The sequence below is a fragment of the Lygodium microphyllum genome, chromosome 22 (genome assembly GCF_053477565.2).
Source record: "Lygodium microphyllum isolate KBCC chromosome 22, Lygodium_microphyllum_v1.1.10, whole genome shotgun sequence".
Classification (NCBI taxonomy): Eukaryota; Viridiplantae; Streptophyta; class Polypodiopsida; order Schizaeales; family Lygodiaceae; genus Lygodium; species Lygodium microphyllum.
The window spans coordinates 80467921-80540009 of NC_141156.1; the positions used below are offsets into that span (position 1 = coordinate 80467921).

Consider the following 72089-nt stretch of genomic DNA (forward strand, 5'->3'; position numbering starts at 1 on the left):
ATTGCCATTTATGATCACAGAATTTCCATCATCTCATCTTCGATAAATGGGATAGCCAGAACTATCAACCGTTGTCATGCCCACTAATTTTCGCAGGTAATCTTTAGTACATCTACCCTTGTCCATGCAGGGACTCTTGGGTTTGATCCTTCGCAAGGGCCATGAAAGTTGCACTTTGAAATTGTCTCAAATAAGGTTGGAAACTTAACTCTATTGGGCAACTCAGCACAAACCAGTTTATCGTAGTGACATGCTTTAGAAGGTTTCAAAGACGGCTCTAAAATTAGCAAAGTATGAGAATGTGGTAGCCCCTCTTTTGGAATTTAATCACATTAACATAGCCTGCAACCTTTTCAAAGAGATCCTTCCGCAACAACGTATACATTAAATCGACATGCTTTTTATGAAACACACGAGCAGTCAAATCCGAACGGTCATAAGCACTTTGCCCATGCAATAAAGCATTAGTTATCTCCAACCACTTTGGATTGCATGTCATTGTTATAAAAACGTCAGGTTTTCCCTTGCATCGCACTGTAGCCATGGCATCCTGATATAATTGATACATGTGCCTTGGTCCACCTGTGAATGACAACGGTAAAACTATCCTCTTGCCAACAGAGGCACCAATAATCTGCATTGGCCCATTATCGTTTGCCCCCACCATGTCTGCCAAGCCTTTGTAGACCTCCGATCGCAACACTGATTGATTCTGGCGACACCAAGTTAACCTGCACTACTCTATACTACAATAAGCATCAACAATAAATTGTTGTAATAGTCAACCAGCACGCAATATGCACACCTCAGTATCTTCGCGCACTTGAAGATGGAATGCATAAAATTGAATTTGGGTAACACAATTTTTATTGGACAATTCATATATGTTAACAGGAACACTAACATTGCTGTAGGGAACCTTTACATGCCAATCATCATCTCCCATAGGAAAAAGGAGAACATATAGCATTGACATATGTGCTCTATGCAAGTTTGAAATAGCAACACATCGACCACCTTGAGTATAAACATGAATATCCCGATGATCAAGAGTATCCTCGTCACCCTGCCCTAGCATGATAGCTGCAACCTCAGTTGTATTTTTTCCTGGTTCTTTGAATGCCAAAAATACTCATTCTTAGTTCTTACATGGGATTATTTTGCAATTGCAAACCCACTGACCTAAAAGCATGTGCATATATGTTGTGTCGATGCATCATACAATGAAGCTCCCCTAGCAAATTTGGTAATAAATCATGAATAACCCCCAGCCTATTAAGTAACTCATGCTCGGTATCATAAACATAGAGTTGTGCAAATCTTGGCCTTTCTTGACACTGCACATCAGGAAGCAAAGTACCTATACGGTGATAAACAGAGCCATACACTCTAAAGGTGTAACCATTCCCGATAATAGGTAGCTCATCAACATTAGCTTCGAGTGATACAAATGCAAGAGCACTGTTGTATGATCATATGTTGTTTTTAAATATCCTACTCTGAGGATGCATACCATGCAACAAATCATGCAATGGCTGTGGTGGACGTTGCAATGGTGGCAACATTACTTTTCCATTTCGACAACAGTGCCTTCCAAACAAAATCGACCCTTGCACTTGAGTCTTGCATCTCCACAACTTAGTTGAATACCTTTCACACATTACACAAAGACTCCCCATGGAATGCACATCCAGCACTTGAAATAGTAGTATTGATGTTGCTGAATGAACATCTTTTGCAGGCAAAGCATTTAAAATGGAGCACAATCCACCACTTTGGGGATCAAAAGCAGCAATATTATGAACACGTAACTCATTAGCCACTGAATTTTCCACATTGTGGTGATTTCCAAAATCTAAACCAACATGTTATTCAACTAGCTCACTTTTCCCATTTACAAATTCAACACGGCGAGACACATTCTCACAAACCACTCCACTAAAATTTCTCCCATGTTGGCACTAGACATTGAAACATTATTAACGTGTGACTCGAAAATCACATGATTAAGACCATTGCAACCACCCACTGATGGCAAAGCATTCGTCAATTCCACACCAAACTATCGCGGGGCTTGAAATCCCCTAATGGTTCTATCCAATGATGGCAAAACATTAGCCACATCTATACCAAATTGTGGTTGGCCTAGTTCATGATGACCACTTAGAATCTCCTGATGGAATGTTAGGTTTTCAATATCTCTACGAATGGATCTACCACGATCTAAAATCCCTTTTTCGAGCCCTAAGTCTAGTAACCTGCCGTCACTCATACCTTGTGGATGTAAGCATGTCCCTATGGACACACAACACATAGTCACTGCCAGTTGCTCGATGCAAACACCCCATATTGATCAGTTGGCTACAAAACCTGTTATCAACGTATATACACATTTAATATTTAAATATTAAAATATTAAGATTAAATATCAAGACACAAAACCACTACCACCGTATTTGAGTTAGTGCCTACAACCCAATCAATGTATCTGTCTACAAAGACACTGCACTCGCCCATTAGAGAGAGAGAGAGAGAGAGAGACACACAGAGAGAGAGAGAGAGAGAGAGAGAGAGAGAGAGAGAGAGAGAGAGAGAGAGAGAGAGAGAGAGCCTGGTTGCTAAGATAGAAGTAACCTTGGTAATAAACACATGCGCAATTAAAATGAAGGAACAAGAGATTGGAGTTAATTCCAAATTCATACCCCACAAGGTGACATTTAAAGATGACCCTATGATTGGTGTGGTTGCTAGAGCGCAAAAGCAGCAACAAGAGGAGCAAGGTCTAGAGGAAGAGAGTCTACAATTAAAAGGAGCAATGAAGGATAAATCTAAGGATATAGATCCTAATGTAGAGCTACCTGAGTCAGATTCTCCACAACATTCCTCTGACTATCCATTATTACATGTGCCCTTAGCAAATCCTAAGATTCAAGTAGGGGTAGATCCTTTTCCTAGTGGCAAGCGCACTACCAACACGCGCACATAAACTCGTCTGCATTTCCATCAACTCATTCATCTTGGCCTCAAGTTTTTAAAAGTCCAAAGCACCTGAAGTAGCCCTCATGTTTCTTCGAATCTTTGTAGCTCTTGTACATTTAGCAACATGCATCTCTTGTCCCTTGCCACCTCTTTCATTTTTCGCACTTTCATTCTATTAGAGCCCATACGTTGGCTGCAATGAAACATATAAACAATCATCTCCAAAAATATATATAGTAGCACTTTGATACAATCACAATTAAAGAAACTGTCTTCCATACCCATGCAGATAGCTCCAAGCTGGCAAGTGTCGAAGAGATGATGTCATTGCCATTTCGTTCAATCCCATAGGACACACAATAACTTACCAACTCACATTCGCAACCACAAACCCTAAATGCATGAAAGAATATATATACGCTACACATGAGTGCTATCATGCACACATGGCACTCACCAAGTACCAACCATGCATTGCCTAAAGGCCCTGCCAATGGATCTTCATTCACGTATATCTGCACAATCTTGAGAGAAAAGAACATGTCCTATACAAGAAGGTGTCCCAGCCTCGAAATACTTATTAGTGTCAATCCCATAGGACACACAATAACTTACCAACTCACATTCACAACCACAAACCCTAAATGCATAAAAGAACACATAAGCCACCTAAGTATGAGTGAGAGAGAGAGAGAGGGGGGGGGAGGCATATGTACCCTAATTGCAAAACCAAACTATATAAAACGTCCCAACATATCAAAGCTACAATCATTCTATGTATCTAATCCAATCTAAGTTACAAAAGTACATTAGCAAAATTGCTTAGTAATCGAGAGAGAAACATAGAGAAACAGAGAGAAAGAGAGACTATTTAAATGGTTTAAAAGCAGTTTTATAATTTGCGAGACACATACGATGTGTTTCAAAATGAAGATTTTCATCAAACAATTCATTTAAAAAGTCTTGTAGGAATTACATATATCAAGCAAACCACGGCAAAGAAGCACTAGTTAACATTGCCAAAAACCTATTGTGAACCACTCTTCAAAGATGCAACGTTCTGTAGTGCATATCAAGGGCAATGATCTCCAGTGCCAGAAGATGAGCCTGCACGGCGATTCATCTACATTAACATTGTTGAAAATCTATTAAAATAAACTTTCAAAGAAGTAAGTTGCACATCAAGAGCAATGTTCTCCGGTGCAACCAAGCTCTCATTTTTTTGTGCAATCAACTCACATACTCCATCCTCTATACGACCTGCACTATTAAGAATATATTTCAACTTCTCTTCTTGATCGTTTGAAGATCTAGCACACGGCCACCAAATTTTCTGGATATGTTCATAAATGTCACCTATATAACCCTTGATCTCTTCTAACTCACCCTGTATTGTTACTCCATCAGCAAGGTGCCCTTCATATTTCTCTTCCAACATTCTCTCAATCCTTTGTAGATAGTCACCAATGTTCTCAAAAATTGAAATTGAAGCTTTTTTACACCGAAATAGTGTCTTCACTTGCTTTTCAATCCCATCCAAGAAACGAATAAACCTCAAGGAACCAACGGAACTATCATGCCCTGCAACATGCTTAAGTGCACGACGAACAACCTTCTTCCTTATGACCTCCTTTATTTATCGTACATTCATTTGCACGTTAGGAGTGCATTGTATAATATCTTCTATAGACATATTCTTGTTTGCTGTAGAAGTCTCCATACTGGACAAAAAGCATGCGTTAGCCTTGAGGGATATATAAAATATTCTTGAAATTTAGAAATAGCAAAAACTCCTATGTCTAATACTGCCAAAGTTCAACTAACCCTCTCTCTCTCTGCTTCTCCCTCTCCCTCTCTCTACACCTAACCAACCAACCAATGCACTAACTAACCAACCTCTAAACTAAAGTAACCTACCAACTAAACTAACTAAACCAAGTAAGGTAAGCAATTAATCTAAGGTAAAACCTACTAACTTACTAATCAATCATCGAATTATCTACTAACGTACACAAACCTACTACACCAAATAAACCAAAATACCAATAAATCAAACCTCTCTCTCTCTCTCTCTCTCTCTCTCTCTCTCTCTCTTCCATAACTAACCCTAAACTATATCCATAAATTAAAAATTAACATAGCACACAATCTAAAGTAACTAACTAACCAACTAACTAACTAACCTACTAACTTGCTATATCTCACTAAAGTAATCTAAGGTAAGTAACTACTACAAGGTAAAACCTACTAACTTACTAACCAACAAACTAAAGTAAGGTAAGCAACTAATCTAAGGTAAACCTACTAACTTATTAATCAATCATCAATTTATCTACTAACTTACAAAACTAAACCAACTAAACCAACTAAACTAACTTACTATTTAACTAACCAACTTACTAATCAAATCAAACAAAAAATTGGAATAACTAAATAAACTACTAAACTAACTTATCATTCTCTAATCCTAAACTTTAAAGTAAACTAAACTAAAACAAAGGATTAAACTAACCCTAAGTTTTATTTACTAACCAACTAAACTAACTTATAATTTAAAGTAAACTAAAACAAAAAAATAAACTAACCCTAAACAACTATATGTACTAACTTACTAAACCAAAACAACAAAATTAAACCAACCGTAAATCAAACTAAACTAAACTAACTAATCTAATGTAACAAGCTAAACTAACTAACATAAAAAACTTACCAATCTAAATAAATAAACATGACCGTAAACAAAACTAACCAACTAAACTAAAGTTAACTAACTAACCAAACTAAACTAACCAATCAATCTAACTAAACTATTTGATAGATAATAAACAAAAATAATTTAAACTAACTAATCTAATAAGCTAATGTATCTAACCAAACTAACTAATAATAAAAAACTCACTAACCAACAAACTAAAGTAAGGTAAGCAACTAATCTAAGGTAAAACCTACTAACTTACTAATCAATCATCAATTTATCTACTAACTTACTAAACTAAACCAACTAAACAAACTTACTATTTAACTAACTAACTTACTAATCAAATCAAACAAAAAATTGGAATAACTAAATAAACTAACTAAACTAAACTAACTTATCATTCTCTAAACCTAAACTTTAAAGTAAACTAAACGAAAACAAAGGATTAAACTAACCCTAAACTTTATATACTAACCAACTAAACTAACTTATAATTTAAAGTAAACTAAAACAAAAAAAACTAACCCTAAACAGCTATATGTACTAACTTACGAATCTAATCAACTAACCACAAACAATTAAAACCTACTAACTTACTAAACCAAAACAACAAAATTAAACCAATCGTAAATTAAACTAAACTAAACTAACTAATCTAATGTAACCAACTAAACTAACTAACATAAATAACTTACCAATCTAAATAAATAAACACGACTGTAAACAAAACCAACTAACTAAACTAAAGTTAACTAACTAACCAAACTAAACTAACCAATCAATCTAACTAAACTATCCAATAGATAATAAACAAAAATAATTTAAACTAATTTAAACTAACTAATCTAATAAGCTAACGTATCTAACCAAACTAACTAACAGTAAAAAACTTACTAAAGTAAACCAACAAAACCAACAACCTATTTAACTAACTAACTTACTATTTAAACCAATAAATACATCAAAACAAATTTACAACGAGAGAGAGAGAGAGAGAGAGAGAGAGAGAGAGAGAGAGAGAGAGAGAGAGAGATCACCGACCTGAATATTGGCTAGACAACCAATTCTCACAAATAAATTGCACCAAATAAACCAAAATACCAATAAATTAAACCATACCAAGCAAACCTCTCTCTCTCTCTCTCTCTCTCTCTCTCTCTCTCTCTTCCATAACACATATAAACTAAAACAAAAAAACAAACTAACCCTAAACTATATCCATATATAACACACAATGTAAAGTAACTAAGTAACTAATCTAAGGTAAAACCTACTAACTAACTAACCCATAACACATATATAAACTAAAACAAAAAAATAAACTAACCCTAAACTATATCCATAACACACAATCTAAAGTAACTAAGCAACTAATCTAAGGTAAAACCTACTAACTTACTATTTAACTTAATATCTAATCAACTAACTAAACTAAATAACCAAAAACAACCAAAACTAACTAAATAACTAAATAAAATAACTAACTAAACTAAATAAACAACCAAAACTAACTAACCACAAACTAACTAAACTAAACTCTCTCTCTCTCTCTCTCTCTCTCTCTCTCTCTAACGGCCCAGTCTCTCTCATTCTCACGTCTGCACTGTGGTGACTGCGCCTCTCTCTCTAGAGAGAGAGAGAGAGAGAGAGAGAGAGAGAGAGAGAGAGAGAGAGAACCCTGTTTTTTGTGCTTTCTCCACCCGCCCAAGATCCACCGTCATCTCTCTCTCTCACGTTTGCCATCAGAGAGAGAGAGAGATCCGCTTGCTTCTCTCTCTCTTTGACGTCTGCGCGCGCACATACACACACAGAGAGAGAGAGAGAGAGAGAGAGAGAGAGAGAGAGAGGACAACAGACCTGCCTACTGCCTACCTCCTCCTGTCTGCTACCCGTGAGAGTGAGAGCGAGAGTGAGAGTGAGAGGAGAAGGTGGTGGAAGGAGACGACGTTTCCTTCTTTCTGCCCCCAATCATGTGAGCATTTAATGCCACTTTGGTTTGGTTTGAGAGCCAAGTTTGGGAGCACTGTGGTGCTTCGACACTTTCCCGAACCTGTAGCTCAAATAATAATGTAATATAGATATAGAAGATATAGATATATAGTAAAAAGAATAGTAAGCACATGCAACCCTTAAGGCTAGGCCATATGCAAATGCAACCCTTCAAATAAGTCTTGGCACCAGTTATGTAAGGAAAGTGGAAGGCCTTTATTTTTGTTGCCTTGTAAAATAAGATTTATTACGAGCTCGAAGAGCATCACGCGACAGCAAACAAGCTTCTCTTCTCGTCGGCATTCCTCTCATTCGCAGACACAGAACGAGAAGGAAAGCAGACAGCCATGGCCCCCGACCCGCACCAAAATGGCAGCATGAAGAGCGTACCCCAGCCTCCCGCCAAGGTCTCCCCCCCTAAAGATGCGAAGAAGAACAAAAAGGAAGAGAAGAAGGAAGAGGAACTGGTACTCTCTTCTCCTCCTCCTCCTCCTCCTCCTCCTCCTGCTTTGCCTTTGTCATTTTGTTCTGGTTTCTGAGGTCTGTGGGTTTTTTGATATTGCCAGTCCGAGGAGGATCTCGCCCTAAAGCAACAGCTGGAGCTTTATGTGGAGCGTGTTCAGGACTCCGATCCGGGTGTCCAGAAACTTGCTCTTGAGAGCATGAGGTAATTTTTAATTTTTCATGCATCAACTGCACGACAACTAGAGCCAAAACCCTAGTTCACAGCAACAGTGGAGCTGACACAATTTGTATAGTATTTAAAATCCTCAGTTGTCTTCTCATTAAACACATGGAAAAATCAATGTGTTACTTTTGTGACCCAGGCGTGAAGATTGCATTTCTAGTCTGGCAAAATTACAATTCATTGTACTATATTGCTGCTGTTAGTAAGATACAATGCCTTGCTTTATTGTCCCATTCGGGACTTAAGGAGTTAAGTTAGACACCAGTATTACCTTTACCAACGCAGGTTTCTGTCTATCAATCTCTAGCGGGCTGCTGTACTGATGGGCAATGTTGTGAAAATTGGAGAACATGAACATTAATGAATCAATTAGCATCTCAGCTCGATCTGCAAAGGTCAAGATCACTGAGCAAATTTTTTGCTTGCAGGATTGAACCTATGTTATGGATCCATACAAGAGTCTTTTTTTTTGCTCACGTAGTCCCCTAGTGTGATTACAAAAACTATATCAGTCTGCAATCCCAGGTTTATGCTTAGCCGTGTAAGTAGTCTCTCTAGTAGCTGATGAAAAGTTGTTTCTGGTATTGCTAGCAAGCAATGCACATAAGCAACACCTCAACAAGATCAAAAGGTTGAAGTCAATAATTTTATTGGAAGATGGGCTGCACTTCTATTTCGAACTCAGTAGCTGATGGTTAGTGTGATGGATGAGATAGATGGAGTTGAGGCAATCCTCATTGTCGGCTAGAATGAAGTGGATTTGTCGATGCATGCTAATTCAAGCATGTTAGAGTGACCATGATTTTCCTTCTTCACCCAAACTGTCAAAGTGTTCCACCATCAAGATAACCATGAAATGTTTTACCCTCGAAACATTTTGCATTTGAAATTTTCACCCTTGTTTAGATCCTAAGTGACACACCACATGATACCTCAAAATAACACATTTAGAATGCACACGATCAACAATTTTTAAATCGAATTATTTTCCCCCCCTTAGAGAAACATGGAGAGGAAACATTGCATACTAAATGTTTGATTAGTGAAACATGAGTGAAATGCTTTCACCATGCTCCCCATGTGGGAATAGACTAGGAGCAAACACATGTCCAAACCTCCCATCATGGACTTGAAAGTCAAAGCAACTTAAGTGCTAGACTATGTTGATGCATGTAGAAATTGTCCCTCAAGGTCCATTGCATCATATTTGAATGTATAGTAGGCATTAATCTACACTACCTCAGCCCTCTCATAATTATCCCTCTTTGGCTCTAGAATACATGAGCTGTACTGCTTTACTACTACAGGATAGGGACATACCCCCTCCGTGCCAAGGCATACAGTGGAGGAGAATAAGTGTTGCAGTAGAGGAGAGCAAGGAATGCTAGAACTTGCATAGGCAGACTTGCTAGGCACTAGTGTTGTGCCATTGAAGTTGGCTTTTCTCCTTGATATGGAACCACCATTTGAGTCAATTCGGGGGTCAAGAGACGATATAGTTGTGAGAGTGCACAACAAAAGAAGAAACTCAAACATAGAGAGAACGAGATAGCAGGAAGAAGAAGGAAGAAATAAAATTGCACCAAGTGGAATAAATGCTGAATACAAGCAGAAGGACTGACGAGTTGTTGCACACAGCCCGAGTCATCAGTGAGGGCACTAGATCAGGTTGGAAATAATGACGGTAGTAGTGTCATCGGAGACAGAGGAGGATGCCTAAAGTCAGATGAGAAACTTGCAGAAGATGATGGCCAAAGTGAGGAGAGACCAGCTGTAAATAGTTTAAGTCCACCAAATTTGGCCAACTTGCCAAAATGGCCAAGAAATTGACCAACCTATTGGAAATGACCATAGGACTGCAATAATTGCAGTCCGACTGCATAGGAAAATGGGACAAATAATGACATGGCATGTTGGCCAGTGTGGAAGTAGGCAGGCATTGGTAGGAGGTGTAACCAATTGATAGACATAGAAAAAGGGCTTGAAACAAGAGAAATGTACACTAAAATGCTAGAGCTCCCATGTCTCTGTTAGACCCTTTTGACAAGAGCTCACAAAAGGGAGATGATAGATTAACCATACTAAAATAGACAGGGTAACATCCCTCTCAGATCCTAGGAGTGTATGTAGACCCAACAACCTCATGTGATGAAGCATAGAAGCCTTGGGCAAAGGCTTCCTAAAGAGATCCGTTACACTGTCCTTTGTGGGATAATAGGCCACCACCAACTCGGAATCCATGATCCGCTCTCAAACATAGTGGTATCAAACCTTGATGTGCTTTGTGGGAGCACGAAACATTGGGTTCTTTGTTGGAGTGAGGGCATTCTAGTTATCCATGCGCAGCTCTGTACGTCTTGTATGTGGAAAGTCAATCTCTGCCAACATACGACGGAGCCAAATTGCCTGTATAGCTATAGAACAAAGTGCAGGACACTCAATCTCTATAGAGGAAAGGGCCACAATAGGTTGCTTATTACTACTCCAAGAAATAGCTCTTGATCCAAAGAAGAAGGCATGGCTTGGAGTGGACCATCTCGTATCCAGGTCACTTGCCCAATTAGAGTCATTGCATCTGGAAAGAGTGGCTCCCTCTCCATACATGATCTCATAGATTCATGTCCCCTGTAAGTAGCATAGCACACACAAGGCAGCTTTGCAATGAGCTTGCGTAGGAGTCTTTAGGAAAGAAGACAACAAAGCTACCACAAAGGAGCTGTCTGGCCGAGTGTGGATCAACCAGATCAAAGAGCCAACAAGGCACCTATAGCGGGTGGCATTGGGAAGAGGATCACCTACTACCAATAACTTGGACTCCGGGTCCATGGGGCAAGAAATCGGTTGACACCTGCCCATACCAAATTCCGAAAGAAGCTTGGAGATGTATATGTGTTGGGAAATAAAACTATCCTGTGCCATTTGATAAATCTCCAATCCAAGAAGAAGTGTAGGACCCCAAGATCTGCCATGTCGAACTCCTGGCCCAATATCATCTGAGTTCGATCAACCTCGTGTGTTACTCTTTGTGATAGTGAGGTCATCAACATACAAGATGACCTAGAGGCACATGTCCTCCTCTACCTTGTAATAAAGGTTGGGGTCATGATCTAATCGATGGAAGCCACTGTCCAAGAAAAATCGATCAATCCATTGATACCAAGCCGTAGGAGCTTTAGGCCATAGAGGACCTTCCACAACTTGTAAACATAGTCCTCCTTCTCCTGCATAAGAAAACTAGGAGGCTATGAGACATAAATCTCCTTCTCCAAGATGCCATTTAGAAATTCAGACTTCACATCCATTTGATAAATCAGCCAGTGGTGGTGATGAGCGACTAAAGCCAAGATAGCTCAAATAGTGGACATTCGAGTTGTTGGTATGAAAGTCTCAAAGTAATCTAAACCTGCTCAGTCATCACTGAGAGAATCCCTTGGTAACAAGTTGTGCCTTATACTTGTCCAAGGTCCCATTTGCAAGATACTGGGTCTTATAGACCCACTTCACACCAATCACCTTTAGCTTCTTTAGACAAGGAACGAACTCCCAAGTTTGGTTCCACTCGATAGAATCAAGCTTAGCGTTCATAGCATTGTGCCAGTGGTGATGAGTGACTAAAGCCAAGATAGCTCGAATAGTGGACATTTGAGTTGTTGGTATGAAAGTCTCAAAGTAATCTAAACCTACTCAATCACTGAGAGAATCCCTTGGTAACAAGTTGTGCCTTATACTTGTCCAAGGTCCCATTTGCAAGATACTGGGTCTTATAGACCCACTTCACACCAATCACCTTTAGCTTCTTTAGATGAGGAACTAACTCCCAAGTTTGGCTCCACTCGATAAAATCAAGCTTAGCGTGCATAGCATTGTGCCAAACATTTGTTGCAAGAGCTTGATCAATTGTAGTAGGCTCATGGTCTTGGAGAAACTGTGACTAAGGTCATAGTGCACGCAGAGTGAACTATTCCACTGAGCATGTAGCTTGGCTGATTTGTGTGGGCCAAGTAGCATCTCAGGGATCTAAGTAATCCTTGAATCTTGCATGAGCCTTTGATACCATTGAGGAATGGTAATAGGCTCGCTTGTGGCGAAGGGGATCGAGAGGCCTCTAGGACTTGTAAAGCACTGGTTTGTAGTAGGGACTCCCCCTTGCTAAGGGAAGATGGATCCTTCTCATTCGATGAAAAAGTTCCCCCTTTGATGGCTCGATCCCCCCAAAAGAAACTTAAGAAGATGAAGGTGTAGAAATACTTCATGACAAAGTAGTAGATGGAGGAGCCATCAAGTGTGGAAGGGAAGAAGGTGAGGGAGAAGGCGAAGGAGGGGGAGGAGTTGTAGATGAAGAAGGGGGTGGCAGAAACACTAGTTACACAAGCATTGCCAGTTCAGCCTGCCACTTTACAGTAGCCAAATGTTGGCCTAAATGGACAGGGAAACAGTTTTCAGGCTTTACCACAGGTTTTCCCACCGACCTCTGTACATCCTGGGTACTTTGGAGGTGGATCTGTATTTCAGAGTATGGTTGGTTATGCCCCTGGAAACCAGATTTATGTACCACGAACAGTGTTTGGGGGTACACAGGGTTTTATGCCAAACCCCATGTATGGCAATATAGGCATGCAGCCTGGATTTCAGGGAGTTCAGGGCAGTTTTGGCATGCCACAGGGCACTTTTGGTATGGCTGGTTATCAAAATCAGCAAGCAAGTATTGTGTCTACAAGCCCTGTAGTCAGTGGTCCGGCAACTTCCATGCCATCTGTTAGTGTTCCTATGTTTCAGGCATATCCTACGGACCCTTTGATGGCTCATGAGAAGCCAAAGCCATACAAGGAAGGTGGTGTAGCCGTACAGTTTGACATCTTTCGAGGATTTGAAGATAGGACTAAGGCTCTTTCTTTCTTACAGCAGTTTGATGCCGCATTTGCAAGAGGGAACTTTATAGAGCCTTCTAAGGTTCGGAAAGTTGCCACTTTTCTTAAGGGTAATGCTAGTTAGTGGTGGAGTACACTGTTGATGCAAGGACAGGCTCCTGCCACTTGGACTTACTTTAAGCAAGTATTTGCTTCTGCTTGGTTGACCAATGAATTTGAGATCGATGTTATGTCAGCTTGGCACAATTTGGATGCATCTAAATGCAAGGATATGGAAGACTATAACAAGAAGTTTTGGGAGGCTTTGCTTCCAGTCACTTCTTACAGGGTTGTGCCATTGACCGAGCAGATAGAGAAATATTGCTGTGGGCTGCCCAAGGAACTTTGGAATTATTGTACAAAGACAAAGGTCACCACTTCGACTCAGTTAATTGAGAATGCTACCACAGGAAATGCATTATTGTTGGGACAGTCAAGTGGTTTTGGGGGCAGCATTAAACAGGACAAACCTGAGAAATTTTCAGCAAAGAAGCCATTTGGTAAACAGGTTTCTCAGATTTCTCAAAGCACAGGTAAATCTTGGCAGTTCAAGAAGGAGCCAGCCAAGTTCTTTGGACAGCAGCCAAAGGACCAGAAGAAACCTTTTGTGCGCAAGTCTCTTGAAGAGAGAAAGGCTTTAATGGCTGAGAGGAAGTGCTTTATCTATGAGCAGACTAGTCATATTGCGTCTAACTGTCCGGACAAGAATAAGAGACTAGCTGATGATGATAAAGAGGACAGGAAAGGAAAGAAGCCCAAACCTTCAGCATGTTTAGTGCTAGATATGCAGGGAGACAAGCCACATTTGGATGCTAATGAGCTTTGCAGAGCTTGGGGTAAAGTTAGGGATCAATATGTACTTATTTTCTTTGATCCTGGAGCTAAGGTAAACTTTATCTCACCAGAGTGTTAGCAGAGTATTTGTCAGCTCATGTGTGAGTTTGAGCTTGATCTGGGCTGGGCATTTTTATTAGGTATTTTAGGTATTTTTCTGGTGTGGCATTTTATGCCAGTGGAGCATTTTATGCACCAGTCGGCCAGCTTTAATGCTGTCCGACCAGCATTATTGCTCCCCACTTTTTCAGCCTATTTATACTTAGTGGCTCCTCCTCAGTCAGTCACTTCATCTTCACCATCTGTAGACTCTGTGGAGAGAGGAGCCAGTGCCAGTGCCCACGCAGCCAGTGACTCACTGTTGTATGCGACTGTCTCGTGTTCAGATATATGGATTCCATTTTCCGTGCATACATCTGAGTTCTCATCTGTATCGTGTTTTTTTCTTTTCTCTTTTTGTCTTGTGTTTCAGCAGTTTATTTCAGCACATGTTTATGCTTCCACCACTGCTCCACTTCTGACACAGAGTTGGCTTCTACTTTGGGCATCAGAGCAGATGAGATGGGCTACACAGTAGAGGCAGGGTTGGCCTGTCCTGGTCACTCAGAGTCTGTGACACCCATTCTTGGAAAGCTGCGTCTTCATGTACAGTCTTATGTTGATGCAGAAGAATTTTATATCATGCCACTGGAAGGCTGTGATGTCTTGTTGGGAATGCCATGGATGTTTAGAAAGCATGGTGTGTTGGATGCCTTTAACAAGACACTGACTTTGGAACATAGGGGAAAGACTCATGTGCTTGATGTGAAGCTTAAAGGAGAGTCTGTACCTGTTGTATCGGCTTCTGCCATTACATCTGTAATAAAGAATCATCTTTCTGCGTACTTGATTTTTGCACGTGATGTCAAGGATAATGATGAGTCAAAATTTTCTATGTTAGATAGAGACATGTTTGCTTTCTTGTCTCAGTTCAGTGATTGTTTTTCCGACTCATTACCATCACAGTTGCCACCAAAGAGGTCTGAGGATCATGCAATAGATTTGGTGCTAGGCAGTAGCCCACCAAATAGACCTCCGTATAGGGTTAGTGCAGCCCAACAGAAAGAGGTATTGAGCTAGGTGAATGAGCTCTTAGAAAAAGGGTTGATTCAGCCAAGTTCATCTCCCTTTTGCTCACCAGTGCTCCTAGTGCAGAAGAAGGATGGCTCTTGGCGCATGTGCATAGATTACCGAGCGTTGAACAAGAATACCATCAAGAACATGTTCCCCATTCCAAGAATTGACGACATCCTTGACCGTTTGGAAGGAGCGTCCATTTTCAGCAGGATAGATTTGAAGAATGGATACCACCAGATCAAAATTAAGCAAGAGGAAGTGCATAGGACTGCATTTAGGACCATGTTTGGTCTCTATGAGTTCTTGGTAATGCCATTTGGACTTACTAATACTCCTGCTATGTTTAATCGAATGATGGACAGGATTTTTCGTCCATACAGGCAGTTTGTTGGTACATTCTTTGATGACATGATTGTCTTTTCAAAGAATGAATAGGAGCATAGAGAACACTTGAAAGCAGTCTTTGATGAGCTTTGCAGTAATAGGTTGCTTATCAATGGCAAGAAGAGTGAGTTCTTCTTGGAAGAAATCCAGTTCCTGGGGCACATAGTGTCAAAGGATGGTGTTCGAATGGATCCTGCTAAGGTTGAAGCAATTAGAACATGGCCAGATTTGAAGACTGTCCATGATGTTAGAAGCTTCTTGGGTTTGTGTTCTTACTACAGGAGGTTCATTCGCAATTTCACAGAGATTGCTTTTCCTTTATATGCTTTACAGAAGAAAGGAGTCTCTTTCCAGTGGACACAGAAAGAGATTTGAGCTTTTAATCTTCTTAAAGAAAAGATGACTTCTAGTCCAGTGATCATTCTACCAGATCTTAGGAAGTCATTTGTTGTCCAGTGTGATGCCTGTGGCAATAGCATTAGTGCAGTGTTAATGCAAGATGGCAGGGTAGTGGCTTATGAAAGCAAAATCTTGCGAAGGCCAAAGAAGACTATGCAGGTCTATGAGAAAGAATTGCTGGCTGTGATTCATGCGCTTTCTAGTTGGAAACACTACCTACTTGGGGCAGATTTTGTTGTCCAGACAGATCATTAGACATTGCGTTATTTCTTAACTCAGACTAAGCTGTCAGAAAAGCATATGCATTGGGCAAACTTTTTGTCAATGTTCCATTTTCAGATTGTGCATGTGGAAGGCAAAAAGAATGTTGTGGCTGATGCTTTGTCAAGGAAGCCACAAATTTCAGCTGTGTCAATTCCTTATCATCATGAGCTTGATGATATGAAGGAACAGTATGCTGATGATGAAGATTTTGCAAGGATCTTTGATCAGCTTGTCAATGGACAACATCATGAGCATTATCTTCTCAAGGATGGTTTCATGTTGATGCATGGTAGACTATGTGTGACTATGCCATTGAGACGGAAAGTTATGACAGAGAGTCATTCTCCACCGTATGCAGGGCATCGTGGTATTGATGCAACAATCAAAGCAGTAGAGACATTCTTTTATTGGCCTACTTTGAGAAGAGACGTGGATGCTTTTGTGCGGCAGTGTTTGATTTGCCAAAAGGTCAAGTTTGACAGGCAAAAAGTACCAGGGCTTTTACAGCCATTGCCTATTCCAGATAAACCATGGGAAAGCATAGCTATGGATTTTATCTTTGGTCTTCCAAGAACACAGACAGGAAATGATGGGATATGGACTATTATTTGCAGGTTTAGCAAACAGGTTCATTTCATTCCTGTCAGGAAGAAGATAAAACTAGATCAGATGGCACGTTTGTTTATGTGCAATGTCTTCAAGTATCATGGTATGCCACAGTCTATTGTCAGTGACCGTGATCCATGGATGACAAGTCTATTTTGGAGAGGCATATTTGAGAACATGGGCACAACGCTTAAGTTCTCATCGTCATTTCATCCACAGACTGATGGACAGTCAGAAGAGGCAAATTCTACTGTCTTGGATGTGCTTAAGTGCTATGTGTCAGAGCACAAGTCAAAGTGGGAGCAATGTTTGCCTTTGGTCGAGTATGCATACAATAATACTGTGCATTCGTCAACAGGCAAAGCCCCTTTTGAAATTGTTGAAGGTGGTAAAAAGGTTCCTCCCATTTTGCATACAAAGGATAAGATCTTTCGGGCAGATCAGTATGTGCAGAGTATGGGTGAAATGTATGAGAAAGTTAAGCATGCCCTTAAAAGGACTTAGGCAAAGCAAAAGAAAGCTGTTGATCATCACCGTCGTGAATTGATATTTTCACTTGGTGATTGGGTACTGTTGCGGTTTGAAAAGACACGCTTAAAGAAGCGGAAAGGCAAGGAAAGTCTTTTCACTAAGCTTAGTATGCAATCCTATGGGCCTTTTCAAGTAACAGAGAAGATTAGTGATGTCAGTTATAGGCTGAAATTGCCTGACAATTGGAAGATTCATAATGCTTTCCATGTAAGTCTTCTTAGACCCTATGTGGGTGATGTGCCAGAAGATATGCCAGCTGAGGAATAGCCCGAAGTTGAGAAACTTGATGAAATTCTTGTTCCAGAACAGGTACTGGCATACAAGGAAAGGAAAGTGAAAGTCAAAGTTGCTAGAAGGTATTTGGTTAAGTTCAAGAACTATCCAGCTATAGATGCTAAGTGGATGGACAAAGGTGAACTTGCAGAGTCACCTTATGTGTTGGAACTTTACCTTCAAGCATTTCGCTTACAACCTACCTTGACCCCTTGTATCTCTAAGCTGAAATAGATTGTCAAAGTGACAATTGCTCAAGAAAGAAATTATGTACAGAAACAGATTTTGTATAGGTTAACACTTATTGTGTCCATATGGTTTTCTCAGTGCTAAAGAAGTAAGTATTGCTTGCAAGAATACAGTTTTTACTTCTAATGAAATGAATACATGTTGTAACAATGGTTGCTCGATCGGGCATGTATTCTGTGAATTGACTCAGTGGGGATATCATTTTGATGTACCAGCCACTAGATCTCTAGTCAGGGTGATGTGGAGTCATCAAATGAGAATCTGCCACTATGGGGATATCATTGTGGTGTACCGGCCACTATATCTGGAAACAGTGATGTGGAGTCACATGATGATAGTCTGCCATGTTTCACAGTAAGAACATACATGTGTTAACAGTGTGTTCAATACACAATGTTGATTGATAGCATGTATGTGTTGTGCATGTGTTGCCAGGTGTAAGTTCACTGGGTTAGCTGGAAGCATGTATAACATTCATGCAAACGAGGACGTTTGCGATTTTGAGAGGGAGGTATGTCACAAGACTGTGACAACTATTACCTTTTTGTTGATTTCTTTATTACATATTTTATTTGGTTTTTCTTTTTGGAAGGATCCCTCTTGAAATCTAAATGCCTGAGTTGCATGGCCAGTATGTGAATCGGACAAGAATGTCTAGTGAGTCAAGACTGGACAGTTAAGGTCTAGTATAAGTCTGGAAGAGACTGATGGCACTGTAGATTGACAAGCCTGGAAGAGACTTGTGAAAGTGTACATGGACAAGTGTGTTGAAGAACTAGCCTGGAAGAGACTAGTTCAAAGTGAAGATGGACAAATCTTCAAGAGATTAGTCCATGTGGGGTCATCAGTGGAAATTCACTTTTAGTTGAGCTACATTACAAATTTGGATGTAGCCATAGTCTGCAAAGATGGTCAGAAGACTAGTGGGATGCAATGGAAGCAACTCCTAAAATTTAGGGAGTTACTATTTTTGGACCTCAGAATCTGTTTGCGCCCTTGTCTATGATGCACAAAGGGTTGAGCTTGCTTCCTACTCTCTCTCTTTCTCTCCCTGACAGTATGGTTATGCTGCGGAATCAAGGGCCTTTCTTCTGATTCAGGTACAGCTGTGTGGAATATGCTGTTTTTGCATGAGGCAAGAGCCTCTTTTCTCCAGGAACAGGAGCAGTTGTTTGCCGCCCACAAGCAGAAACAGGTGAGGGTGGTAACCTCACCAAGCAAGTGTCTGAAACAGCATTAAATCAGTTCTGATTCTGGACTGTTCAGAGGTTATTTCAGAGCCCAATTGATGTTAGAATCAAGGGGCACTTGGCCCAGATGATGCAGGACAGTGCAGGGAATAATATGAGCTGAGAACAGGTGTCAGAACAGGTCTGAATCAGTAATTACAATGGCTGAACAGTACAGGGAATAGTATGAGTTGTAAACAAGTTTCAGAACAGGTCTGAACCAGTAAATACAGCAGGTTGAAATGGTCAATTCTGCACTCCAACCAGAAGATTCAGACTTGGGCAGAGTTTCCCCTCTTGGTCAACTTGATTTGGGTGAGTAGTTGTATTGTTATGCTGTCAAATTTCACCCAGAATAGGTGAAAGACAGCCCATTGTACTTTCTCTTTTTAAAAATAAAGAAATACAGCAAGGGGCGCCTGACTTAGGGGCCAACAGGGTGTCTGTATTACATCAGGAGCATTCTAGCTTCCTGTTTTTCTTCTTGATTCTGTGTCTTTAAGTTCAGGTAAAGTGGACGATTGTAAATTGGGTGAAAGCATTTATGTATTTTGGTTATACACTACTGCTCTTTCCAGTGAACAGGCCGGTTACACCTCCAATGGCGAGAGGCCATGGAAAAACAGCTTGAGAGTATTGACTGAAATGAGACTTGAACCTTGGTGGATCGTTTGAGCCACAATAAATTCATTAGGACAAAGTGGTTTTTTAGGGCTAAGCTAAAAGCAGATGGGACTTTGGACAAATTTAAGGCTCGCCTTGTAGTGTAAGGTTTTCAGTAAAAGTAAGAAATTGGTTATAAAGAAACGTTTGCTCTTACAACGCGGTTGACTTTATTTCATTTTTTGGTTGCACTTGCCGTTCACAACGATTGGCCAATCTATCAGATGGATGTCAAAAGTGTCTTTTTGAATGATTATTTGGAGGAGGAAGTCTATGTAGAATAGCCTCTCAGATTTTCTTTTGTTGAACGAAAGTATAAAGTTTTTGGTTTTGAAGTAAGTACTGTGGTCTTGGGTCTTGGTTCGAGAGGACACTTTCCATGTGACTCTCCCACCAGTGTCTATTGTGACAATCAAAGTGCCATTGCCCTCGTAAGCAATCCAATCACCATACCATAGATGTGGTATGTGGGGGTCCACTTTCACTTCACCTGAGAGTAAGTTGAGCTGGGTACCATACCCCTAGAGTTTGTGCTTTTTTCGGACAATTTTGCATATATATTGACAATGGTTGTTAATTATCCAGTGTTGTAGTATATGTTACCCAAGATTAGCTTAGGTACATCCTTCTCTTTCTTCAGATTGACGGGGAGAGGATGCTTTTCTCTTGCTTTTTCTTTCAATTTAAGAGGGGGCGACTTTTTTTCTTGATATTGATAGTGATGATGCTTACAGATTTTGATTTCTTTATTGTATTTATTGCACATTGTATCTTCGTCCGCATTGTTAGGATGACATGATTATAAAAGGGCATTTGGGCAAGTGAGCACTTTCCTTGTGAGAGCATTGTCCAAGTGGTATTGTTGCACAACATTTTGCACAAGTATGATTATCCTTGCATTGCCTTTTGCATAACTCCAGTGCATTGGTATTCTATTCTGTAAACATGTATATGTGTGCATTTGTTTCTTTACAGTCTTTCTGAGTGGTTGACTCTAGATCTGCCATATTTGCAGCATTGCACATGGCACTCTCCCTTGCTTGCTTGCTTGCTTTTCACACATTCTTTTTTACCTCTCCACAAACCCCCCATATTTGTTGCGCATTCCACTAGTCTACTACTTTGTCATTGACATCAAGTAGTGATAGGGATAGCTTGTTTATTTTATGAAAGCCTTTGGGACTGGCTACTTCTCTCTCATCTGTTACTTAATCGATCGCCACCTCCCCTTTGAAAAAATGATCTGTTTTGTGATGCATGGGATCTGACCATTCCTTTTCATTCTCCCCCTAAGGTATAATACTTGATAGGCCACAAAGTATATTTCCTCGCTCCCCTCCCCGCCTACACATTAAGGGAAAAAAAAAAGGATTTAAAGTGGTTTCATCCGCCTTTGTAGGTCTTGATAAGTCACTAGGTAGCCAATAAGGACCCTTTATTTGATGCCTCGGCCTCTATTGGGTGTCTCTTTGGGTTGTCGATGTAAGATAACCATTGCCTTTGTAGTCTTGGTAGACCATTGGCAACCGTGTGAACCCTTTATCCAATGCCTTGGTTGCCTTTAAGTGGAATGCGTTGGAGTGATTATGGGCTAGAGCTATGCTTGCAGTTCCTTTCTAGTTCTAGTTTTGGGCTTGAGAGGGGTATTGAGATAAGAAATGCATTGTAAATTGATTAGCTCTTTAAAATAGCCCCTAAATGTGTAAATTATCCAAAGTTTGATTAAATGGTGTGTGATCTTAGAAAGTGTCGATGTCCCATAAGCCAAACCCAAGCTTATTTTCACAAATTTATTTAGTTCACGCCTATTACCACTATTGTGTGATATCTTTTAATATTTTCCCCATATTATACATTGTTTTTAGTGAGTAAAAACCTTGCCGTATAATTGAATTACAAGAAGCCAAAATGCATGTGTTTGCACTTGAGACGACCACAAGTTTTTGTCGAAGTCTTTGGAACATCTACTAGTGGGGAATCTGATGGAGAAGCAATCTCCTCATCTGTAGATGGAGCTTCAAGAGGCATAGGCTCCACAGGGATTGGCTTAGGTGCCCAACTATCACTTGGATCTCCAAGAATAGGGTGCTTCTCAGCTCCTTGTGCAACTGGTAACTCAATGAACCGCACATCTGAGCTTGTATAGACATCTCTTGAATGGGATCATAAATCCTATATGTTTGTGACTGAGAGCTATTGTCATGAACACTTGTCTCTTGGAAGATGGCTCGAACTTATGCCTTTACTTCTTTGGGATGTAAACATATGCATCACACTTGAATACCTTAAAATAAGGAATATCTAATTTTAGTTTAAAATATGCCTAAAAGGAAGTCATACTAGCAATGACGAATGTGGGTGACTGATCTAGGATATGATTTGTGGCGGCCATTGCTTTTGCCCATAGAATTGAGGCGTGTTGAGAAACCACTTCTTGAGTTCACACGCTTCATTTAGGATTTTGCACTGACAACCCCAAAAAGGGTTGGTGTCCACATTTTGGTCGCTTTTTCAGCGGACACCCACACAGTGGTGCACCACCCTAGATAGCTTATGCCTATAAATAGGTAGATAGTCCATTCATTTTTTACACTCCTATCGCCATTCTTCAGTCATTCTTCATCCCTTTTTCTTTGTCATCAGACACCCTTCTCTTCTCTCACTAACCCCTTTCATTGCCTTCATACCCCTTTAGGAGGACATTGCGGTTGGTGGCTTGTGGCTGCTTTCACCCTTCCTCTTTTGCTTCAGACTCTTTGTTCCAACATTAGGCCTTGTGTTTGGGGCATCTTCCACATGGTGTTACCATCATCTGCTTGGCGTTAGTACCCTTCTCCATCAAGCTTCACCTTCACTTGCGTTTTTTAGGTTGGAGGCCTTCTCCTTGCTTAGTGTGATCATCTCTTGGTTGGCATCAACATCCTAGTCTCTGGCGACAGTCTACATCACCGAGTGTTAAAGATTTCATTACTCGTCTATTAGAGGGGCTGTTGGGACTTGTGTTTTTGCAGCCTGGCTCCTGCTCCATCACTTGGTGTCACTTCTGTATCACGAGGGTTGTTGAGACCTATGTTTTTGCAGCCTAGCTTCTCCTCCATCACCTGGCATCACTCGTATGTTGCAGAGGTTGCTGGGACGTGCGTTTTTGCAGCCCGATTCATCCTCCATCATCTGGCATCATCATTCTCCACTTGATGTCAGCGTTTGGGCTGCTCTCCTTGCATTTGACAGTTCCGTCACTCTGGGATTTGTGTTTTGCTGCCCAGGTCACTTCTTGGCATTAGAGGATTGTGGTTAGCTCCCTCGATAGCTGGCGATTATCTTTCACATCTCTGATGGCATTAGAGGATTGTGGTCCGCTCCCTTGACAACTGTCTTTCACCTTCTAGTGATTACTTCGATAGCCCATTGCTCGAAAGACTGTGTATTGCTCCTTTCACTTTGCAGATTTCCCATAGGTGTTGTTGCTTGATTTAGATAGGACAGTGCAATTATCTTCTAAGCTTCAGCTTTGCTGTATTAGCTTTTTTTCTTAGAGCATGATTCAGTGCATCATCACCATGTTCTTCTTGTGTTTTTGAGTTTCTCCTCTCTTAGTGTTTGCCGTACTACGCACTGTGTTACTCCCTACAAACCCTACTCTCTTTGCACCGTTGCTTATTTTGACATGGTATTAGAGCATACCTATTATTTTTGACAAGGTGTTTGCCAATGCTCCATTATAGTCCAAGCCATCTTGATGACACTATGGTTCTTTTGCTACAATATGCCATTCTGATGAGAAATGTTTGTGTCGGCATATGCTCGATGAATTCCTTGATTTGCACATAATTGACCTAATTCACCAGAGACAAACTCTCCACCCTTGTTAGATCTCACTATCTTAAGCTTTTTCCCTGAATGGTTCTCCTTGAAGCCGAGCCAATCCTTAGAGTGAGAGAGCTTTAGATTTCAATGCTAGAAAGTAAGCCCATGTCATGCTATTGTAATTATCCACAATCAACATAAAGTAAAGACATCCCTTAAGTGACTCCATCTTCATAGGCCCATATAAATGTATAGCAACAAGCTCCAAAGGCTTCTTGGCCTATCGTGAAGCCTTGCTGGGAATCGCATCTCTATGGTGTTTGTCTTGGATGCAAGATATACATGGTAAATGGCTCACTTCAACATTTAGCACAAGTTGCCTTTCAAAGGTACTTGTAGTTGAGGTGGCCGAACTGAGCATGCCATAGCTTCGTTTGAGACTGGGAAGTGAGGAAAAGAGAAATATGGGCTGAAGTGCTCCGCATCTGATAGACACCATTCTCCTTGTGTCCTTTGCAAAGCATCTGTCTAGTCTTTCAATGAAGAATATGAAAGGAATCCCTGTCAAACTCAACTTTGAGGCCAAGTCCACAAATCTTATGTATTGAAAGGAGATGATAGCCCAAGCCTAGAAAATAGAGAACCTTTGAAATGTGAGCACTGCCATGTCTATTTGGGATCAGTTGCATATGACCCTTGCCTTGTATTGGAACAAAAGAACTATCACCAATTAGAATGTGCCCATGCATCAGGCGCATATGGACAATGCCATTTGGAGAAGGGGTCATGTGGTAGGAAGCACCGCTATCCACAATCCTCTCTCAAGACTGGGGCCATCAGGGCTGCATCAGATGGATCGTGTGAAGAAGGCTCAATAACCTCTAGACGTAGAAAAGCCATTGATGAAGGAGCCCCCACTGCTTCGGAGTCCTTTGTAGCCTTCCTCTCTTGCTTCTTGGTGTTCTTTTTATCCTTTTTGGGGCAATCTTTCTTCTAGTGACTTGTCTTACCATAGATGTGGCAAGTGGACTTCTTTCTTATCCCTATTGTTTTTGTCTTCCTTCTTAAAATGCAGCCTGCCATGTGGCACATCTGCCTGACCTGTCCAACCTGTCCAATCTGCTGAGACGACTGCAGAATGACTGTCTGACCTGCTCTTGTACATGGTATGACTGCGTAAACTACTCTAATCTGCCTTGTACATGCTTGTGCCTATCCTGGAGGTGACCAAGTCTCTGACATCTTCATGCAGCTGTTGGGTCAAAAACTAGTGTTGGGCAGCCAGTGATTGACGGGGCAGGGAGGCAACTGTTGTGATTGACCTGGCAGGCAATAGGACAGAGAGGCAGCGACTGGTTTTACAGTCAAACATGCACGTCCAACTGCAAGGAAGAAGACGTCACAGCCAGGTAGCAGATTCAGCACATGTGCAGGGAGATGCCATGAGCAGGCTGAGCAGGCAGGTTTGCCACATAGACAGGCTGAAGTGGACGCACAGAGGACAACAGATTGTGAGGAGGAGCCAGGACAAGATGCGCAGGTCATCAAATCTGGAGCAGTGGTAGCCAACTTGGAGACTGAATGGCAGCTAAGGTGGCAGCACTTGGTGAGCTGAGTGGTGGCTGAGAAGGGGTATGGCTTTGATACCACTGTTAGGTTAGGATTAAGCAACACATGCACACACACATGCACTCACGATGAACAAGTGAACAGTGAGAGAGGAGAGTTGTTGGAAGGTCACATCCAATATGTAAGAATGATACTAAAAGTACAATCCTTGAGATACTAAAATACGGCACCCACTGACGGGTGTTCACAAGGGGAAAAAGCCCATCTCCAGCCAGAAGGTAAAAAGTGCCTGTGGATAGGGGAGCATTCACACGAGAGCTATTATCATGTGTAACAAGATGAAGACTGAAATAAGAACTGACATACAGCTGCCCAGGCTGCCTATATAGGCAACCAAGAGAAATCTGACTGAGTAGCTGTGGCAAAATACAGTAACGGCCAACCTGCAATGTGTCAAAATGACTATGAGAGAGAGGAAGTAATGCCTTGGACAAAGGGCCAAGAAACCCTGATATGGATCTGGACATGCTCAATTTTGACATGGTATAGAAATGAATTGCCAAAGTCAGTCAAGCTTGATGATAACAGGGCATACTTATATGATATTAGTGTTATCTACTGTAAGTGATATAAATTGGGAAAATGATCTTTATTCCATAGGAAAAAGAAATTATTAGTGATCCTTCATTTTGACCCCAAAAAACAGAGGTTCATTGTATTCAACCATGTGAGATTTTCCTATTTTGTATTATGTTTATGTTATCTTCCCTGGTGGTTTTTGACTTTTCTGGTAGCTTTATGAAAAACTGGATACAGGCAGGAGATTCGGACTGCAACGAGCTCAATGACATCTGTTCCTAAACCTCTGAAGTTCTTGCGTCCACATTATGGTTCTTTGAAAAATTTCCATGAGACAATGGCCGATATTGAGTTGAAGGTGCTAGTGATCTCTTTAGCACTGATGTTTATCATTATATTGTGTTTGTTTGGAGTCTAAACCAAATTTGTTTCTGTTCAATCTTCTTCAGAAATATTTGGCAGATATTATCTCTGTCTTGGCCTTAACAATGTCAGAAGATGGTGAAAGGGTAATTAAAATCACCAAAAAATTGTACGCTGGTTAATGTATTTTGAGTGGTATGTGCCTGGACATGCCCTAATCTATGAGTCATTCTTTTTGTAGGAAAGTCTTAAGTACAGGCTGATGGGATCAGTAGAAGATATTGGTTCATGGGGACACGAGTATGTGAGGTAAGTCTTTGTTTGCTGGGAAATCTGAATTTAGAAGTGTATGATGTGTGTAAGAAAGTTAAGCTGTTTTGGCTTATTTGACATGCTCAGGAATCTGGCTGGAGAAATAGGTATGGAGTTCCAAAATCGCCAGGTATTATGTTGCTATATTCCGTTCTTGTGCTCCAATGGACATGCCTTTTAGATGCTTGAGTATTTCTTAAATCTGTTTTCATAAAAGATCTGTTCACATTGGAAGTCCAAGCAGTTTCATATGTTCACATCTTTGATACAGCAAATTCGCTGCATCCAGATATGCCGTGCAAGTGTTTGCTGTTTAAGAATGATATCTCTAGTATGGAGTCTCAAATTGCAATGTAGCTTCTTTGGAAGAAGGTTGAAAGGCAAACATTATTTATTTGTTTAGAACTGGATGCTTTTAGGTTTCAATCAGTTCTCTAACAAAGGATCAAGCTTTCTAGTATTCCTTTATTTGAATGTATGTGGTGCTTCTGGAAGCAGATTGTTCTGTGACTTTTTTCTTATAGCCTTCGTTTCTTAGCAAATTCAGTATGAGAACAAATTAGATTTGGGTGTTGTCCTAAGTCACCACAATTGGATAGAGCTCTTAATGTTCCTTATTGAATCAGCTAAGGTTCACAACTAGGAGACGGCCATGACCATTGACTCCTTTCTCAAACCCTGGGTGTGCTAGGAGTGCAAATGCAGAAGAACTGAAAGCAATGGAAGAGTCGTCATGAAGATACTCACTACATTGTCCACTATAGGACAATATGTGAGGAAATGGTAGGTTTGCAGAGAGAATATATGAAAAGGGGATCACTGCATCATAACCAAATGCAGTTAGGGAGATGGGTGGCAGTACTTGTAGAAGGGTAGGAACCTCTAGATGGTTGGTGGCAGCTTGCAGAGTGTCCTCCACGTGGAGGTGTCAGCCTGCAGATGAGACTGCAGCAATAGAATGGAAGCATCCAGAGCTAGTGGCAGCCTTCAGTTCAAAACGCTGGTGTCCGGACACGAAAGCAACCACCAGCAAGGGTGGTGCACAGTGCACTAACAACAGAAGTGGCAGCACGGTGGGCAGGGAAAGTCTTTTAGGGCAGGGACAGCAGCCAATGAGGAGGAAGATGAAGGAGGATGATCATGAGAAAGGTGATGGACAGCTATAGAAGATTTTTGGGCGTTTGTCCTACCATCAAATAAATTCTTTTTGGGGCTGTTTGTTGGGAGTTAAAATTAGGCCAAAATGCACGATGATTTATCTAGTATTTTACTTGCCCAACACCCCCTCTCAAGCCCTGAAACGTGCCCCGGGGGGGGGGGGGGGGAGTATAATTCTGTCCTCATGATCCAAAAGGTCCCACCCTGAAGAGACCAGGATATTGTACCAAGGGTGTCACATTGGACTGCCCAAGGGCCTACCAAGATCATGGAGGCAATTTATATCTTCTTTTCGGTAGTCCAAGTGAATGGATCCCTCGAAAAGGACAATCATGTGGCAAGATTGTGCATGACAGAGTTCTGACGAGGTAAAGCTGCCAAGTTGCAATGTAGCAGAAAATGACCTGCACGACTATGATTCAACAAAGCTCCTTATGTCCCTCACAGACTTAGTGTAAGGCTCACAACCAAGAGATGGTCACGATCGCTTACATTTCTAGACTATGTCACCTATTAAAATCACACATAGCTATGGACATGGATAGACAGCATCTTCAAATTTGAATCATGCCTGATGCCCCATCATTGTTTGTATTGTTTGGATTGAAAGTAGATGATCGAGGACAAGTGAGTGTTTAACTAAGTGTGCTTTCTAGATTGTCATGCTTAAGTCACCTATTATGCCCCATCATTGTTTGTATTGTTTGGATTGAAAGTAGATGATCGAGGACAAGTGAGTGTTTAACTAAGTGTGCTTTCTAGATTGTCACGCTTAAGTCACCTATTAGAATACCACATACATTCCAATGCAGACAGACACGGCATTGAAAATTCCAATCATGCTTGATTCCCTGTCATTGTACACATTGTTTGTGTAGGACAATACAGATGCAAATCTTATGTTCAATTACATGGATGCTTGCCTAACCCACATTCTATAGTGTGTCAAAAGCTATCTTACTTGTCACTTTGTTCATTCCTTTTCTGGGAAACATCTTGAGAGTTGCACTTGGTTTTGTAGATGGAGGACAAACCTGTTGATGACCTTATGGCACTAGTAAAGCAAATTGTACCTTTTCATATAAAGGTAAAATAGTTAAGCAAAGTCGTACTGCTCTAATATTGAGAAGTTTCTCTATTTGAAAGTTGAAAAAGATCCTGAGTGCTGAAGGTCGTAGTTATTCAGATGAAAGCAAAGTCTCTTCCCTAGTGGCCTAGCATGGCAGAATTTGTTGATAGCTCAAGTGATATGCTGTTTCAAATGTTGATAGTTCAAGTGATATGCTGTTTCCCTAGTGGCCTAGCATGGCAGAATTTGTTGATAGCTCAAATGATATGCTGTTTCGAATGTTTGAGAGGCCTTCATATTTAACATTGCTCCAAGTTTAATTGAACCATTCTCTAACATGTTGATATGTAACCTCACAGCATAATGCAGAGCCAGAAGCTGTGGACTTACTTTTGGAGGTATACATGATGCTGAACGCTAGTTTCAACTTTCAAATTAAACTTGTTGTGCTTAGGGTGATTTCTGTCGAATTGTGGATTTTTAGGTGGAAAGTCTAGGCCTGCTCAGTGAACACATCGAGAAAGCGAATTACAAACGCACTTGTGCATATCTGACAAGCTTTGCAAGGTAAAGGTTAACATGGATCATTCCTACATCATTTGACATGCATTTGATTTTGCAGCTTTTACAAAATATAAGGTAATGGAAAGGCAGTATCTCAAAGCAGAACTATCCTGATCACCTTGACCTTTTAGATGATCCCCATCTCTTTGCTGCTTAAGATTGAAAATCTGTTTGATACACTTCTGCTTGAATACTTATGACTTTGAATTCAGACTTGGTTACTAAATTAGATAGTCTATACGATGTCTTGATGAAGAGGTAAGGGTAAGTCTTTCTGCTGGGTGATGTAAGTTTGAGTGTTCAAAAGCACCATGTTAGGATTGCAAAATGAAAAATCAGAGATGGAAGCATCTGCAGGCTTTGTTTGGGTGTTTTTCCTTGGAATGCAGAGGGTAAAAATGCTGTCTATATTTTGAACCTTTTTTCGAGGCTTATTTATGTTGTAGGAGATCAGTAGGTCATAAGCTTCAAGTCTGCAGCAGCATCCGTTGTTTCAAAGTTTTGAAGGACGTTTTCACCGCTTACAGCTGCAAGCTTGTTTTTTGGCCGCCTTTACAGCTATGTTCCTGAGCTGGATGATATTCCAGTGCTTGATATTGCTTACCAGATTTACATGAAGTTTGAGAAGTACCCAGATGCCCTAAGGGTGGCATTACGAATGGATAAGGAAGTAAGTTTCTAAAGAGTCCAGCATCCATGAGATTGTAAAACATCTTGGCCTTTTGGTCATGTTAACAAGGGAGGATTTGGTGTCTACAGCTTGTGAGGAAGACATTAACAGCCTGTAAGGATTATTCTATGAAGCAACAGCTCTGTTATATACTTGCTAGACAGGTAGTAGCTCGGACATGTCCAATATAAAAAAATTGCATTGTCTTTTCTCTCAGGACATTGGTTTATTGAACATTCTGGGCTGTGCACTTCTTTTTCCCTTTCTGTGAGGTTGAAAATTTTGAGTGGATTCTTTGGCTATTTACCACAGGGTGTCTCTTTGGAGATCGAAGATAGTATGATCGAAGGCTTTGAAGACAAGGAGTTGTTCCAAGAAATTGTTAACAATAGTAAGCTAACTGATGGCTATCTTACTTTAGCTAGAGACCTTGATGTTATGGAGCCCAAAGTTCCTGAAGACATTTATAAGGTAAAACAAGCCAGTCCTTTGCTGAGTTCTCCTTGTCAAGTTATACCTTCTATTTTTGATTTCTGTGTCAAAGAACATTAGAGTGTAATAATCCCAATATTCCCATCAGGCTCACTTAATTGATGGGCGTGCAAGTGCTGGAGCTAGTGTTGACTCAGCTCGTCAGAATTTGGCAGCCACATTTGTAAATGCATTTGTGAACGCAGGGTTTGGACAGGTAAAGATGTCAAAGTCAATGTTGTCATTCATTGCTGTAAATGGTGGAATCAGTAGAATGTTTTTCTTTACACACATGCATATTTTTATCTACATCTCACTTGATTATTAGTATGTCTTTTCAACAGGACAAGTTAATGACACCACCTCCACTTGAAGGTAGTAGTACAGGAAACTGGCTTTTCAAAAATAAGGAACATGGAAAGGCCAGTGCAGCTGCAAGTCTGGTATATCTCACATTTGTACTTGAATGGATTTTCCTTTGAGAAGGCTAGCAAGTCAAGTAGTGTAAGATGAGTATGTTCCTTGTTGATGTGGCAGGGCTTGATTATGCTCTGGAACGTTGATGATGGGCTACCTCAAATTGATAAATATCTTTACAGCAATGATAACCATGTGGTTGCGGGTTCTCTTCTGGGTGTTGGAATCTTGAACTGTGGTGTCAGAAGTGAATGTGATCCTGTGAGTGCAAAACCCTGTTGCTATTCTCCTTCTAAATTGGCATGTAAACGGATTAGTTTATACCCCTGTTTATGCAATTGATCTGCTTTTACCCAATTTTCTTTAGTAAAAAGTAGCCTAACAATGCAATGGGGCATGTGATTTGTAAACTTGCTGTTCTTTCATTACCACAAGTGCTGCTGGTGGGAGACCACTACACGATTTTGGTAGGAACTATAAAAATTTGCAGAAAGTGCAGAAGTTGGTGAGTAGGTATCGTAGAGCAACTGCCAGAATGAGTCTCTTAAGAAGTAGAATGTATGTCGATTCTGGGCCTGAAACTGTAGATGCCTATTGTTTGGTCTGGAACACATGAAACACTCCCTTTCCTCCTTATTGAATTTGGCGGTGGTTTCTCTTCTGGCTGATTTTTGCACATTGCATATTTATATATATGGCCTTTTTACATATTTATGGAGTATTGTAATGCCTATATGCTTGAAGTTTTGACACTGTTTGGAGGTTTCTGTAGTGTAGTTAGTGTGTGTGATATATCTCTTTGAAGATTTGACATTGTTTCGAGGCTGCTATAGTGGTCATGTAAGGAAGGGATTAATAGGGTTATTTGAAATTTCTTGGAATGTTTATGACCTGTGCTTTGTGTTGTGTACAAGAAATGTTTTCCAGATGTTCTCCAAAAATTAACATTGTAGGAAGCTTGTTCAAAACTGGCTTCTTCCTGCCTCTGCTATCTTTAAAATTTCTGGCTACCTAAAACACAATCACATAGCAACTCATTTTATAACTTTTCGGCTTTTCTCTAAAAGTCTTGAATTATATCTTATACTTTGTTTGTAATTTTTATTCAGGAATTTGTAAAGACCTTAAGGCAAACTGTTTATATTTTTAAGACTTGATTATCACCTTGCTCATCTACATGCACACGTACATGTATGCATATATCAGTGTATGCATTTACATGGGCATGCCACACACACACACACACTCAGAGAGAGAGAGAGAGAGAGAGAGAGAGAGAGAGAGAGAGAGAGAGAGAGAGAGAGAGAGAGAGATTGATTGATTGATTGATTGAACAATTGATTTTGCAATGAGAGCAGGCTTTTGCTGTGCTTTGTGAATACGTGGTAAGGGATGATCCTGCTATTCGTATTGGTGCCATTTTGGGCTTAGCAATGGCCTATGCAGGCACTAATAAGGAAGAGGTTTGTTGGCTACTCTGGTTCCTGCTGCATCTAGCGGGTATTTATGTAGAATAAGTTTGTTTGGAGAATTCTGAGGATGAGGTTGGTTCATTGACAGGTTTTTACACTTCTTGCTCCCTTGATTGTGGATTCAAGAAATGGTCTAGATGTAGTGGCTTTTGCAGCTTTGTCCCTTGGTATTATTTATGTTGGATCTTGCCATGAACGGGTGGCTGAAACAATCATGTATGCTTTGATGGAACGGAGTGAAGCAGAGCTTAGTGAACCTCTAGCTCGATTCTTATGTCTTGGACTAGGCCTGCTGTACTTGGGAAAGCAGGTAACTCGCTCACCTTGGCTTTAAAGTCTTTTCTGGATGCACACTTATATCATTGCATGTGCAGTTTGTCCCACATGTTTATTTCTTGCTCCATTTCACTACATAATGAAGCATTGTAATAAAATGTGCATCTGTCTATTTACATGTTCTTACCTCTTTCTCCATCTCACTCAGGTGTTTAAAACATTCTAGTGTAACATGAACCTTTCTCTTTGCACATGTTTCTCACACATTTCATCTCTCTCCTTTGATTGTAGAATAACAGCTACCTTCCCCTTATATTTTGTTTAAAGCTCACTGTACTTTGTTGTTGCTGGGGAGTGGGAACACAGTATCTCACTTAGGCATGTAACCACTCTCAATGACAGAATGTGTACTGCAGAGAGCAGGAACACATAACGTCACTGCATGATATGGAAACAAGGTCTAAAGTTGTGCAAGTGATAGGAATCCTAACATGCTAATGGAAATGTTGAATCGCATTCTCTGGATGGTTTGTGTGTTTGTGTGTGCACAAGCATGTGTGCAGGTCAAAATCATGCTGTCTTTCACAGGAAGGCTATCAGCTGAACAATGCTGCTAGATGGCTGCTGGATGTCTTTTCCAACTGGTTTTGTACTTTCTTTTGTTATCCTTAATTTTAGATGACAAGCTTTGTAGTGCATACATCAATTTGGAATACAAGAATGGTTTCAAAAAAAAGTGTCACACTTGTGCAAGTTGGTGGAGTGCAGATCTTTTTCCATCATTTTGTGCTGTGTCACATTTGTGCAAGTTGGTGGACTGCAGATTCCTTTACTTTATTTTGTCCTAATATTAAGGTCTGTGCATGGAGTGTTGTGGTTCAAAATTGTCATTCTTTGTTTTGGCCTGGGATAACTGATCTTCCAGTTAGATTTCTTTGTTTGATTTAAAACTGTAATGATTGCTTTGTTTTTAATAAGAAACTATGATGTTGGGATCTCAAGGTGTCTTCTGGGAGTTATTGGTTTAGTTGAGAGTTTTGGGCACACTGGAGATTTAGTGGAGTTCTTCTAGATTAGACTCAGATGGTTTGTTTGTTTGCATTTGGTTGAGAATCTTGCATATTTCTGGCTTAAGCTTTGATGGGGGCTTGTGTCTTGGCGATTGGTGCCAAGGCAATGATGATAGAAATGCATTGTATAAAATCCTTCAAAGTCATGGAAGGGACACATTGTTCGATTATATGATTGCATTGTATAATATCCTACATGGAAGGGATGCCTTGTTTGAGCATAGAGTACAAAGAGCGGTCTGTTTGCAACTGTCTGAGAACCTTCCCAAAGAGTGCCAACAAATGTGAAACATAGTTATATGGCATGGCCATTTTCTAGCTTCCCTTCCCAATTCCATCCCATTCACATCCCTATGTAAAGTCCCCTCCAGTTGTGACAAGGGATGCCAATTACCATTCCTGTCCCCATCCCTGTTCCCAATTCTGTTCCTATTCTCGTCTCCAAAGCCCATCCTGTGTCACTTGATAAAAAAGGCCAGGTAGCAAGCCTGTTCTCGTCCCCAAAACTTGTCCCATGTCACAATGATGCGGTGGGCCAAGTAGCAAGTGTAAGGCATGTCACAATATTTCCATGCAATCACAATAGCAAAATTGGGTTGCTGTAGTAGTAGGAGAGAGAGAAAGCATGAACATTGACAAAAAGAAAAGAATACAAAAAGACAAGAACTCAGAATGAATGTGCTTTGGAATCCATAAGATGAAACATGAGATGTACAATACAATACCACCAGGGTAATGATGCAATGATGACTGGCAGTAGTGCCACTGATCTTCCTATCTCAAAGTGCATCCAACTGAGGACTAGACAAAGTGCCTAAAACCCATTATACGTATCAAAATAACACCCTCTCTTCGATTATGAGTGATCAATGCAATGAAATATACAATTATGGGGAACATAAAATCCTGAAGGGCCACACCATGTCCCATACCACAACATTATCTGCCAGAAACTTGTAATATTATAATGCATACAACAACTTCAAAAGTACCATGGATTCTCTTAACATTGGCCAAATGCTAGGTATGCTTCAATAGAAACATTGATATTGATGTCAATCAGGCTTGATCCTCGATGATAGAAAGTGGACATAGTTGAATCTTGTTACTTGTTATGTTACTGATGCATTGCAGAACCATGGATCCTCCTCCTCTAGCCCAACCGTTTCCCCCCCACCAAAAAAAAAAATCCAAATCCGCACCCCAAAAAAAAAGAGAAGTTTTTTAAACATCATGGATTTGGACCACACCAACTCCAAGATTCAAACCGCCAAACTAATTTGAGTAATGCAGAAAGCCTCCCTTACCCATTGTATCAGGAAATTGGTGAGGTTGGCAAAACCCAACCACCACCCTCTCATAGTCTCTTGCTAGCTTGGGAACTCGCGAGGGATGACAACATTACTAGGGCTAGAAATACAATTTCGGGTCATAGCGAGCCTTGTCGCGCAACAAGAATCAAAGTAGGATTGTGAAGAGGATGAAGAATGGAAGATGATCTTTCTCTGTTCCTTTTGAAAAGCTCCCAACTTCTTGCAATCTTTTGGGAGATATCTCTTTTAGCCATAGAAGCACTTTGCCTTCTCTTGCTGCTCTTGTCTCTGTACAGTTGCAGAGTGGTGACTTGAGACGACAGGCTTCCCTACAACTTGAGGGTGCACTCGTGCTCCAATGACATAGAAGTCATGCAAGAAAGTTCATTGGATCCATCGAGGTTGGAGGCCTCAAGTTAGTAGCCACACCATCAAGATCAGAAGGGAGCTTGCAAAGAACGAGCCTCACAAAATGTGCTTGAAGGCAGGCAACTTGCATGCTACAAAGCCGGTCTTGGACAGGTGCCACTTGGAGAAGGATTGGATGCAATTTGCAGACTTGAACTTACGGGTTTGAATATCCACAACCGGATAGAGCTTGTAGCCCAAGAACTTTGGTAGTAGATTAGCACGAACCATTGGCAGTTTTGGATTGCTTTAAATTTTAATCAAGGCAAAGTCTGTTATACTGCTTATAAGGATTTGGCAAGCAAAATTTTTAGTGTGTACCAATCCACTTAGTGTTATATCATATAATCTTCCATAGACCTTGCTATGCAATGCGTCTCTTTGCTGAGGATAATGATTCCTCATCACTTGCATCCTATTCTCTTGGTCACATCTTGCTGAAATCTTTGAAAACTCATTGCTGTTCACTGATTGCAATGCTTCAGAAAACATGTGTGCTAAACCACCAGCCTAGCCCAAAAATCCACAAATTTGCCTATGTGAGAATGTTGTTGATGTCCTAAAGTCCTTAGCTGAATTCAAAATACAGCAAGTCACTCTTACACTCAAGACAGCCATTGGCCTTCACCTTCTTTTAAGAAGGTGATGCCAAGGCAACAAATGAAACCAGTCTTCAGAGTTAACGTAAGGGATAGTGAACATGAGCTAACTTGCATACATGAAAGAAATCAGCAAATAAACGAGAGACTCATTGAATAGGAGAGTTAGAGTACTCTTCCATTGTAGATAATACAAGATAGGTCCCAAAGGTTAGTGCCCCTTATGGTATTTCTTTATCATTATTCAAAGTTTGCTCATATCGCAAGTGACCTTCTGTCACAAACCAACAATCTCTCAATGCTAGTGATTCCTATGTGCCTTGCTCTTGAATCGGATGAGACTAATCTTCAATGCGGTATCCTTAGTTGCTGGCAACAACCTTAACCAAATGTGCAATAAATCTGTCCATTCACATTGTAGCAAGTGTAATGCATATGAACACATGTTGTCTTTTGTCCACAAAAGTAACATTGGAGGTGCAAAGTTTGTCCCATACTATTGCACATTGCAAACAATTGGGTGATACGCACAAATCTCGGTTCCAAACTGATTCAATTTGCTATATGAAGCCTCAATCCTATTCATGCACTAATCCAAGTGCCTTGCCCTAACATTTGCACACCCAATTCATTGTTAGATTGAGAAAATTCAGACTTGCACTTTTGCCACAACAAATTTGCATTCAATTTATGCTTGAAAACTCAGGGCAATTGCTTTACTCCTTGCAATATGCATTCCATTAGGTCGTGCCTTGCATTTCCTTAATTTTCCCATACGTTTTCTGTGACAAAAGAGCCACAATCTCACTTTGCATGCTCTAAAGTGCTCAATGAGCTTGTTACCTTCAATGTTGGTCTCCAACCAACTACAAAGTGTTCAAAATAGCAAAAGAACCAACCAAACTCTAAAAAATGATTGATATTTGGTGATAGTTTGGTAGGGCACCTTAGCACTAGAATCACTAGACCTATCCAAACTGGACCACAAAAGCTTCAGATTAACCAACATAATTGTGAAACATAGGATGAAAAGAACCTATGTATCAAGCCATCAACAATATGACCACATTAACCACTAGAGCTCGATTCACTATCAAGAGACGAGTCATGCTCTATAGGTAAGCTTCCGTCAAATAGAGTCAAAGACAAGCATAGATAGTGTGAAGAAAACTGCTAGGGTTTGCATTGAGGAAACACAGAGTGTACAACCGATAGAAACACAAAGAGACAGACACAGACACAGACACAAAAAGCAAAACTCAAACCCTAAACGCAAAACTCAAAACTCAAATCCTAAATGCAAAAGCTCAAAACTCAAACACAAACAAAAGAAGGGACAAAAGAACACAACTTTGAAGTGAATGAATACTGCAAATGAATGAAAGAGTGTACAGATACTCAAGGGCAGAGTAGTGTGTCGGAGAGTGACGTCCATTGCAGACGGATCCCAATTCTGTGACCACCAGTCGGAGTGTAGGATGGAGAGGATGCAGCAAATGAAGGTGTTAGGAGGACTTGGAGCACCAAACACAAGTTGGATAGATGGCGAAGAGGGTTGGCAGCTGTCGCTTGGTGTGGAGGAGTTGTCACTTGATGGAGGAAAGCTGCCACATGATAATGGAGATGGGCTGCCAGTTGTCGCCTACACTCTGGAGGAGCAAACGCAGCAACAGAAGGTGTGGCAGCAGTCTTTGGGGCTAGACAGCCACGTGTGTGTGGACTTATGGCTGAAATCTGCACTCCAAGGGTGTGGAAAATGCACAGATGGGAATAAGGCTGAATGGGGGCAGCTTGTCTATTTATAGATGTTGAAGGGTGCCCCAAAGAATTAGGGTTTTTTGGGGGACCATTGAAACTCTCTTAGACCACTCCCCTTTTTAGGGTTTTTCATTAATTAAGTGTGTTTTGGGGCTGTTTAAGAATGCTAATCAGCTGGAAACCGTGTTTTAGCTCAACATGTAGTTGGGTTTTGTGATGTCAAGTCCCATGTGGTATCCTAGGTGACCATTTGTCCCATGCTTACTAAAATCTAAAGCCCAAGTAAACTCCCCAATCTATGCTAGAGCTATGATCTATAAGGAAACCAATGACTAAGGACTTATGTTAATTGTTTTTCGCCCTTGTTGTTGTGTAGAAGACTTCCAATGCTAGTCGCTCTTTTGCATCAACTCATCACCCTCAACATACAAGGCAGAGTCATTTGCATACTTGTGAGTCTTACAACTTGGGCTGTTTTTGTACAAGAAGCATGGGGCCCCTCAGCCTGTTGACCCTTTGCATGAAGGAAATAGAATATTGCCTCGACAAAGAAAGGAATATGGAGCCAAAAGGCAGCATTGTTGCTTTAGTCAGAATTCTGCTCCTTTCTGCCCTCCTATCATGTATGATCACTTTGTTGATCATTGATCTGTAAAGTGATGAGAACCCACTCACTGTTGAGCAAAGCCTAACCAAGCCATGGCCCCCTCCAAGAAGTCCCAATCAAACTTGTCATAGGCCTTCTCAAAATACAAGAGAAGCACTGCAATCCTCTGTCCTAATCAACCTTGTCATATGGCTTCTCAAAGAAGCACTGCAATCCTTTGCCCACCGTGTTGGGCCCACTCTGTAGCCTCAATTTAAGTGAAGATGTTATTCAGGATGCTCTAATGGAGGCTAAGCCTTTCTGAGGGTCATGAATGATGTTTGGAAGGAGGGGCCAAAGTCTGATGCTGATCATCTTTGCCGGTATCTTATAGGCCATTGTACTTTGTTAGAGAAGTTGAGATGCTGTCTTTATTTTTGAGATACCATTGTACTTTGTTAGAGAAGTTGAGATGCTGTCTTTATTTTTGAAGATGCTTATTGGGTCTAACCTTACCATACTTTAAGAGTTCCCAATCACCATTTTCTAAGTTGCGTCCACACTGGCCTTGCCTTTCTTATGTTTCAGCTATTGCTTACTTTAAGATGTTATAAGCCAATGCAGTATCTTTAATAAACTAAAAATTTCGTCTTTTGTCCAGTAGAGGATGATGGAGGCACTTTCTTCTAGATGAATGCACAACATTGTCACAGGCAAACTCAACCAAGGGCAAATACGTTTTGCCAATACTAATTTCTGACAAGCAACATGGCATATCAAGATATTGAGCAAGTTAGAATCGAGAGCCTCATTAGTTTGTGGATGGCGTACACATGCATCTATTAAAGCTTTCCAGAAACTCTTAACCATTGTAGGATCTTGATCACTAGTGTTAGCCCTGGGCAATCCATGGTGACAGGGGTTTTTGTATGTGTAACAAACACTCATGCTAGTTGTCTGTCTTTCTAGGCTTCTACTGGAGTCATTTGGGTAGATCTGTCTAGAATGTTTGGTTGGGAAGGTTTGTCACCATCCATGTAATGGTTGTGATAGCTCTACTGTTTATTCTCATCATACTGAATCTGAAATCTGTTCTTAATTTCTTTTCTTTTAAATAACTAGAGATAGGATCAGAATTGCCTGTCAATTTAAAAGTCCCCTAAATGTTAATTATTAGTAAAGATGGCCTTGGTGCCTAGAGGAGCAAGACCATAAATAGTAGGTTTTCAGGACTCTCACTTGCAATTTCTGTTACATTACACAGATATCTGCTTGTCAAATATCCAGCATTTTAGGCATTGACATCTTGAAAAGACATGAAATCCTTATTATGATTCATTACTTTTGCTAATGCATCAAAGTCTTGTGGTTAGTTATTTAAAGCCACAGCAATGAGCCAAGCACACTTTATCCTCATCCCAATTTCTGGGATTTGATCTACTAGCCCATGGTACTTCATGATTAAACCTTGTATTGACTTATCATATCAATAGATAGATTGTCAATGTGAGTGTTAAGGGTGGTAGCTCGGGAAGGAGATCGGGCTTTGAAAAATTTCTCTCAATATTGATTGTACTTCATGAGATGGCAAAAACCTCTGTTATTAACCATGTCTCATGAGATGTCATAAATTTCTTTAGCTAACCATATGAGAGATCTCAAAGGTCAAACAACAAGGTCATTTCCCATGTGAGACTCAAATCCAGAGCTGAATGACACTTAGTTGCCTCTCTCTATTGGGCTTCTAGTATCTCTTCATGGTTCTTAGCCATCCTTGTGTTGAGGTCCAGCTTTTGTTCAATGTAGGAAGCAATACTTCACAATGTCTTTTCCACAAGCCAAAACTTGGTTGTCATTTTGTGACAAGGGTATCATCAAGCATCTCCTAATAGGTGTTGAGATGGCAATCACGATATTGCAAGTCACACAAAATGGTGGTTCCCCTTATAAAGCAAGTCAATGTATCTACTAACCATGCAAGGCCACATGTATCATTTTGTTTCAATTAGAGCATGCATGCACGCATCCAAGTCCTTGTTGCATCAAACAACACCATATTGGTTTAAGTTGCAGTCAGGTCAGGTGCAAAATACAAAATCAGAAGCTTTCTCTAGGGTTTTCTAGTGCTGAAGCATAGAGATGTTTTCTTTGGTGTTGCAAAAGATGACAACAGAACATCGTGTGCCTTGCATCTAGGAAACACTGCAAAGAGAGAAATTGAAGATATGCTCAGGAAATGGAATCCATATACCGTACCAAACATGAGACAGTTGCTTACAACAGTGAGTCATTGGCTGTATAGGCACTGGCCTCGGGTCCTCTCTCCAACAGGACTTGGGCTCTGAAAGATTGCAAGTGATGAGTGAATGTGGAGGGAGCCAAGCAATAAAGAATGCTGGTCAGCAGCTATAAAATCATGGCATAAAATCACAGAAATAGGCACCAGAAAAATTTCTTAGAAATCTTCTGTGCCCAGCCCATAAATACGCATGCATAGACTCACTCATGAGCTTGACTAATTTGCTAACAACCTTTCCCCTACAATCTATGCAAGGCCAAGAGCTTGGAGCTGTGAGAGAGAGAGAGAGAGAGAGAGAGAGAGAGAGAGAGAGAGAGGGGGGGGGGATCCTTGCTCGTAGATTGTGCTCTAATTTTAGGCTTTATAGGTTGTCTTTTAGTCTGACTAATACATCTACTTTTGGGAGATAATTATGTGCTATATTGCATCTGCACTCCTGAAGACATCGACTGTATAAGCTTATGCCTCAAGAACCAACAGAGCAGTTCTGCACATGATGGTTGTTTGTCCTTGTACCATTTGATATGTGTTAGAGATTGACCAGCTAGTTGAATTATTGTCTCTCACTTGTCTGTTGCAGGATGCAGTTGTTGCTAGTATGGAAGCAGCGAAGATTTTGAATGAGAAAATTTCAAGATATTTGCAAGTGACGCTGCAGTCATGTGCTTATACTGGGACAGGAAATGTGCTAATGGTATTTATTTTTTATTTTGAATAGTGCTTAATAAACTTGACACTATTTTTACCTGCATGCCTGCTGCTTATGCATATCAAATGCATTCTTATGATGGCTGGTGGAGAATGTGAAGCGTGTTTTTAATAGTCTGTGGTAAGTAAGATTCATGAATAATAATGTGGATAATCAATGGGGTAGTGTAAGGGAATTTTGAAATTGATTTCATAATCAGCGATAAGGCTTATGAAAGCAGAGGGCATATGCTGTTGGAGGATGTTAGGCATGGTCTTGACAGCTCTGATGTAAGGTAGATTCGTGAATAGTAATCTGGACTAATAAGGTGGTAGTGTAGAAAACAAATTTAAAACTGGCTTGATAAGCAGTGGCAAGATTTATGAAAGCAGATGGTGTATAAACCATGGTCTAAAATGATTTTTACTGGACGGCAGGTGCAAAAATTTTTGGGTTTGTGTGGAGAGCACACAGAAAAAGGGGAAAGTTATCAATCGTCTGCTGTCATAGGCATTGCTCTGGTAGCAATGGCTGAAGAGCTAGGCCTGGAGATGGCTATACGCTCATTGGAGCATCTTTTGCAGTATGGTGAACATAACATCAGGCGATCGGTGCCCTTAGCTCTTGGGATATTATCAATATCTAACCCGAAGGTTTGTCACTGCTTATTCATATTCTCTGTTCAGAAGCACTCACAAAATATTACAGAATTTGCTTCTTACCTTGTTTTCCCTTCCTTCAGATAACTGTGATGGATACTTTGAGCAGGCTTAGTCATGATAGTGATGCTGAGGTTGCAATGGTATGAGCTCTTTCATTGATGCAGCACATTATGTTCTATGCTTCCATGCTCTATCTAAACTTCTTTAGATGATTGTTTGACAACAGACAGCTATAGTGGCTTTGGGTCTAATTGGTGCTGGGACAAATAATGCTCGTATTGCTGGCATGCTTCGAAACCTCTCTAGTTATTACTATAAGGATCCTAGTCTTCTGTTCTGTGTAAGTCCTGAATATCTAACATACTCAATTTTACATCATCTTCTTCCTGCCATGTTTTCATATTTTGTTCTCTGTTTGCAGGTCAGGATTGCTCAAGGACTAGTACACATGGGAAAAGGGCTATTGACACTCAACCCTTATCATTCGGATCGCTTTTTGCTTTCAAAGTCTGTGAGCTTTATCTTATTAACGGAAGCTGCTGTACCTCAGATTCAATCTGCATTTAAAATGTAGTCAAATGGCAGTGTGATGTGCTTTTTACCTTGTTTGCAGTGCTGCAGTTGCTGGATTGATAAGTTTCATCCATGCATGCCTAGATATGAAGGCTATTGTTCTTGGAAAGTATCATTATGTGCTCTACTTCCTTACTTTAGCTATCCAGGTATGTGCAAGCTCTGGGCATTATCAATGAAAACTACAGAGCAGATTTGCAGAAGATTTAAGCTGAGCTGTGCTCTTTTATCTTGCAGCCTAGAATGCTAATGACTTTGGATGAGAATTTGAAGCCTTTGTCAGTCCCCGTTCGAGTAGGGCAGGCAGTGGATGTGGTAGGTCAAGCAGGTCGTCCAAAGACCATAACTGGTTTTCAAACCCACACTACTCCAGTTCTTCTTGCTACTGGTGACAGAGCTGAACTTGCAACAGAGAAGTATGAATTCCCTTACGAAAAATGCAACTATACACCCATTTATGCTTTCAATTTTATTGCCTGTGCTCTATGCGGTCTACCTAATTATTGCTCTGTGAATGACAGGTACATTCCATTGTCATCTGTGCTGGAGGGGTTTGTAATCTTGAAAGAAAATCCAGATTATGAACAAGAACATTAGGGTATTTGTAAGTGTCTCGTGGATTCTAGGATTTTCACCATGGCCATTTGCTTGCATGAAGGACATCATGTGTGCCATGGAGACATCCCAAATATTAGCTGCTTAGCACTTCGGTTCAGAGCAGTTTTTGGGCTTTTTCATGAGCCATGAGAATCAGCTGTGTAATATGTTGACAAGCTCAACTGGTATAGTTGGGAGTAAGAGCTTGTAGCTGCATGCAAACTGGAAAGGAGAAAGCAGAAAGTCTGCAGTTCCCACCGATGCAGGTGTTTCCAATGCAGTTTCATGGAGACAGTTCCATCTCAACAGTGCTATATCTGACTGCACTGTAGGCGGGAAGAGTGCATTTGTAAACACTATGGCCCAGAGAAGCTTTTTGACTTTCTAATGAGTTAAAGAGAATAAGCTATTTATAGCACGATGCCAAACTCAGCTGGTTCAGATGGGAGTAATAGCTTGTTGACCTGTGAAAACTGAAAAGAAAGTGTAAGATCAGCGTTTGGCAGTGATGAAGCTGTTTCTAATGTTTTTGTCCAGCTGGGGTTTTGCAGCAAAAACAGTTACTGCAACGTGTACCCAAACAAAATTTAGTCGTGCAATATGTTGTTACAAGTCACAACCCCGAAAATCCACTGTACACAATGAGCTTGCAAAGTTATCAATTTGTTTTTTGGATATCAAACGAGCGTTCTTGTTATGGTACACAAAATATTTGACAAACATGATTGAATACAACTTTGTGCAGGTCCTATTTGAATTGTTGACAAACATGATTGAATACTTATATAATTGAAAAACATGATTGAAAAACAATTCAAATATTTGACAAACATGATTGAATACTTGCTTGGCTATGATTGAATACAACTTGAAATTGTTTTTTGTTTCACTTTGCATCACTTATATAATTTCAAGTGCAAGTCCTATTTATTTTGCTGCTTTGTAGCTTGAACTAAAATTTATGGCATTGCATAGCTAGAATTGCTTTGTACAATTTGTTTGAATTTACTACCATTAATTTGAAGGGTGGTACATTTATTTATTGCCATTTATTTGAATTCTTTGAGACTCTTCAACTTCACTTGCTTAGTTCACTTCTCTCTCTTTTATTTGGCTCGATTTCATGCAGAGTGCAGCTTAGATTTAACTTGGTGTTGAACTCCTCTCTTCAATTTTTTGACTCTTTTCTTTAACTTATGTGATTACACTTGTTTGATGAAGCACCTTGGCATATAAACTTTACTTGGCTTACTATTCTTTGCAATTCTTTTGAAATTTTGTTTTGGAGAAATCTTGCAATTGACTCAATGCGATTGACTTCACTTTTATATAAAGTATGTAGCTTAATACAACAATCATTTTCTCTAGTCCTATTTTGCAAATCAAGACTTGCATTCTTAAACAAGGCCAAGAGTTTCAACTAAGTTAACAACCAATTGGTTCACACTAATTTTACAAGCTTTGGTCTATTTACTTAGATCTTGAGTGCGTCAGATGATTCAACGTCATTGTATATTCTCAATTCAAGTAACCAAATTGTTGTGATAAAGATGGCACATGCTTGTGGTGGCATGAGGAGGGGAAGGAAGATAACCTTTGTGAGAAAGGTTTTTACATTAGTTTAGTTCTTTAGTATAATCCTTGATTTTGTAGTGGCATGTAGCATGCACACAATTAAAATATTGTGCTCATTTTCATCACAAAAGTGGGAAACATTTCCATCAAGAAATTTGTGGCAAGGATCTATTATAGGATAGAGGTATCCAAATCCAAATGTTGTAGAGTTGATGTGCACACGAAGTGATTTTGTGGTTGCAATGGATATAAAATGGAAACACTTACCAAAGAATAAAAACAAATTAACCATATTCTATAAGATAAAAAATACATGGAATCTAGCCATTGTAGATAATAAGGTCTTTAATTTGTGAAAGGTGAGAAGGATCAAAGCTTGTACGAGAGAGCTATGGTAGGAAAGCAAGAGCAAGAGACAGACTCACAATGTGGGAATTCCATCAGTCACAATGTGTGATTGGTCTTCTCTTTATTCATTTGTCATTTAAAGAATAAAGAATAAAGTGACAGTGATGGGCGTTCGCCGTCTATAGTGTGTAAGCACGGGTACTGTTAGTGTAGCAATATACGGGCGTTTAGGTGGAGGTGCCTTTACTTCCAACAACCTCGTACTTAAAGGCGAATCTGTCCTAGTGAGGAGTGAAAAAGAAAAAGAAAAGACAGCACAATATGTACACATACATAACAGGATGAGAAAAGATGCCATCTCATCCCATGCCCATCAATCTCCTGAGGAAGGCAAAGCACTCTGTAGAGAGGATTTTGGTGAGTAGATCTGTACGATTTTGGTCAATCGAGATCTTGACATAGCACTCATAGAATCCGAATGTAGGGTAGGGATAACATCAATACTAAGGTCATGAATCAAACGACCTAACCAAATGGCCTCCTTGCAAGCCTCAATGGTTGCAATATACTCAGTCTCTGTAGTGGAAAGGGCTGTGCATTTTTACACCCTGGGCATCCATGAAATAGTACCTCTAGCATAAGTGAACACATAGCTAGAAGTGGGCTTCCTACTATCTATATGTCTTGTATAATCAGAGTCAGTGTACCCCCACGACTCCTGTATCTTAGTTGCCATAGCATATGCACATATTTGCAGTGTCCTTCCGGTATCTCATGATACCCTTCACGGCATCCCAATGCTTCTTTTCAAGTGTAGCCATATAGTGTGTTACAACACTAACTACAAAGGTAATATCTGGACGAGTGGCTATCATGGTATACATAAGATTGCTGTCCACTGCGGATGCATAGGGAATCTTGGCCATCTTGGCCCTCTGCTCATCTGTCTGCGAACAATCGGCATGCGATATCTTCACATAACAAGAAGGCAATAGACAGCTAATAGGCTTCATGTCCTACATGCGGAAGCGCTCAAGGATTTTATGAATGTACTCCCTCTATGATAAGTAGAGTCGTCCCTGATGCCTGTTGCGTCTAATGCACATACTAAGTATGTGAGGCATGTCCCAGATCCTTCATCTCAAAGCTCTTATTGAGCTGAGCCTTAAGAGCATCTAGCTCATCATGAGTTTTTCCTGCTAATAGCATGCTATCCACATAGAGTACCAAAATAAGCAAAGATCCATTATGGGCTTTCTTCGTGTACAAGCATGGATCCATAGCACTACGGCTGTAGCCTTGTGACTGTATAAAGGCATCAAACTTATGATACCATTCTCTAGGTGCTTGCTTTTAGCCATAAAGACTTTTCTTCAACTTGCACACTAGGTGTTCCCTGCCAGGCATTGCAAAGCCCTTAGGCTGCTCCATGTAAATCTCATCATGCAAGTTTCCATGTAAGAAAGCCGTCTTGATATTCGTTTGGTACAAGTCCAAGTCAAGTTGTGCAACCAAAGCCAAGACTAAGCACAATGTGGTCATCTTAACCACAGGAGAGAAGACCTCATCAAAGTCAACACGATGCTCTTGCTTAAAACCCTTTGCTACCAATCTAGCTTGTATGTCAACTTGGAATGTCCAGGGGTACTTTTCAGCTTATACACCCACTTGCATGGCAAAGCCTTCTTGCCAACAGGCAAGTCATATTCTTATGCAAGAAGTCTATCTAAGACTACATAGCCCTCTCCTAGGAGTGACTGTCACCCCTGTGCATAGCCTCATCATTGGTGAGAGGTTCTCTTACATCTATAACCAAGACATAGTACATGGAGGGCTCAAATCTATCAGGTGGGTGTCTATCTCTAGTAGAACGCCGCACTACAGGCTCTGCTCCCTGCCCAACATTCTGTCCAACACCCTGGCCATGAGCATCTGTTGGTGTTGCAAGTTGTCCAGCTGGTTGTGTGGGAGCTCATGGCTTTTCTTGAAATATAACCCTACATATCTCCACGACTCTCTCAAGATGCCTATGCATCTTGTCTTCATGGAAGACTACATCATAGTTGTAGATGACTTTCCGTGCATGCGGATTCCATAGAAGGTAACCCATCTCTCCTGCATCTCCATAACCAAGGAATACACATTTAACACTCTTAGGATTCAACTTGTTACACTTGTCCTTAGGCACATGGCAGAATGCCTCACATCCAAAGACGTGTAAATGCGCATAAGAGGCTTTCCTGTCCATACCTCCTCTGCAACTTGAAAATCAATGCCACTATAGGACGATCTATTAATGATATGCACGACAGTCATAACTGCCTCAGTCCAAAAGTGCTGGGGTGGGCCTGCATAGCTAAGCATACTGTGAACCCTTTCCTGGATGATCCTATTCATTCGCTTAGCCATACCATTCTGGGCAGGGGTGTAAAGGGCGGTCAACTGACGCTTAATACCCCTCTTATCACATAACTGCTCAAAAGCACGTGATACATATTCACCCCCATTATCTGTCCTAAGGCATTTCAGTCTATGCCTAGACTAGTTTTCTACCAAAGCAAGCGATCTTTGAAAAACTGCCAAGACATCGGACTTCTGCTTTATGGGATAAACCCATACTTTACATGAAAAATCATCTATGAAAGTAACAAAATACGTTGCACCACCCATAGACTGACAGGGCATGGGCCCACAGACATCAAAATGAACGAAGGCCAAGGGCTCACTCATGTGTGACATACCAGACTTCTTATGTATAGACCTAGTTTGCCTGCCATAAAGATAATGACATGAGAATCAAAATGAGAATAGTCAAGGGGCGGTAAGTATTGCAAACCAGAAAGCATTTTCATTCCATTAACGGACATGTGCCCCAAACATGCATGCCAAAGAGATACATGAGGTAAAGACCCCACAGACAAAGCATGATTAATTGTAGATCTAGAAACAACTAAGGGGTAGAGACTGCCAGCCTTGGCACCCCTTGCAAGCACAAGCCTGCCACGAGTAATCTTCCATGCAAAGTATCCAAAAGAAACATGATATCCTACGCCATCAAGTTATCCAGTGGACATGAGACTGCGTGTCAATGCAAGTACATGACGTACATTGTGCATAACAAAACTACTACCAGAAGGATACTGCAGCCTAACATCATCAATGCCGACAATCTCAAGAGACCTGTCATCACCCAAGCGTAGAGAACCTGAAACAGAACGGTATGAATAGAACCACTCTCGGCAAGGTGTTACATGAAAGGACGCACCTGAGTCTAAGAGCCAACATTGTGCATACATAGAGTGTATCTTTGTCATCTGTGAAGCACTAGATGAAGTTGCTGCAAGGATATAATCCCCATCACTATCCTCGGGCTGCATAACATTGATCTCTTCAATTTTAACACTTGACTTAGCATCACTATCCTCGGACTGCTGTGCGACTTGCCAACTAACTTGGACAAAGATTTCTGCGAATCTCGTCCACGGCCATTACCACGATCATTCTTTGCATTTCCATCATGTCAGCCTCTAATTGTCAAAGCATGAGACACATGAGAGGCATCCAAATTCTTATAGTTTATCTCTTCCTGCAAAAGAGAGCTCTCAACATCAAATAGCTTCAGAGTAGTGGCAGAAGCACATCATGCAATGCGGAATACATCCCAAGATACATTAAGAGTTTCAAGCAAGAACAATGGAGTGACATCCTCTTTGAAATCAATCCCCTGCAAAATCAAGTTCTTAAGAATAGCATGAAAGTGGCTCACATGAGCTGACATAGTCACATTTTCTTTCATGCGGAGATCCATAAGCTGTTTCAACTAATACATTTGACTTGCAGGACTTTGCTTGTCATAGAGGTTCTTGATCTTATCCCAAAGTTGCTAAGCACTCTGTGCTTCCTCAACCACATTGTAATGCACTTGTTTAAAGAGAGACAAGATGAGGGTGGACTTGCATAACTCATCAAGTTCCATCCATTCGTCATTAGTTATAGTTTCAGGCTGCTCTCCACTCAACCTTAGTGGCTTTATCTACGATTTTTGCACCAATACCGACCGAACTTGGCTCTTTCAATGGGCATAATTCATACAATCAAGCTTAGTGATGTTGAAGATAGCATTGTTAGTGGAAAAAGATGCCATACCGCAGGCTGAAATAGTGCAGACAATTTAAAAATGCTTGTTGTAGACTACAGAAAATGACAAAAAAACCACCAAAACCAAGGCAAAATGGCGAGAAATGAGTATTTAATGATGCTTCCCATCAAGTACCATCAAAAGTACATCAAATCAGGATGATTCAACATGAAAAATACATGACAATCCGGAGATATATGCTTGTAATTTATGCCAGCAATGTACAATGAGAGCTGACAGTAGGCAAATCCCAATATTCAAAGTCAATCACTAATTGTCAATGCAAAACCAGTATCAAGTGGCATAAACAAGAATGTAACAGTCAAACTAACATGAGCCAATACCCAAGCATGTTAGACAAAGTCCGTCAGTAAAGTCGGTACACCCCCCAATCAACAGGGCAAAATGTACATACCACTGCCAAGACTTGATACCAGACAGTGTCTACTTAGTGAATACAAAGCCAAATCAGCCCAAGTACATTTACACAGACCAAGGTATATCAACTAACATCACCCATGAGGAGATCCCGATCTCAAAGATCCAAAATATGCATAATCCGCACTACTCAATGTCTGATAAATGTACAAAGACACTCCCACTGGCACATAAGCCATAAATGTCAAGAAAATAAGCTCAAACAAAGCATGTAAGAGCACCAATGATGGAGTATCAAAGATCATACATCAGTACGACATCCAGAGCATATGAGCGGTCGAGCATCCAATGATAGCATCCGATGTTATGAAGACAAACCCAATCAATCTCCGATGAGTCAAAGCAAGACCAAAATAAGCTCCAGAATATCCAAAGTCAAGCCCAAATAAAGCTCTAGTAGCATTCAAGTCCAAACAATGTAACTAGCATATGTAGGTAACATAAGCATTAAGCATGGGCCAACGGGTCATACATAGACCTTAGGTATAACCTCTGTCACAAAGCATGCCAGTGTAGACCAATGTCAAGTAAATGCCAACCAATACAGAGCTCAAACAAGGCTCAAAATACATTTCGGAATCATCCAAAGCATTTTCCAACCTTTATTTGCATCCCAATAGTCATATGAAACACTCGAGAAACACCCGTGACCAATAGGCAAAGCATAAAGTGACTAAATAAGCTTCAGCCCCGGAGTGTACAACAGTATTTATTGTGTAAAATTGAGTATTTCATGCCACTAAATCAGCTCCAAATGATGGCCAATCAATAGGCATACATTCCCCTAACATTCGGAGACCATTTGGGACCAATCGGGTATCAAATGTCAATGCCAACCAAGCATAAACATAAAGTGCTGATGTAACACTGTTTGTGGCTATGTGTGGACTGTGGAAAATAGCAGCCAAATCAATCCACAAATCCATGCCAATGATAACCACCAATGCTGAGCATCAAGGGGGTGTTCCCAAGTGCCAAATGAAGTGTTTTCAAGCTACCAATGAGTGCTAAGGGAGGGCTGAAGCAAAAAACAAATTTTTGCAGGTCTTCAAGTTGGCGCAAATAGGGCTGATGTTGTTGGGTATGTTGCTGGTCCACGTGGCATTAATGGGGCGGAAGGGGGGACTCAAGTAGGGCGTAAAGAAGGCCTACACAAAGCCTTATCAAGCCTAATCAGGCAGGAGCCAAGATATGAAATAGGGGAGCTCCAATAGTTTGACCCTTCCTATTATACCCTGCAAACTGAAATAAATACTCAAACGAATGCTTCAATACCTTTGAAGAAATGCCCTAAGGGTGCCCAAATGGGCCAGGTAGGTGTAGGAAGACGGGGAGTGATTGGATCTCAAAGGAGTCGGATATGGCTGCCAGAGTGAGAACCAATGGTGTAGGGATTCGATTGAATGTTGAAGGAGTCATGGACCAAGCTCGAATGCTCAAGCAACCATGCTCTGATACTAGTTGAAAGGTGAGGAGGATCGAAACTTGTATGGGAGAGCAAGAGCAAGAGAGAGAGAGAGACTCACAATGTAGGGAATCCAATAGTCACAATGTGTGACCCTATTCATTTGTCACTAAAAGAATAAAGAATAAAGTGACGGTGACGGGTGCCCGCCGCTTGCATTGTGTAGGCGTGGGTATTGTCAGTGTAGTAATACATGGACGGCTAGGCGGAGGTGCCTTTACCCCCAACAATTTTCTGCTCTTTATGTCTCGAACCATAGGAAATAATGTAGATAGGTATAGAATAAACAATAGTTTTTGTTGTTGCATAGAGAAAATAATGCAAACTAGCATTGTAGAGATCTCTTAAAGGAGAAACTAAACCTTTAAATTGCCTTGATTTGATGTGTTGCATGCAATACAAATTATGCAATTAGGTTTGATTCAAAGTGTTGATTATTCCTTTAGACCTAAAGTGCTGATTATTCTCATGTAGGCTTGATTTAAAGATCAAACTTCTAAGTTTTCATAAGTAGATGAATAAACCATAATCTAAACTAACCACCATGAGTTTTCCTAAAGAAAAGCAAAGATTTGTAATTCGCCATTAACTAATGTTTAAAGCTAGAAGAAACCATATAGTTGAGGGTGCTAAGTGCTCTAATAATGCGATGAGAATTTTGTAAAGTAGAGAAGAAGAAAGTAACATATTCTCAAATTTTAGCTAACTAATACTCAAGTACTTATAAATCAAAATTGAAAAATTAGAAAACAAAAGTGAGAAATTAGGGAAGAATGTGCATAAACTTAAGTTGCACGCACGCATGCACGCGTGCGCGCACGCACGCAGGCACGCACGCACACGCACGCACGCACGCACGCACGCACGCACGCACGCGCACACACACACACACACACACACACACACACACACACACACACACACACACACACACACACACACACACACACACACACAAAATATGCTAAATGTTGTATGAGATCCAAAGTTTCATTTGACATATTTCAATTTGTTATGATTTTTGGTTTCGTATCTTTTATGCAAAAGAATACATATATGCACGTTAAGGCTTGTTAATGGTATTCTAGCTAAATAGAAGGTAATGTTGTTTGTCAAACTTTAGTAAAAGGTATTTTGATAAACATGGGTTGATATAAGGGTTGTGAGATTATGTTTTAATCCTGCAGTGTTCTACAAGAAAACTTAGCATAGGACTATATAGTACTAGTGAGTGTTGCAAGAAATGAAAACAAAATGAGAGTAGAGAGGTAAAGTAACAAAGAGTGTACACACACACACACAATGGATACTTGGGCATACAAAGGAGTAGGACTTAAATCTTCTTGTTCCACACAAAAGAACTTAGTCTACAACACGATAAAAGACTAGTATGGATGTACTAAAGGGTGAACTGCCATAATGAATGTGCCATAACCAAAAGTAGACTATTTGGATGTAGTCCACCTATAGAATGGCTATCATATTGTCCATGTTAGTCATCTAATGCACCAACAAGTAAAATCCTACCACATCACCAAGGTATTGTGTAAATGCGGAGCTCGACATCTCAACACTCCCTCTCTATCTCATTATGGGCTCATGGATACCAAGCATAGTCATGAACTGGCAGAGCTTCTCATCTCCCAAGGTAATATCACCTACTAAAACTCGCTCTTGAATGAAATGGTAATGGATATCTATGTGTTTGATTTGTGCATGACATACTAGGCTCTTGGCCAATTGAATGCTACTAAGGTTATCAAAGTTTATAATAAGTTTTTTGTCCACTTAGAATCCTAAATCTCCTAGAAGCTTGAGTCACTAAACTTAGCCACATGCTATAATTATAGGATCCCTCTACTCTACCTTAGTACTAGGCAATGCAATTGTAGGCTGGTTCTTATTGCTTCGTGTAACAACAACACTCCCAAATGAAAACATAAAACCACTAGTAGATCTCCTATATGAAATACTAGCAGCCCAATTTACATCCATGCAACCATGCAAGTCTAAGATATCAGGATAGAAGGATCCTCTTTGTCATAGCAAACAAAGGGGTTAGTGCAAACCTTGTCCTCTATTGGTTTCTCAATGTAATAAATAAGTGCATCACTTAAGGGATGGGCTTAGTGATTTGGGAATTGTTAAAGGATTGACTTTAGCTCTTTGTGCATTTATTAGAATAATGCAGAATCAGTGGACTTGGCATAGTGCAATGTATGCCACACTATATCTAAATTTGGCTTTTCCATACAAGTTGCATGAAATGACTCTCTAAACTAATGGTGCAATTTAGGTTGACCTAGTGATGGCCACCTAGATAAGGCTATCCACAACCTTTCTATACACAAGGGCATCCTCAATCACATCACTGTCACATGCACTAAGCTTAGCATTAACAACTTAAGGCATGGAGATTGGCTTATAATAAGTCATATCATACGTTTTTAGTATATCCAAAGTATATTCTCTAAAATAGCCATACCCCTTTTGGAATCCTGATTATGCCATTACCTATAAAATAATGTAGCTCTCCTAAATCCTTCATTTCGCTCTCAACCTTGAGAAGACCCTTCATAGTCATAGACAATAATGAATTCTTCTACATATGTGGTGATGACCACAATACATGCATCCCTCGCACATACGTGAAGCAAGTGATTAGCATGCACTCTATGAAGCCCAATCCTAACAAGGTATTCCATAATCCTATCATGCCATGGTTTGGGTGCTTGCTTCAACCCATGCAAGGCCTTCAAAGCTTGCATATGTAATCAAGGTAATTCTCATCCACATAAACATATGGTTGCTCCATATGAACTTCTTCTTGCAACTCTACATGCAAGAATGAATTTTTTAACATTCCTCTAATACATAATCCAACCCTTTGATGCAAGTACTACTATGATAGCTCTCACAACATCCATTTTTGCCATTCGAGCAAATGTCTTCTCATAATCAATGCCATGAGTTTGCGCATACCCTACGCAACTAATTGTACCATATAGCACTCAATAGATCCATTTGATTATGCTTCACTTTGTATACCCATTTGTACCCAATAGCTTTCTTGCCTTCAGGTAAAGGCACCAAATCCCATGTATCATTTTCCTTAAGTGCAACCATTTCTTTATTCATATCATGATCCCAATGTTCATTACCAACTACATCAAAACAAGTGGGCTCTATAGCTTGCACAAGCATAGCCATGTATGCATAATGATGAGCCACACAACTATCGCATGCCAACTATTGCATTGGATTTTAAACTCTTGTTGACTTGCATGAACCTAGGCCACTACTTGTTGCCTTAGCATCCTTTTGTGTCTTCCTTACACCAAGCATTCCAATAGCTAGAGTCCCAAACTCTTCATCCAAGCTCTACTCAGAGCCATGACAATATGCATCAACATAAGAGAAACCTAATGATACATTAGCCATAAAGAGTGAGTCCCTAACTTTCTCCTTAGCTTTTCTTAACATTTGTGATGTATTTGGTGGAGCATCCTATGACCTCAACCTACCACTCCACAAGATCTCTCTACACACCCATGACTAGAATACTCTTTTGGCCCACCTAATGTCTATGATTTGTTAAAATACGCGGGATCTAGAGTAAGGCAGATGCGGAAGCTATGGAGGTTGAAAGAGGAAAAGGAAACTCATGAAGACATTGACCCTGACAAGGACAAATTGTTACACAAGTGAATCAGGTTCCAAGATTGAGACTTAGAGTCATAAACACAATCTTGTGTATTGACAGTGACATGACACTTTACTGGAAAGAAAGAGTACTATCATTGCATTAGAAAAAGAGTGCAAGTACAATGCTTTATAGGATTTGAGTGGTGGTACTTTCACCTACTGTGCATATGGGATTCTGGTCATGAGCCCTCACTGCTCCTAACAAAGGGACTAAAGTAGGTGTGATTGCAAATATTTCAACACCCCTCCTCAATCACAACCAGAAGTACAAAGCGTATAGAGCCTTTAGTGAAAGCAACACTTGCAAAATGTGGGCAAACCATAAACATGGCAAAACACCAGAGGCTGTCGCAGAAAAAGGCTAAGTGTGGGTACCACAAACATGATGGACATCCAGAGGCTGTAGTAGGGGCCTCACAAAGTGTACAGAGGCTGTAGTACAAGGCTAAATAAGGAGTTTAAAAGTTTATGTTTGAGGCATTAGGGCTAGGAAATACAAAACTAAAAAAGTCTATTTGAATAGAAGGAATGATGAGGTTTGCCCTTCTCCTGGTGGTCTTCTTCTTCTTCTTCTTCCTTTGCTCCATTTTCTTCTTCTTTTTTGACTGCAGCTAGATAGACCTTTTGGGACCTCTTTCTGGCGTGGCAAAACTTCTCGGTGTGCCCGGTCCTTTTGCAGAAGTCAGAGAAGAGCTTATCCTTCTTGCCTTTGTACCTATTGCCACATATAATGCATGTTCATCTCTAGAGGTGCTTGGTTCTTCCTTAGTTTTTAGCTTCTTTTTCTCCTCTAATAGTAATGCCTGGATATCAACAAGTTCAGGATTTGGCATGTTGATTAAAGTTGTTGATACATTATTATATTCAGGAGGCAAACTCTTAAGTAAAACACTGATGCAAACATCTTTTTCCATTTTAGTGTTGATTCCTGCAAGTTGGGTTAGAAGTCCTTCCATGTAATTTAGATGTGTGGTAAGTGATGTGCTGGACTTCATTTCAAGCCTGAAAAACTCAATCAGGAGACCATACTTTGATGATTTAGACTGTGCACCGAACAAAGTGTCAAGTCTCTTCCATGTATCTTGCGAGGTCTCACATTTATCCACATGGTGGATATAGCTGTCGTCTAGCTCCAGTTTGATAATGGCCTAAGCCTTATCATCGTTCTTTTGCCAAGTGACAGCAAGATCCGCATCATGAGGCTTCTTTTCTTTTCTAGTGGTAATGGCCCAAAGGCCCTTCTTCATCAGGATGAGTTTGATGCGGGTCTACCATGTGTGAAACCCGACTCCTTTGAAGCGAGCAGTTGGAGAGTATTTTCCTATGTTAGACTTGCGGGAACAGTAGCAAATCAAGTTCAGAATTATTAGATTTTAGCAATAGAAGAGTTGGTTGAGATGTGTCAAAAGACGTAAGTGCTAAGAGTACTAAATGAGTGTCAATGGACACTATGTTTCTTCCTTGAGTCTTCCAAATCTGCAAAATCCTTCAAGTTCTTTCAAATCCGAATCTTCCCCTTCTTGATTTGATGTTGGGACAGTAATCAGAGTGGTAGTGGATTGTTCCAGTGGCAGAAGAGAGAAAATTATGAGATTTTTTAGCTTTAGTGAAGTTTGGCTATGGCTTCCTAGATTAGGGTTTTGACCCAGCCCTGGTTTTTTGCTGATTGTGGGAGCTATAGTGGATCATTTCCAAATTTTTTAATCAAACTGAAGCTTGAATGATGGGCTATCAATGCCCTATGGTGGTCGTCAACATTGTGACCTGTAGCGACGACAGCAGTAGCACGAACGATAGCAGGCACATTCTTGATAGCGACCACAAATTTCGTCAATGCTGGGCTCTGGAGTGGCCAATGTCAAGGTGTCAGGTGATAGAAATCTTCTCCCTGAGCAAAGGCACAACTCTCTAGAAAGAAGCTTCCAAATATATAAGCTCTATGGTGAGATATGAAAGCTCCAAGTGCAGTAAGTCCTGTCTGGCTATAGAGGCCATAGAACAGAACCTAAGAAAATTGACAATGATAAGTGGTGGATAAGGCAATGTCAAGTTTTGAGATGATATAGAGAAGCATCAATAGTGGGAGAACACTTCTCCAGAAGGAAGCTTGGTAAGATTTGACATGTGGAGTGAGATACAAGAACTTCAATCTGAAAGGTTGTGCTGGCTATGGCAGCCACGAAGGCAATCTTGAAGGTGGAGATGGAAAGTGAGTTCACAAACTGAGATTGAGCTAAGTAGAGATGGACCAAAGGTGAAGATCTACTAAAATGAGCTAAGCCATGTTCAACTGAGCTCTAATACCATGTTAAAATCCACGGGATCTAGAGCATGGCAGATGTGGAAGCTATGGAGGTTGAAAGAGGAAAAGTAAACTCATGAAGACATTGACCCTGGCAAGGACAAATTGTTACACAAGTGAATTAGGCTCCAATATTGAGACTTGGACTTATAAACTCAATCTTGTATATTGATAGTGACAGGACATTTTACTAGAAAGAAAGAGTATTATCATTGCATTAGAAAAAGAGTGCAAGCACAATGCTTTATAGGATTTGAGTGGTGGTACTTTCTCCTACTGTACATATGGGATTCTGGTCCTGAGCCCTCATTGCTCCTCACAAAGGGACTAAAGTAGGTGTGATTGCAAATATTTCAACATGATTGCTAATCTATTTTCTACATAATCACACTCATATACATTACCCCCAATTGTATCATGTAGATTTCCATATTAGCCACTCATTTCATCAAAGACGATATCATTGCTAACTCTCAACTCACATGTAATAGGGTTGTAATATGATCATTCAATGAAGGAGAGAGAATACTTGCATCCACTCATAGTCATAGTCTTTGTAGGTCCCCACATATTAGAATGTATTAACACAAGTGGTTTCTTCCACGTATTCTCTTCTTGCCTGCTTTCCAAATCGACATATTGCACATAATTTATGCATCCCATCAACTCTAAACTTTGGCAAGCCATCCACAATCTATTTTGATGGCATATTTTGTAGGCATGGTATATTTACATGACCAATCCACTTATGCCAAATATCAATATCATCCACAATACCTAAAGTCTGTGTAAACATAGTAGCATTCATTTTAGGTAGACTTCCATCAAGGGTAACTAGCATGCTTACCTTTTGTAGTCAACTTGCAATCATTTATAGGGTCCTTTATATAGCAGCCATCAGATATGAATTGAACTTGCAATCCCTATTCTACCATTTGACCAATAGAAACTAAATTCTTAGTTATGCTTGGTACATGCAATACATTAGCTAAGTATTTTGTTTTACCATCTTGCAATGCTAATGTGAGTGATGGGGTGAGCTATATCATCCCCTATCTCCATATAGCATAGAGAATCTAGACTAGGTATCTCTCTAAATCACTCTACATGAGATATCACATGTTTAGAGACACTTGATTCTATATACCATATATAATTCTTAGATGACACTTCAATTAGGGACAATATTCATGAAATGGTGCACGTCAAATAATTTCTCACTCTATCATCATTGTTTCTACTAGTAGAAGCATACTTTCTTGTTGCCTTTTTCCATCTCTAATTTTAAGCGTATTATTTGAACAGTTTTTGAAATTCTCACCATAATTCCAACATTTCTTGTTATCACTAGAATTCTATTATCTAATAGAGCCTATAACTTTCCTTCTTTGGCTCCCCTTTCCTTGAGACATACCTCTTCTATATCAAATTTGTAAAGTCATTTGGATATTATCTTTGGCATTCATAGATGACTTGAAGCTCGTACTGTCTAATAGGTATCAAATTTGTAAAGTCTCTTGGATACTTATCTCTAGTATTCATAGATGACTTGAAGCCCTTATAGTTATCTCCAAGTTCATCTAAATATATTCTCACAACATCACCATTATCAATTGTAACATTGATGGAACAAAAAGCTTCCATAATACTCTTAATCTTTAATGTATAATGTATTGGGATAAATGCCAATGGCCTATAGTCAAGCGGGAAGCACCTGTATATGTAACCAATGTATAGTCATATATATGTGAAGATAAAAAAGAATAAGGGTACCACTATCTCTTTCAACCCTCTTGCACTCCATAGGTTCTACCTCACATTCCATCATTGCTTTCCTCTCAGCTAGTATAAGAGTGGCATTCATTGTTTGTGGAACTTCTTCTTTGATATTGGTATTTGTTGTCGATATGTTGATAGAGGTACTATTCTGTGCTATTGTCATCACCAAGTTGTATATCTAAGGCAAGAAAGTGCTTTGAATTGAGGAGCAATTGAAGCTCAATTTGGGATTTTCAATAGCCCATTTTTCTTGCATTTAGGTAGCCATTAGTGTTTGAATTGATGCAAAATAGCTTGGATTTGGATACTCAGAAAGAGGTTTTAAATGCTCAAAGAGATTGATTAATATTAAACCTTTTTAAGACAAGTGAAATCAAAATTCTCTTCCATTTTCTTCCTCTCAAATATATGTACAATAGAGGAGAAAGTGAAAACACCTTTCAGTCATTTAGTTTGAAGCCATTCTATCCATCCTGAGTGGATACAAAGCATGTTGTAGAAGTCATGGACAGATATCACACTTTGACAACACTTTCATATTTTGGCTATAACTTTGCATATGATATCAAATTGAGGTTTTCTATAACTAAAACTGAAGAGAAGATCATGATGAGAACTACAGATTTGAGCAATTAAAAAGTTGATTCTATGTAGTTTTTAGTTCTCCAAGAAGCGCTTCTGGACAATACCTCATAGTCGAAGTGGTGCACAGATCGGACGCTGTATGCTCGCGTAGTGAATGCCAGAAGGTCCCCAAAAACAAAAGAACTCTACTTTTTGCACAAAACTCAAGGTAGAAATCATGCACGGCATGAACAAGAGACCAATTGGGTGCAATCTCCCCCCATGCCTTGTGTGAGCGCTCCACAAAGCATGTATTTTATGTATTAATCATCTTCAAGCTCAAATAATAGCCCAAATTACAAAATAGCACGCTTTTGGCTTTTGAGTTTACTTTAGCACAAAATAGGAATAAAGCTAATGGGCGGGTGCCCAAAGAGTCAGGCATACCCAATACAATGTCCAAATGCAAATATCATAATCGTGCGCCCATGCGCATACAAAATAATAAATAAATATCCAACGCCTCAATAAATAGGCGCGACAAAATATAGGCGCCATGCCTAAGGTATGCGCCCATCAAAATATAAGTGATAACTCGAATACACGCTATCCTCCAATGCTTTCCTTCGCCACTGCTGCTATCTCTATACATCAATTGAAGCATTCACAATCGTTAGTAAAATAATACAATAAAACCGACAAAAGTGAATACCTAGCAGTCTTCAGCTACATAAATAAATCAACTGGTTAGAAATCAATCCTAACCTTAATTTATTATGAGTGCGCACTCTAAACTCATAAACGTTTATTAATTTAATATGTATTTTGCGGAATCACCCGCGCTATGGAATCACCCATGTACACACTAAATCAATGAAATGCCCGAAAAGGATAGGCGTCCCCATCAACTTCTCACACAAAGAATCCACATTGTGTATGAGCCCCGGTCAACAAAGTTTACAAAATCCACGGTAAAACCTCACGGAATCCACCGTGAAGTATGCCTCCTGGCATCACGAAGGCTCTTGGATTACTTGTAGCTTGGGATTGCATACAAATTTTGATGGATTTGTTACCTTTAAGGATGTAATATGCTAGTTTATGTTCAACTTGTAGAGATTATCTAGGCTAAAATTGAAGATAGTTTGCATGTACTAGGTCTCCAATGGGTGACTATTTTATGTTCAAAAGATAGTTGAAATACTTAGAAAATCTTGCAAAAAATTTGTATACTTCAGTCCTTTTTTTGCATCACTTTGATGCTTGCTTGATATTTGAATAGTTGCTTCGCTTTGCGAGATACTTTATCTGTAGTCTATTGCTCTATTTTGAGCCTATAGGTTGGGTATTCCTTGTTTTTGTTTTTGGTCTGTAGACATACTTTTGGCATCATGGGTTTTTCATCAAGTTTAGAGAATATACTATTTAATACTAAAAAGCTTAATGGTATGAAATTTTCAAACTAAAAATAGTGAATCTATAATGAATTTGTCCAGAACAAGAAAGCAAAGCCGATCAAATGTTATGGGATTAAGCTTGAAGACATGTATGCATGGGATAAATTTGATGGGCTAACATACTCCACTGTAATGTTGATACTCTCAAAATCCATGTGTTTTAATGTGAAAGGCATGATATGTGCATATGGTGTATTGAAAAAGCTTAGTGATTTGTATGAAAAAGAAAGTGTGGTCTTGTTTGTTTATTGGCAGGAAAAACTCATTGATCTCCGCATAGAGAAGGGGGCTTGGATATCTAATCACCTCAATGAGTTTAATACCATTTGCAAACAATTGAAATCTCAAAAGAATATCTTTTATGATTTAGTGAATATCATGTCCTTGCTAGTCACCTTGCTTGAGAGTTGGTTTTCAAGACTACCATGAGTAACGTTGCACCCATAGGTGGTCTAACAAGTGCTAATATTGAGAGAAGTTTGCTCACTAGGAGGTGAACAAAAAGAACAATGCATGTCAAAGAGCTTTAGTGCACTTATGGTGAGAGGAAGGTCAAATGCAAGGGGGAACTCTCATGAGAGAAGCAAACCACATAGCAAAAATGATGTAGAATGCTACTTATGCAACAAGAAATGACACAAAAAAAATGATTTTTTCAAATGGAAGAACATGTAATAAGGCAAGAAGGTAAATGAGAATGATGACAAAGAGAAAAGAAATGCAAATATTGTGGAAATAAATACATGTGGTAGAGATGATGGTGATATTTTGTTTGTATCATATTTTGAAAATGCATTCTTGGTTACCATAGATAATGATATGTCTCAAAACTAGCTTATGGATTCTGGAGCATCATTTCATCGTACTCCACATAGAGAGTGGTTTTCTACTTATGATATTGGAAAGAGAGGATGTGTCCACCTTGGAAACAACTCTATATGTAGCATTGTTGGAATTGGGGATATACATTTTTCATTGCCAAATGGTTCTTCTTTTGTCTTGTGGAATGCATAGCATATTCTAGATTTGACAAAAATTTTGACCAATAGATGATAGCTTGATGATTATAGTTATAAAGCCATCTTTAGTGATGATGTATGGAATATTTATAAGGGGTCTCTTGTTGTGGCCAAAGGGCCAAAATTTGATACTTTGTATCCTTTGCATGTTTCTAGTGTTAAAGATAATGTTACAGTTCTCACTGAACAACCATCTGTTTCTTTATAGTCACCATTTGGAGCATATGCCAATTAGTGGAACGAAATATTTGTGCCATTTGAACTATTCTCCTTGTCTAATTTTTTAAAACTTGATTTTTGTGAGCTTTGTATCTTTGGAAAGTAAAAAAAAAAAATCGCATAGGAGAGGTAGTGGTAGTAGCAGATTCAAATGCCTTGATTTGGCCCATAGTGATTGTGTAGGCCAATACCCATGGTTTCATTGGATGGAGCTTTGTACTTTGTCACGTTTTTAGATGATGCCACAAGGAAGTTTGGGCTTATCCTCTTTGCTAGAAGAGTGATGTGTTGAATACATTTCAAAAGTTCTTGGCATTTGTAGAGAATCAATCAGGTAAGAAGATTAAGTTATTGAGGGACTGATAGTGGTGGAGAGTACTCACATGCTTTACAAACTTTTGTGCGAGTTGTGTTAACAAGAAAGAGTTGATAGCTCCTAAGAATCCTTGTCAAAATGGTATGGTTGAGAAGATGGACATGATCATTCAAGAAAGGGTCCGTATTATGCTTTCTAATGTTGGTCTCATTAATGAATTTTGGGCTCAAGTTTTAAAGATAGGAAGTCATACATTTGATCAACAAGCCTCCTAGTGAGTCAATGGATGGAAAAATAGAGGAGCAATGGTCTGACAATAGACATAGTCATGATCACTTGTGTATTTTTGGATGTGAGACATTTATGCAAATACATTGGGACAAGTAGAGTGATCTTAATCCTAAGTCTAAGAAAGGCATGAAATGGGCTATCACTTATGGGATCTGAATCAAAGAAGGAAGTATGTAGCCATGATGTCATCTTTAATGAGGATAAGATATATAAGTAGTCTACTAAAATAGTTAAGATCCATAGAATGGTATTTCAAGAAAATGAGGATGGATAGCTAGTACAAATGCAAATTGTATGATCTATTGCACATGATGCTGCAGAGCTTTGACAACCAGAAAATATTGAGATGGGAGTGCCACAAGATGATGGAGAGCTTGATGTCTTATAGAATAGATAGGTGGGACAAGCAAAGGCTCTTGTTGAGTTGGTTTTATGTAGATTTAGGAGGGTTTCTAAATCACCAAATAGATATAGTCTGTTTCTAGACTATGTCATGGTCACAAATTTTGGTGAACTTTCTTGTTATGTTGATGCTATGACTAGGGATGATGTCATGAGTGGAAGATGCAATTAGAGATGTATTCTTTGGTAAAGAATGCTACATGGAGTTAGCTCCTTTACATAAGAGCAAATATGCATCACCATAAAAGTGGGTCTATAAGCTAAAGGTAACTCCATCTAAAAAATTGCCTAAGTACAAGGCAAGATTGGTGGCAAATGGATTTAAGCAAGAGAAGGGAGTCAATTTTGATGAGAACTTCTTACCAGTAGTCAAGATGACCACCATTTGTATAGTTCTTGCTTTGGTTGCCAAAGAGAATATGGGGTTGGTTCAAATGGATATAAATACCACCTTCTATGAGGATGGTAGCCTCATGATCTAGATTATTTATGTGGATGACATGCTAATTGATGAGAAGTCAGTTGTGGATATGGATACTTCAAATAAAATATTGCATAAAACCTTTGACATAAAGGACTTGGGGAATGTTGGTTACATTCTAAAGGAGTGAGCCCAAAGCGAAAGCATGTGAGCAAAAGCAAGAGCTATGGTGGAGAGAGAGAGAGAGAGAGAGAGAGAGAGAGAGAGAGAAGATGTGGGAACTCGAATAGTCACAATGTGTAAACGGTCTTCCCTTATTCAAATGTCATTGAAAGAATAAACAATGGAGTGATAGTGATGGGCACCCACCAACATAGTGTACATGTGTGTAGGTACTATTAGTGTAACTAATACACGGAGAGCTAGGCATTGGTGCCTTTACTCCCAACAAGCTCCCATGTGTGTAGGTACTATCAGTGTAACTAATACACGGAGAGCTAGGCACTGGTGCCTTTACTCCCAACAAGCTCCCACTTAAAGGCAAAAATGTGTCCCTAGTGAGGAGAGATTTAAAAAAAAAAAGACAAAGTACAAATGTACATAAGTACAACAAGATGAGGGAAGATGTCATCTTATCCAACACCCATCACCTTTCTAAGGAAGGCAAAACACTCCACTGAGAGATTTTTTGTGAGAAGATCTGTAGGATTTTGGTCAATTGAGACCTTGACAAGGTCAATAGATTTGTTCTCAACGACCTCTTTGATGAAGGCGGTAACACACTTGAATGTGTTTCATATTCACATGGAAGACTAGATTCTTAGCTTATGGGATAGTACTCATAGAATCTGAATGCAATCTAGGGACCATACTAGTCATACAAAGATTTGCCACTAGATAGCCTCTAACCAGAGAGCCTCCTTGCAAGCCTTAATGGCTGCAATATACTCAACCTTGGTAGTAGAGAGGGTCATGCATTTCTACACCCTAGACATCCAAGAAACAGGACCTCCAACAAAGGTGAAGACATAGCCAAGATGGACTTCCTATTATCTATATGTCTTGTATAATCAAAGTCAATGTATCCCATGACTTCTATATCTTGGCCACCATAATATATGCACGTAGCTAATGTGTCTTTCAAGTATCTCATGATACCCTTTATGGCATCCCAATGCTGTCTGTCAAGTGTAGTCATATAGCATGCCACAATTTCCACTGCAAGTGCTATGTCAAGAAGGTGGCTATCATAGCATACATCAAACTATCCATGGTGGATGTATAAGGGATTTGGGCCATCTTGGCCTTCTACTCATAAGATTGTGGATAATCAGTCTGACTAACCTTCACATGAAAAGGGAGAGGATAGCTAATAGGCTTACCATCCTATATATAAAACTGCTTAAGGACTTTATGGATATAGTCATTTTGTGATAGATAAAGGAGCCCTTGAGAGTGATCGTGCTTGATGTGCTTTCCAAGAATATGGGAGGCATGTCCTATAGGCTTGGGGGGTTCATGGATACTTTTCAACTCGTATACCCACTTGCATGGCAATGCCTTCTTACCACTAGGCAAAGGAACCAAATCTAATGTATGGTTACTCTGTAAAGAGTCAGACTTTGACTACATAGCCATGTCCCATGAGTGACTATCATATTTGTGTATGGCCTCATCATAAGAGAGAGGCTCAACTACATCTATCACCATAACATAATCAATGGAGGGCGTAAAGTGCTCAATGTCTAGCTCTAGTAGAGCGTCTCAAAATAGGATGATCCTGCACAACAAGTGGATCTTGGGCCGCTAGAGCATCAACTACTACATGCTTTCTAGTTTGCTATATGGGAGCAAGAGGCTCCTCTTGAAAGATCACCCTATGTACCTCAACTATATGCTTAGGCAGCTTATGCTTCTTTTCCTCATGGAAAATGGCATCATGGCTATACGTAACCTTGTGAGCCTGTAGATCCCATTAGCAATAGCCCATCTCACTTGCATCTCCATAGCCAAGAAAGATGCATTTAATGGACTTAGGATCCAACTTATTGCGCTTATCCTTGGGGGAACATGGCAGAATGCCTCACAACCAATGGTGTGCAAATGAGCATATGACGAGGCTTCCCAATCCATACCTCTTTTGCAACCTAGTAATTAATAGTAGTGCAAGGGGACATGTTAATCAAGTGTACAACAATAGTAATTGCCTTAGTCCAAAAGTGTTGTGGTAATATTTCCTAGCTAAGTATATTGCGAACTCTCTCTAAATTGTCATGTTCATGTGTTTGATAATACCATTCTAGGAGGGGCATAAGGGGCAGTCAACTAATGTTTAATACCCTACTCATTGCAAAACTACTCAAAAGCCTTCAAGACATATTCATCCCCATTAATTGACCTTAAGCATTTCAAGCTAATCTAGGCTAGTTCTCAACAAGAGCAAGACAACACTGAAAGATAGACAGGACATCCAAATTTTGCTTAATAGGGTAAGCCCAAATCTTATGTGACTAATCATCAACGAAGGTGACAAAGTACTTTGCACCACTAGTGACGGGATAGGGCATGGAACCACATACACCCCAATGAACAAGAGCCAAAGGCTCACCCATGCATTTCATGCTAGATTTCTTATGCGTACTACATGTCTACTTGCCATATAAACAATGATCACAAGACTCAAAACATTTATAGTCTAGGGGTGGAAGATATTGCAACTTGGTAAGAATTTTCATTCCTTTCAAACAATCAATGCATGTGATACATAGGAAACATCTGTATTCTTTATGTTCACCTCTTCTATCAAGAGGGACTTTTCAACATCTTACAATTTTAGTCCATTCTTAGCACATGGAGCCATACAAAAATTGTTTGATGACTCAAGTAGAGTACCAAGAAAAGAAAGGGATGCAAAGAATCCTTAGACTCAATCTCCTGCAAAGCTAGATGACTGATGATGGAGTGAAACTCATTCAAATGTGTAGACATAGAAGTTCCTCCCTTCATGTGAAGGTCCATCAATTGTATCAGCCAGTACATTTGAGATGCAGGACTCTACATGTCATAAAGATTCTTAATTTGTGTCCAAAGCTTACGTGTAGTCTAATTTTCAATCATCACAACATTGTAGTGAACCTACTTAGAGAGTGATAAAATGATTGTGGACTTGCAAAGCTCATCCAATTCAACCCAATCCTTGGCCATAATGTTTTCAAGTTTGGCACCCTCATTTTTGAGTGATCTAACCCAATTTTTGCACTAATACATGACATATCTATGTCTTTCAATAGTTATAATTGGTCCCATCCAATTTTTCAATATTGAATATAGCATCGTCATGAGAAGCACTAGCCATAATGAGACTAAGCAAGTGTGCAAAAGGACAAAACAAGCTACTATAATTTCCTACAAAAAGTAACCCCAAAACCACTACAAATCAAGTGGGAGACAAGAGATACTACCAAAGTAATGAATTGTCCACAAACTTTAAGCAAAAGACTATCAAAAGAAGGTGACTACTCTCATAAAGAGTGCAATAAACTGCAATTATAGCGTACTAAAAATAGAGTATGATAGTAAGAAATCAAACTCAAGTATGAGCTATCAAGTGATAAAATCCAAACTAAGACACATCCCATAAGCATAACCATCATGCATTGCATAGGGGCGTGAATGAATAGATATATGAGCTCCAAATTGTAAAAGAGGCCCTATGATAGACTTGTAACAGTAGGTCTACTATTAATAATAGCAAATAGGGGTGAATAGGAACTCAAATCCAATGCCAAATGCCAAGCATTAGTGCCAAGGGTTGTCAACACTGATTGGGAGAGAGGTGGGTGGAGTGGGCCAATAAGAAGAGCAGGGACAATAGGTGAAAACATGCTGCCTATAGCCCCTCTTACTATTGCTTATGCTGGTGATAGTGGGACTTTAGAGGAACTCTAAGATGCTCATGCATGCCACATGAGGCCCTAGCACAAGCCTCAAGGGACCCTGATATGGAGCAATGGGGGATCAACTCATATCTTAAAGGTTGAAGCTATGACTGCCAATGATTGTGAGGAACTATAGATATTTGAATGCAAGCTGAGACAATATTGAGTTGAGCTCTTCAATGCCAGTGAAATGGCTCTGATACTAGTTGAAGGGAGTGAGCCCAAAGTGAAAGCATGCGAATGGAAGTAAGAGCTTTTGTGGAAGGAGCAAGAGCAAGAGAGAGACATACATAAGATGTGGGAACTCCAACAGTCACAATGTGTGATTGGCCTTCCCTTATTCAAATGTCAGAATAAAGAATGAAGTGATAGTGATGGGCACCCACCCTTGTAGTGTACATGTATGTGGGTACTGTTAGTGTAACTAATACAACAAAGGTGACTAGGCATAGGCGCCTTTACTCCCAACACATTCTTGGTATAGGCATTATGCAAGACCAAGACAAAAAGATACTATATTTATGTCAAAAAGAGTACATTGGGAAGGTATTGAAGCATTTCAATATGAAGAGGGAAAAGGCTATAAGTGTTCCATTTACCCCATATTTAAACCTTAGCCAAGAGAAAAGCCCCACATTAGATGAGTAGAAAGCTGAAATGGACAAGGTTCCTTATGCATCCATAGTTGATAGCTTGATGTATGTCATAATTACTATATGTCCAAACATTGCCTATGTAGTGGGAGTGGTTAGGAGGTACATGGCAAACCTTGGCAAGAAGCATTGAAAGGTAGTAAAGAGTACCATGAGATACTTGAAAGGCACTAGATCTATGTGCATGTGATTTAGAATGAAGGATGCATCTGTTCTTGGATATGCAAATATTGATTTTGTAGGGAATTTAGACTCTAGGAGTTCTATCATATTACTAGCCTTCATCATACAATAACCAAATATCGATAGAAAATAGTGAGAGAACAATTTGCAATAGAGAAGAGAAATATACAAAACTTGCACAGCAAAAGATTATTGGGTACAATCTCCCCCATGCATGGGTGAGCACTTCCCCCATACATGTATTTATGAATTTATTAAGCTTTTGTGCTAAAAAATAACATTAAAAAGTATCTACTTTTTGGGAAATTGCTTGTCTTGCATGAATACCATGCTTTTGCTGTGATATTTCTAAATCTTATCAAATATAATTAAACTAAGGTCTATGAAATAATAATAATAATAATAATAAAATCCTTCTAGACCTTACATAATATTAATGGCCAGGATGAGATGGTCTTGAACTTTGATTTACAACATATTGAGTCAATCATCAAGCAAACCAAGCATGTTGTGGATATCCCCGCATGTGAGATAACTACATCACTTCTTGGAAAAGTCATACATAGTGTCTCATGCTCAAGTAATTGGTTACTCAAATAAATCACAAGAATTGGATTGGGAGCACCTTTTGGATTTTGCAAATATATTTCTTGGTGGGGAGTATGTGGAGCATGATGAGAATAACCCTACAAATTTTGACTAAAATAACGTTCTACATACTTATAGGGATACAAAGAAGGTGATGCATTCCTTTTTCACTTTTCATGAAAAAGAAGTCATAATGTTTTCACAACCAGAATTTTGATTGTATCTTCTATAAGGATATGGTTGCCAGCCTTTTTGCAATTGGACTTTGTTGAGGAGATTTTTGCGGGTTTCAACGGTTTTATGAAATGATGCTCAAATCCTCTCATTAGCATGATGTACTCTTGGGCAAGCTATCACTATTTTATGATTGCAAGTTAGTGCATGTTGTTTCTCAAAGGCTGATGGAGGACTTTGAAAATTTGATCAAGCAAGAATGCCTAGATTGGGAGGAGATTGGGTTGTCTAGTTGCATACTAGTCTCTTTTAAGTGATACAATGGATGCAATTAGAAAGATGTTGGTTCCTTCAAGTATCCATGCTATTAATAGAAATAGAATGTACATGCTTTGGGGTACTTCTCAAAAGTGTCCTAATTGGTTGTGTGTCAATTCTCCAAGCATGCATCATATGCAATTTTGTTTGTAGTGAGGAGATTTTGGAAATTGTTGTAATGTGTCCTAAAAAGAGGGATGAAGCTTATCACTTGAATGATGTTGCTCATGGTAGGCATGAGATGCATTCTAAGAAGGGTGAAAAGTTTGATCTTTTGCAAAGTGGATCCTTGATTAATCACGTGCATTACAAGTATAAATCTCCTTCTTAGGTCCTTACTAGTAGGCTGTTGTTGAGTTCTAAGACAACTTGTAATTCTACCCTCACAAATAAAGCCAAAGGGAGGCAACTTCTAACTCAAACTTGATTTCATTATTGTTCTTCATGAAGTCGATTACATGGAATGTTTGTGGTGTTTTGCTCTTGTAGTAAGCAACATGCTATGTGGCAGCTTTTTCATTCTAATGGTTGGGATGTTTTGTGTACCACAAAGCATATGAGTCACAAAGAAGTGAATAAAATCTTGGAATGTCATAGTTTCAAGCTCTTTTATGTTGGTGTTCTTGTGCAAGGACTCATTCTTGTGTGTTATTAATTCTCCATGAGAACTTTCAACTTGAGGGATGTGTCTAGCATATGTGGAAGTACTATGACTGGTTGGTATGTATGTCTCTAGCCATCATGAATAATGGAAACAATTGCAATCATGACTTTCCCTTGGAAGGCACGGTCTTATCATATCATGGGGGACATTAATCTATGCTACCTCCAAACATGGATTGATTGATGGGCCTAAATGTCAACATTGGAATACTTTTGCACTGCTAGATTTACAAATTATGCTTTCGTAATATCGATTTCTTTAAAAGCAGCTTTATTTTTTTTTGAAATTCTTTAATCTAATAGTGCTTATGCTCCAACCCTTAAGCCACATTGATGAAAAGTTATCCATGAATTATGCTCACTAACAAGGTGAATTGTCTAGGAAATTATGCTCTCAAACTACACGAAATTTAAGTTAATAATATAAATTAGATAGATTATTAAGTAAATTATTTCATTAATCAAAAGGGACCCAAAGGTCAAAGTATAAGGGGGGTAATGGTAGCTAGTAAAGGCAGGGAGACTGCCTGTTTAGGCTACCATTTGGCTAGACCCCCTTCCCCTTAAATGTTGGAGTAATCCCCCACCTTAATCATGAGCCCCCAACTATTAGGGGCTCTCATCAATAGTGTCACCTCTACCCCCACATCAAAACATGTTGGCCCAAAGGCAATAACTATGCACATCTCCCACCCCCTCACTCCCAAGGTATAACCTAACCATCTTCTCCCCCATTATCATCTCGTCATTAGCAAATCCTTTCCCTTTGTCTTCTAACATTCTTCACCTCCTCTCTTTGACATCTCTTCAACATACCTTCCCTCCCCTACTAAATGACACACCATATAAAATCCCCCACCCCTAGGATGGATCTATTAGCCTACCTATGTTAGTCATGTCAATCTATCATCTCATGATTGTGAGCTACTATTGAGATCTGATGGAGACACAATAACTCTAGCAATTTTAGGTGCATTTTCTTTAGTTGTCTACTTCTTGTGTGCATTCTTAGTCTAACTCATGCTTTCCACAATCTGCCTCTACCTACCAAGACATTGTCCTTGCGACTTGAGATTTTTTAATGGCCTCCTATCTTTCTAGAATTTTCTTGAAAGTGACCAATATTAAATGTTGGTCAACTAGCTTTTTTTTGTCATCTACTAGTGTAAGTTTGCTAGATTTTGGTGTTGTTGGCTATTTATAGCCTACCTCTCCCACTTGGCATATACACGCTCTTTAGTCTTTAGTCCTTCATTTGCATGTGCACACTCCGACATTCTGACTCTTTATGCTTGGTGTTGCCTTCATTGACCTAGTGCCCTTACTGACACTGTGGGCTAAGTGTAGAGACTAATCAATCCATCCCCATTGTATCAGCATTCTTCTTTAGTCTTAGTGCAATATTCCATCATCATCATCATCATCATCATCATCATCATCATCATCATCATCATCATCTTCTTCTTCTTCTTCTTCTTCTTCTTCTTCTTCTTCTTCTTCTTCTTCTTCTTCTTCTTCTTCTTCTTCTTCTTCTTCTTCTTCTTCTTCTTCTTCTTCTTCTTCTTCTTCTTCTTCTTCTTCTTCTTCTTCTTCTTCTTCTTCTTCTTCTTCTTCTTCTTCTTCTTCTTCTTCTTCTTCTTCTTCTTCTTCTTCTTCTTCTTCTTCTTCTTCTTCTTCTTCTTCTTCTTCTTCTTCTTCTTCTTCTTCTTCTTCTTCTTCTTCTTCTTCTTCTTCTTCTTCTTCTTCTTCTTCTTCTTCTTCTTCTTCTTCTTCTTCTTCTTCTTCTTCTTCTTCTTCTTCTTCTTCTTCTTCTTCTTCTTCTTCTTCTTCTTCTTCTTCTTCTTCTTCTTCTTCTTCTTCTTCTTCTTCTTCTTCTTCTTCTTCTTCTTCTTCTTCTTCTTCTTCTTCTTCTTCTTCTTTTTTTCTTCTTCTTCTTCTTCTTCTTCTTCTTCTTCTTCTTCTTCTTCCTCGTCATCTCCTCCTCCTCCTCCTCCTCCCTCTTCTTCTTCTTCCTCTTCCTCTTCCTCTTCCTCTTCCCCTTCTT

General features: G+C 39.8%; 1 protein-coding gene across 1 annotated transcript; it reads left to right on the forward strand.

Moving 5' to 3' along the window:
* Positions 1-7878: 7878 nt before the first annotated feature.
* Positions 7879-43507, forward strand: LOC148017336 (26S proteasome non-ATPase regulatory subunit 2 homolog A-like). Its single transcript, XM_087663111.1, has 25 exons — positions 7879-8133; positions 8233-8333; positions 26002-26122; positions 26214-26273; positions 26369-26436; positions 26527-26569; positions 28619-28684; positions 29026-29064; positions 29151-29233; positions 29789-29900; positions 29990-30064; positions 30213-30371; positions 30481-30588; positions 30716-30814; positions 30909-31049; positions 32147-32251; positions 32349-32570; positions 41150-41263; positions 41695-41910; positions 42000-42059; positions 42146-42259; positions 42341-42426; positions 42533-42641; positions 42730-42908; positions 43014-43507. The coding sequence occupies exons 1-25, from the start codon at positions 8014-8016 to the stop codon at positions 43087-43089; spliced, it is 2676 nt and encodes an 891-aa protein (XP_087519237.1). The 5' UTR covers positions 7879-8013; the 3' UTR covers positions 43090-43507.
* The last annotated feature ends 28582 nt before the right edge of the window (positions 43508-72089 follow it).

Coding starts and splice junctions, on each gene's coding strand:
- LOC148017336 (XM_087663111.1), top strand. CDS start 8,014: ATGGCCCCCGACCCGCACCAAAATGGCAGCATGAAGAGCGTACCCCAG. Junction 31,050..32,146: donor TCAGAAGTGAATGTGATCCT/GTGAGTGCAAAA, acceptor CAATGAGAGCAG/GCTTTTGCTGTGCTTTGTGA. Junction 42,060..42,145: donor GTGATGCTGAGGTTGCAATG/GTATGAGCTCTT, acceptor GTTTGACAACAG/ACAGCTATAGTGGCTTTGGG.